The sequence below is a fragment of the Lygodium microphyllum genome, chromosome 7 (assembly GCF_053477565.2).
Source record: "Lygodium microphyllum isolate KBCC chromosome 7, Lygodium_microphyllum_v1.1.10, whole genome shotgun sequence".
NCBI lineage: Eukaryota > Viridiplantae > Streptophyta > Polypodiopsida > Schizaeales > Lygodiaceae > Lygodium > Lygodium microphyllum.
The window spans coordinates 104468056-104540144 of record NC_141141.1 but is presented as its reverse complement, the minus strand read 5'-3'; the positions used below and the strand labels follow the sequence as shown (position 1 = coordinate 104540144).

The following is a 72089-nucleotide window of genomic DNA, read 5'->3' as shown; positions in this document are numbered from 1 at the left end:
TAAAAGCTGCTATCCAAAGGACACAAGAGAAGCATAAACGTGACGCTAATAAGCATCACCGTAAGTTAGATCTCAAGTTGGGACAATATGTTCTTCTTAAGTTTGAGAAGGCTCTACTGAAATCAAGCTCCAAGAGGAGATCCCTACACATATTGTGTAGGAGAGAAGGAGAGACCCAAGAAGGATCAAAAGGTGCCAACTTCCAAGTTATGCAAGTATTAGCTGATTGTATACCGTGCGAGAAACCATGATCTTGTTCCCAAGATCTACAAGTTAAGAACTAGTTTATGTGTAACGGAGGAGCTTGCTCCTTGTTAATAATATAACTCCACAAGGGGGGGATTGGCCCATCTTCAAGTCCCTAGTATGTTGTCAATCTCTCTATCTCTCTCTCTTTCTCTCTACATCTTTCTTTTCTCTCATATATTCTCTCTCTACGCCAGCATAATATTCACCATATATCTTTTAAGTATATAAGAAGGTCGAGCATGTATCTTGGATTTTATAAACAGATACCATACTACAGCTTGTCCTTTCAAAGTCATATTAAAGAACATCATCAAATGTCCTTCATCTTGAATTCGACAATTAAACACTGACTTTTGGAATTCATTGATATGAAGTTCCGCATCTTCCTTTGCTAACCCATTAAAAATGGGTAGAGGAAACCCTAAGGCTAGCAAGTCCGACATTCCTGTTGGGATTGCAATGGGTTGTGCCATGGTGACAACCAGATTCGCTAAAGGAGTTTGAGCGATTGGAACTATTACTCCACTCGAAGTGGACGGGACTGATTGGAAGAGGGAAAGTACTAGAACTTCCTCCTCGTAAAACGGACTATGCATAAAGCTAGGGTTACTAAGACCTCGCCCTTGTAAGAATATTAGACCACTCCTTTGCGGACAATATCTTCTAATAATTTTGGCCCACTGCGTCTAGCTCTTTTAGCACTTTCTTGCTTCTGAAGTTTGGCTTGACGGTCTTTTGAATCTATCTCACTACCTTTTGGCATATACTACTAAATTGGTCCCATTGACAGGCCGAGATTCAAAAACCGCCACTTAGTAGCAGCTCCCAACAAACGCACCGCCTATCGGAAACTCAAATTGGTCCAACACTAGCTCTAAGGCACTAGCTAGGCCTCACTACTCGTCTAAACCACCACGCACAGTCTCGCGGGGCCAAGACCGTAAGACCTCTACATTTGTACGGTTTTGTAGTCCAATGAATAGTTCTTTTCCTACTCCTCAAAAGGACTCCCTAAACATGCTGGTATTATACACCACGTAGAACACACACAAAGGAAGCACCTCTCGTGGCTCTCCTACACCTTGAGGATTGACCCCAAGATGTGCAGTGAACATAAAATACTTTTGAAAAAAAATCCACTCTTTTGATAAATCGATCTCCAAGAGATGATATATAAACCCCACCAAATAACTCCCAAGGAACCGAATATCTAGCCCTATGGCTTGGAATACCTCACACTCTCAGCACCAGTTCATCACTCATAGAAACAGGTGCTATGCATCCAAGATACAATACCATGAGGTGTATCGATGCAAGGGTGAATATGAACATCGTTTTCAAACAAATATTCTTTGAAAATCAGCAACGTGAAAGTACGAAGACAATTCTTTTCATGATTTTCTTTTCTATGTGAGTACTTCGTTGCTTAGGGCTAGCATCGAGTTTCTCGTGCTACTAGTCCCTTTAAATTTTAAACAACCGCAAACTCTATATGATATACTACATCAAACATCAAAATTTAATGCACTTCAATCCTCAACAACCCCCTACTATTTAAGATTTTGCATGCGTTAATAGGTGTAGGCATGGTTTTTAATGTAGTTTCTTTATTGAAAGTGGTAAAAAGTCACTCTAACAAAGAAATGGGACTGAACTGATGCTAAACCTCATGCTTCAACTCCATTATACAAGAACACGCATTAATCTTATTTATATGATGCAAAAACTCTATTTTTTTCTCCATTTTTTAAATTTTATCTATTTATTTATAGAAAATTATAGATAATTACTGCTTTCCATATGTAGATTGATTAATCTTTTTGAAATTTATTTTGTTAGCATATTTTATTCCATGGGAACGGCAAATGCACACCAAAATCCAAAACTACATATTTTTCCTAAAATCGCCTAGTCTCGGGTTTTGCGTGTTTTGCATACAATTATTATACAACTGATTTTTTATGATTATTTTAATATGACTGATCTGATTCGCAATCAAATGCAAGCATTACTAACCATTCAAACAAGAATCCATCATAAATGGTAAAATCTACATTTTTCTCATAAAACTGCTCATTATGACTCTCATTCTTCGACATTGGAGGCCCGCTGACGCTCTTCCACCGTCGTTGACTATCTCTCCAACTCCGATTCACATGTCTCTCCACTCCTCCATCATCATTTGACAAAAAATATCCATCTCAGCCCATCCCCCTCTCTTTTACATTGATCCATTAGAATAATCCACAAAGAGGTGAGAGGAGAGAGGAGAGAGAAATCCTAGAATGAGATCTTGCCGAATAATGCGCCAAATTCGGTCATTCCTAAAGCGATGAAGAGCAAAAAAATGGTGGAGATCACAGCCAAGAGCATTCCTCATGAGGTTGCAAGCTGAAAAATCATAAAAAATTATGCATTTGGGGGCGCTAAAAAAAACGGCACCCCCCTCCCCCCAAACGATTTGAAGAGATATGCCTTTTGGCATCTAAAGATTGTTTAAGCGTTTAATTTTATGTCACAACAAATCAGTTCACATCTTTAATATCATTAAGAAGAAAGTAAAGTGGAATTTAAATTGGGATCCTTTGTGAGAAATGGATCCAAGGATGCTAGGCTCAAAACATTAAAATTATATGGATATTGAAATACCTTTTAAGATAAAGACATGATTTAGCTCTATCAAATTTTTGCCTAAGAAAAAAATGTATAGTTAATCCCATCTAGGCTAGGGAGACCCCCGATGTGGCTTGTAAGTTTACTTATTGAAAGATGCTAGTTTTTTCCTTCAATCATCCTAGAGTTAGGATAAAATCAAGTAGAAGATGTAAAGGAATCACACGCACATAAGGGATCTCCCTTGTGCCTAGTGAATTAATTAAGGAACCTACTTTATATGTCAAATTAAATATGCTAGGTAATTAGAAAATTAAGAAATTTCATCAAAAAAAGGGAAGTGGGAGGGCAGATCCTCAATGGATATGTTCTATGGTAGGGTGATCTCAATGAGCTAAGAGGTTTTCCCTCACAAGCAATAGACTAGGAGGAATTAAGAAGACCCAAACAATGACCATCATGAGAAGTTAGTATATATCTTGACCTCATGTGGTTTTAGGGGGCTGGGGTGAGACTTACTCTTATGTGTAGAGGGATCGACACATTAACCTCACTCCTTTCTCACTCTCCTTGAACCAAGTATGACACATAACTGCTTTGGTTTGGGCTGATTTGCATGAGGAGATACTACAGTAGATAAATTGCTAAGCTGATCTTGGCATTATTTAGGGATCTTATTTTTAGGTTGATCCTTGTGGGAATAGGGTGGGCTTTCCCCTATAAGAGATCCTAGGCAGCAAATTTTGTGATATTCCAAGTGAGTTTTGGATGACGTTGCCTAGGTTTATTTGTTGATGGATTGCCGAAATCATGTCATCAAGGGAGCATTGGATATGCTCATTAGACATAGACAATTATACCTACAATTAAGAAATAAATTGGTAATAGTTTTTTTAGCATAATTATATTTTGAGCACGTGTACCTATTTTTCATTTCACATCATTTTTACCAATCCACTTTGTGTAGTTTTAACCAAAGAAGAGTGGATACTTATAGCAGGGATATTGGGGAAAACTACATCTTTTAAACTTCAACTTCCACTTGACTCTATGGCATGCTAGGAGGCAATATGATATAAAGAAATAGTGTCATTTAGTACTTGGACTCTTATGGCGCGAGGCAATTTGATATGCCAGATTGCCTCCTAGCACGTCATAGGATCTGTGTCAATGTAGAATCCCCAATTTAGAAGTTAATTTCTCCCTTCTCAAAACTAGACAAACTTGGTGCTTTGACAATGCTAAGAAAATCTTCAATGTGGCATTCAACATGCAATACTCATTTTGTCAAATATATTATACTTCCTAAAGGATTCCTAGAGCTTTAATAAAATGGTAGAGACTAACGAAGTGGTTTCATTATGAAGGGGATGCAATGGCAGTGGAGAAGGAGAAGAGGAAGATGTAGGAGAGAAGCGCACACACAATGTAGGTGTTCTCCAACTGAACTGACAGCCTTATTGCACTATCATATTATATATGAATAAAGAATGGGCGATCATAGTGTACACGGTCAGGCCAAGAAGGCCTTTTACCCCAACAACCTCCCACTAAAAGGCCAATGTGGCTGGGGAGTGAAAACAAAGAAAAGAAAAAAAAAAGACAAGGTGAGGAATCATGACATCTGACCCAACGCCCAATCGGAAAGAAAGCTATGCAAGAAGCGTCGGGAACCTCTACAAAAGAAGAGTCAAGCATCCCCGAGTCCATGACATCTAGGAGATAAGTGATCCCACAGCTCCATACAATGGAGAATTCCAAGAATGCTTCTCATGAAGCAAGCACAACTCATCAATGCACGGCTGTAAAGCCTCAGAGTCACGCATAGCGTCATCGTAGCGCATACAAGACAACAGAGAGTAGTCAAACTCTCCAGAATCAATCACTGAAAGAGAGCCAGCATCTCGAACACTCGTCCAACGGGGTCTCAAGACTACATGTGGCCTTAGCAAAGCGGAATACTGACATATGGCTAGCTATCCAGCCTATAAAACTATAAGAAAACGGCTCTCATGAGCCTGCAAGGGGTCTAGCACCGATCACCAACATCCTGACCCTGACTGCTATGCATAGCTATGTCATCTGGGCCAATAAGTGCCTCATTTAAGGCATAAACAACTTTCTTTAATGGCACTATAGCTGTTGTAAAATCAGCCAATAAAGCATATTGAACGCTCATCAAGAGGCCTAAGAGGTGTCTGTGTCTCATAGAAGACAGCATGACGGCTACATATGACCTACTGGGCATCCAAATCCCATAATCTGGAGGCGTTAAAGTTACCATCTCCATAACCAAGGAGGATACATCTATGCGACATAGGCTCATGTGGCATACGTACAGATGCCTGGCAGCCAAACATCCTCAAGTAATCATAGGGGAGGGTTGCATGCCACTCCATGCCTTATGGGGTGTAATACCATCCAAGGTCAAGCACGGTGTCCTGTTAACCAAATAGACTACCGTCATAAGAGCCTCATCCCAAAAGCCATAAGACAACCCAACTGTGGTAAGCATAGAAGCAACCTTTGCATGTAAGGTCAGGCACATGCCATGAGCAATCCCATAATACCGTGGGCACAAGAAATCAATGCCATACTGCTAATAAGAGATCCGAAAGTTGGGAGAGAGAGCATGACTCTCATAATACATCTGCAAGCACCTAGGCCTGCTACCAACAGAATGCATAAACCTGTCAAGCATAACTGCAGCATCCTCAATCTGCACCAAGGGAAAATCTCAAACACGGTGGGTAGCATGATCAACAAAGGTCACAAAGTACGACACTCCACCAAGTTACTAGGAAGGCATAGGTCCATATACTACACAATGGACAAGATCTAGAGTATGCCTCGTACGATTGCCATAAGCCAAGGGGGCTCTACAAGGACCAAGAGTACAATCAGGGCAAGCATCAAGATCTGTAAGTGACATAGGAGGCAACAATGAGTCTAAACGAGACAAGATCTCCATCTCTTTGTGGTGCATATGGCCTAGGCGATAATGCCATAACAATGCATGTGGTATCCGAATAATTTCAACCTTAGAATCTCCCACATGAGAGACATGCACTAGGTAATGAGAACCAACTCTAGAACCTCTGGCCAAAACCAAGCAACCACGATGGATCTTCCATGACCTATCCTAAAGAGAAATAGTATATCCTGCATTATGCAACTGACTAACTGAAATCAAGCTCTTACTGAGCATGAGAACATGTAAAACATCCCTGATTATAAGAGAATCCCCATTAGGCAAAGCTAGGTGTATATCCCCTGTACCAACAATAGCATAAGATTGCTCAAGGCCCAAATCAATACATCCCTTAGCCTCCGTGTAAGAAGAGAACCATGCTCTATGAGGGGTAACATGACAAGATGCCATAGAGTCCAAAAGCCAATCAAACGCATAGGCCTGATCATTGAGCAAGTAAACTATAGGGAAACAAGATGACTGGAGTACATGCTCAACTGCATCATCATGGGTAAATGCATGTACCTCACCACTAGTAAGAGTGGTAACACCTGTTGCATGTGATGTGTCTTTGACTCTCTGCTCATGTCGAGTCTGTCTCTGTCTCTGTTGCTCTCTAATCCGTCTAAAGCATTTTCTTTGAACATGCCCAAGCTTCCCACAATGGAAGCAAACAACATCTGAAGTAGAAGAACATGTAGAAGACGACAATGAATCCAAGTCATCATGAATAGGGCTATCCATATCATCCACAGAGCTCAAGCAGTCAAGGGCTATCCCAACAAAGGGAACCTACTCATAAAGACAATCATCTGCAAGTACAACAGTGGTAGAAGCATGTTGCAAAGGCTCATGAAACCTCAACAGATGGGAGGACGTAAAGGCATCAACCAAGGATGCAAAACCTCCCACATGAAGAAGAGTCATAGCCAACTGCATGACATAACCAACCATACTACGGTAAAGCATAAGACATCTTTCATAAGAGCATATGGTATTCAGCCATGAAATCAGCCCATAACCATAATGGCAAACATGACTCTGCAGTACATTAGACCACATAGTAGCATCCAAAGCAATGCAAGACCGGTAAGTGGCATAAGATCCTACAATGGTCAAGCTCCAGGAGAAGCCCAAGTATTTGTACAACAACATCCAAATAAGTGGCTCTGTAAAGTACATGACAGTAGACAAAGTGCATAGCTAGGTAAGTATTAAGAGCAACTGCTCTCTAACCTGTATGGACAAAAGCAACCCAACTAGCATAGAAGCTAGGCAACACAAAAGCAACAAAGCCATAACTGCTAAACCCTAGCACTGTCAAGAAGTCTAGTGATCAAGGAGTAACCCACAAAGAACCAAGCATCAATGAGCAATGAAATCTCAATAACCAACTGCCAAGACAATGGAGCAAGCACTGCTCAAAACATGTATCTGCATCCAAGTAAATCCAAGATCCATAATTGGGGCATTAATAAGGTCCAAATATCATCCAAGTTGCATAAGTGATAAGCCAACCAAATGCAAACTGCTCCACAAAATTCTCAAATGCAAGTCGATTCAAGCCCAAACATCTGTCATACTACAGTCGAACCCAAAAGCATCCACATCAGACATCACTCCCATAATGGGTAGCACGGGGCCTAAACCTTGTCAAGTGAAATGCCAGGTGCAAAGAAAATGACAGTGAACTAAGAATTGAGCTCTACTCTTTGCTCAAGAAGCATCTGGGAGCATAAACATCAAAGTGGCATCATCCAAATACATCAGCATATCATCTTGAGTAGTCGGGGAGCACCCATAGACCATAGGCATAACCAAACTAGAGGTAAAATAACCTATCAACCAAGGTAGCATAAATCCCAACCAACAACGAAGTGTCTGCATCCAAATCAAGGCTCAATAGCTCTTCTCAAATAGCATATTCGGGCATAAACCATGATAACCAAGCATCAATACATCCAACAAGACATCCAAATGTCAACAAAGAGCATTATGCATAAGCCGTCCCTGATAAAACCGTGCTGCCCAAACAATGTACAGCAATAAATCCCTACATAAATCGAGCTATGGAAGCTCAAACCAAGTCCCAAAGCATCTCAAAACATTGGGCAAACATCCCCAAAGCATTTGGGCATCAAATACCAAGCCTCGGGAGCATCACATAAGCTAAGAGCATGATATTTTCTTACTATAAATCAACTCAAATCTTGCCTAAATCGGATTCCGGATGCCAGAGATATGAGAAAAAAAGGGATTTTTGAGCCAGATTTTGAAACATGTGCAAAAAATGTGAGCTGCTACTGTGGGGCCTGCTTGTTATGCTGAGGATAAGGGGGTAAATGGGGGCATACAAGGTGCCCAATGAAGCCAAGGAACACCTACAAAGAGCCTATAAGGGTCGGGGAGAGGCGGGAGATGAAATCTTACCTCAGGGGGAAGAAGCCACGGCTGGCATTGAAGCTCCAAGCTCTAGGTCTTCAATCCGAGCTGAAGTAATGCCGGGCCAAGCTCCATGATCAAGCTCTAATCCAAAGCTTTGATACCAGTTGAAGGGGATGCAATGGCAGTGGAGAAGGAGAAGAGGAAGATGCGGGAGAGAAGAGCACACACAATGTAGGTGATGTCCAAGTGAATTGACAGCCTTATTGCACTATCATATTATATATGAATAAAGAATGGGCAGCCACAGTGTACACGGGCATGCCCAGAGGCCTTTTACCCCAACACATTATTCAATACTTTTATCCCAACACGGGCAGGCCCAGAGGCCTTTTACCCCAACACGGGAATGGCCAACAACCAGGGGTTGTGAAGAAAAGGCTATAGAAGCTTCCTAAAGATTGCAAAGTAACATTGGACTGTTCATTTCATAAATAGTAGTGTGAGTTGCATGAATTATATCCTAAATTTTCATGCTTCTTGGTCTACCAAGAAAATCCACTAGACCCAACTAGACTTCAGAAATCAAAAGCCAACTACAAGAGGATTGAAGATGTTGATAGTCATACATGGATATTAAGCTATTATCCATTTAGGATGAGAATGCTATGTTAAGGAAATGTGACATAGCAAACTGTAAAAATGTAAATTTGATGGAAGAAGAGAGAAAATATATCCTAGTGGCTATGAAGCCACTCACTCAAGAAAATTGTCCCTTCTTTCCCCTACTTGGAAAGGAATCCTTGTACTAAATCATGTTTAGAACTTCAGAAGGCTTAGAGAGGACTATTGTATGGATATTATTGTATTGTATGGGTATTATTGCTAAATCTTGTGAAGCGAAGAAAGACTTTATGGATGATTCCAATAAAAAACTCTCCTTCTTCACAAATACCATAAATATTTAGATGCTACTAGTATACTTGGGTTTTTACCACAAAATGCTAAGAGTACTCATGGAATTTGCCTACTAAAGAATAGCTTAAGGATATTCAAATAACACTTGGTATTCAATAGATGGGAAAGAATGTTGATAGAAATACTGTTATAAAGAAATAAAAGGTGGATTTTATCAACCTTTGGAAGATGGAAAGAGAGGTAGAAAATAAGAGTCACAAAATGTACCATTATTTTTAGGTATGCCAATTCTTTAAATGCTTAAAGAACCCTTAAATTTTCACTTACTTTATAGGTATTACTTTGTAATTATGACTACTTTCTAGCTCCTTTTGATGGTACACACACTAATATTGAATGGATTCTATCATTCTCTATCACTTACTAGGGCTTCATCCAAACATTTTGAAGATTTATCATACCAAGTTCTTACCTAAATTTTTGGGCGTCTCTCACACATCTCCAAATAAAGACAAGGTTATACTTGTTGAAAAGTATGTTGCAATTAGAATTCAAGCTTCAAAGATTCAAAAAGTGGATATTTCTTATGATATAGTGCTTATGCCTTGGTTGCTAATCCTAAGAATCCCTCATCGCAAGGCTACAAGAGACAAAGATATCTCATGCTTGCAAAGAAAGTGCTCTCTTACTAGAAGGAAAAAGAAAGATCAAAAGGCTAAAAGTAGCAAAAAGAGAATGTTCTTTGATCACATTATCTACAAAGCAATGCGATTAAAATCAAATGCATTGAACAAGCTCTCATCATACTAACGATAAACTTCATAAGTCGTATTTGGATCTTCTTCAATGTTTTTTTCAATTTATTGCGAAGTGTTTGATAAAATTATCCATGGAAGTTTTATTCTTCAAAAATTATTAAAACATTGCAAAGGGATTTTTCTTTTGTTAGCTGACTTGCCTTCAATGTTCCATATTGACAATGGTCTATTATTGTCAACAAAGGATGTTCCATGCCTCAGTAAGACATGCTACATATGGGAAAAAATAAATTAGAAGTGCAATAAAATGTAAAACTTATGAGCTCAATATGAAATATAAATGCCTACTAAATAAAATGTGATGTTTTTAAATCCAAGCCTTTACAATTATGCATACCCAAAGAGGTCATTGTATCCATACAATACAAGCATGGATTTGTTTTTGTTGCTTCCCCTAGATCCCAACCATATATTTTTATTTTCATTCTCCTCCTTGAGCTGCTTTAATTTCACCTTCATGTTTGCGAATCTATCTCTACCTTAGCTAATCTTCCTTTTTTGTTGTTTATATTTTTCCTTACAAGAATAATAATTTTGGCAAAGCATTGGTTTCCCATTATGAACCTAGATTTCATAATGAGAGTACAATTATTACTTATAAACAAATTTGCTAGATTTGACCATGTATCCACCTAAAGAATAGGTGTCTCTTGCCTTCATCTCTTAATCTTTTGGTTTCAATTTTGACTAGTGAGAACTTTCTTGTTGCTATATTTTATCATATATCCACCTAAAGTAGATGTTCATATTTCCTTCATCTCTTAATCTTTTGATTTCAACGTTGATTTGTGAGAACCTTCTAATTGCTTCGTCCTCTTGATTCTTCCACCAATTTGCAAGTATGACTCTTTCTTTTTGTAGAAGGTTCATCCATATCTCCTTAAAGGAAGAGAAATGATTACAATATGCAATATTTCTTAAATATATAAACACAAATAACAATTAAAATGGAATGTAAATGTAAATGAGAACCTCCTCAAGGCAATAGTTACCTTGATTTACAAAGAAAGAGGACCATCAATAATTCAAATTTAAACTTTATGTATCTCCTTATGGTATTCGATCATCCAAGGGAGAAGAAAGGGAGAGAAAGACATGTAATATCAAATATATACTTGTTAGAACTTCTAAAACTATTATAAATGTAAACACAAAGAAAAAAAAATTTGAGTGTTCCAAATAAATACCTTGATGAGTTTCTTGCTTCTCCCAATCCAAATGACACATCAAGCTTCCTCTAGTGGCATGTATAAATACATAAAAAGAGAAAGAGAAATTGTAAGAGAAGAAAGAAAATGAAGAGGAAGCCTTGTAAAAATCAAGTAAAATATCTAAAATATTGAGAATGAAAGCGCAAACAAAGAATGTGCTTCTAATATTTCAAAAATGCCTGGAAAAGTTTCTTGCTTTTTACAATCCAATTGATACCATAGGCTTCTTCCAATGGCATACATAAACACAACAAATGAGAAATTGTAAGAAAAAGAAGACAAAATCAAAGTAATAAAAATGATGTCTTTTGTCTACCCATAACCCTACAATATAAAATGAACAAATAAAAGAACATATAAAAATATACTTGAAAATAAAATGTAATCAAAATTCAAAAAACATTATGAGATTATAATCAAAAATTTTAGGGAATGGGATGCTTCCTTTAAGATCCTGGTCAATTTTTTGGGAGTAGGATATTTTCTTTAAGGTCCTAGTCAATTTGTTTAAGAGTGGGACTACTAAACACAAAAGGACAAAGAAGAGGGAGAAAATAGTGAGGTGTCCTCATCATTTAATGCTACTATTGGTGTGAAATTAGAAAAATAAGCAAGCAATAAGGTATCCTTCATTTTCTATTTCTGATTAAGAAATTAGTCAAATTCTCACAACCCGTTTGGCCTCCAAATGCCTTAATGTCAAAGATCATCGTACTAGTGATACTATAACTATGAATAGATAAACAATGACTCTACATCATTGAGCCTACAACCAAGGGATTCAAGTTCTATCCCTAGACTATACTATAGTTTACGAGAGAAAATCACAAAATGGTTATGCTATAAGATGATTTCCTATACTACCATCAAAATATTGAGCCTTAGATATCTTAGGAAGTCTTCCTAAATATGTATCCACACCCCTTCACAAATAGGATAGTAATCAAAAAGCTATTACCAACTATAGGCTATCAACACCTTGCTTGGTTGAGCATTCACGAGTGGCGCTCTCGCAAATGGGGAAGAGTCCACCGATCTTAGATGAGTTGGACAAGGATCCAAGGGAGTGGAGCTTGCTAGCTTCTTCAATTTATGTCAAGTGACTCGCAAGGGTCTAGCAATTGGTTGGTACAAATACAAGACGAGTTTCGCTATTGTTGCTTGACATGCATGAAGTCCCAAGATATGTCTCTTGTGAGAAAAGGGACCTCATAAGATTTTGTGAGAGTAGAGCCCGACATCAATGTATTACTTAGGGTCTTTCTATTGCCAATCTTCTAGCAAAGGATGCTACCTACTTTGAGGGAAAAATGCATAAGAATCTTTGTCATTAAGGTTAGTTCATAGTGCAATGTGAAATTTGATGCTTTGTCCCACTAGCGAGTACTAGAGCCCTCAACATCACCATCAAAGGTGTGGGAGCTTATTGGATGCTATCTACTTTGAGGCAAAAATGCATAACAATCTTTGTCATTAAGTTTAGTTCATAGTGCAATGTGAGATTGGATGCCTTACCCAACTAGCAAGTGCTAGAGACCTCAACATTACCATCAAAGGTATGGGAGCTTATTGGGAGCCTCATAACATGGCACATTTAAAAGGCTCTCTACCAATTGACATCCAACAAAGCGCCTTACTATATATTCCAAGTTGACAATGGCAAAGGCCTTATGTTCACATTGATTGGTTTGCATTCAGCTTCGATTGGACTATTGAGCACCTGTACTTCATTGATTCTCTTTGGATCAATATATAATTGGCCACTTTATTTGGCAAATAATAATGATGTTGCAATATGCATTGTAATTATGTACTTGAATGAGAAAACTTTTCAAAAAATCTTCTATAATTCTACCAAAAATCATATTTAAAGAGCATTGGCATTCCCTCAAAGGAAGCACTATCAACATAGCTTGAAATCAAGAAATGCCAGCTTATGTTGTGGAATTGTGCGTTAAACCCAGTCACAGGTTACATTCTTATATACAATGGTAAAGGTATCTTGTATGATGCATGATGCAACAAATGATTATGGTTCCACTTGGTCACCAAGTTGGATATTATAATGGGACCACTTGTAGAGCCCATGGTCAAGGGTTTGGATGCCCCTTGACTAAAAGTAATCAATGTAAGGCCCAATATTCAATCAATACAAAACCATTTAGCATCTAAGAATACATGCTTGTTTAATTGGGTTGTCAAGTAAAACGGGGTTCCTCATGTGCATTGATCTAAATTGATTAAATATGGCAATATCCAACAACTAGTTCTTTAATGAATTGAGTGCTGTGCATTACTTAAGTACTAATTTTCATCGAGCCTGATGGCACATTCTATTAAATTTGTAAGAACTCCCTGCATTAAGGGATAGCCTATGAGTTGCAGAAAGAATTGATATTATTTTTCTCTTCAGTTTTTAACTATATACCTAGTTTACTTTCTGCTCATCATACTAGTATATTTTGGAAGTCCTCATATTCTTGATACTTCAGCCGGTTCACTATAAACAAAGTACATCGATCCGTTTGTAGTGTGAAAGCCAAATCTGTCTTCCTTAGAGTGCCAAAGCCAAGAGCTATTATGAGTACCCTCCTGATAAAAGCCAAGAGCTATGTAGCAAATGCAAAACCACTGATAATTACATTCTAGACACTGTCACACATTCCGTGTATTCCAAAATCCCAAATGCACAGGCCTAATTTCTTCATCCCCAAATAGAACCATCCATTTAAGCCTTTTGTTTCATTGACATAAATGTCCAACTATGGCCTGCAAAATTTAAGCCGGGGCATGATTGTTTACCCTTACAGAAGAAAACGTATGCATACAGTCAGGGTCGACAGCACCTCTCTTACCCAACCTCTTTCTTCCACCCGACTTTAACAGAAGATGTACATAAACCAGTACACTTCTGGGGGGTGCCATTGACATATAAGCAGGTTCGATTCATGAACACAAGCCTTATCGATTGATGTAAACCAAACGCCAAAAACAAAAAGCAGAAAGGGCAACCTCTACCTGAACGGCACTATCACACCCACATGTTTACTCGAATAGCATTTCAGTAATGCCAATAGTCCCTCATCTTTACACATGTAGAGTTTCAGCGATTACACAATGCACTGCTTTGTCAGAGACCCATTTCTTGCGTCCGAGCAAGTCTGCAGAGCACACCACCCGTGTCACCACTCACCTCCATGCCAAAAAGGTAGCCCAACAAAAACTAGCTTGAATTTCCGCCGCAGCACAAAGATCCCTTTACAAGAGCAAGTAACTCAACAGCACACTGACAACAACCAGATTGCATCTCATGGGGCATCTTACAAAACCATCAGAACTGCAAAATCGACATAGCAGAAGGAAGCCAAAACTTGATAATGGCCCCTCTGCTGCAATTCTCGCCAGAACCAGAGATTGGATATACCTGCCAAAGTAACTCATGCACGGAAGTCTAAAAAGGCACCAAGCTTCTGAACATGCATTTCATGGGTCCCGTACAGCGGCTTGCCTTTCACTAGCCAATCTCTTTCTACAATCGCAACTCCACCTGTGCCTGTTCCAGACCTACCAAGAAGCATCTCTGCCCTGAAAGTGGTTACTATTTGATATAGAGATGTGCGAAGTACATCAGCCATGGCATACGCTTTCTTATGTAGATCTGAATTCTTGCGGAAAGGGTAACTCTGCCTCTTCTCTGTGCTTATCACAGGGCCTCTTGAAGGAACAGTCCACTTGATACTGTTCACACCCACGAACTGACCCTGGCTGGATTGTGTGCTGCTTCTACGTCCAAGATAAACTTCAACAATGACTAGGCATGACAGCAAAGATGAAACAACAGCAGCATTGCAGCCTCTTAGTTGGGCTACTCCAAACCGGTCATTGAACTTTGATAAAGCAGTAACAGCGGCCACACTTCTCGCACACCATGCACATAACTGCATTTCATGTCAAGTGACAATCATGAATATGAAGAATGCATTTATTTTAAACTGTTGCAATGTATAAGAGAATAGAGAACCCACAGAACATGAAGTACAGTAAGCTACATCTAAAAATTCAAAAGTGCCTTCTTTTTGTGCAGGGGGAAGTATTGTGTCGCAAGTCTTGCTACTTATCAAAATTCAATGCACATAGGAGACAAATGATTATCCAATACTAATTACTGCTGTACAGGAAGCTTGATCTGCATGCGAGAAAGCTCTGGATTTAACATGCAGAAAAAATGAGAATGAACAGAGAGCACACAATATCGCTGAGTGTCTCCACTGCACAGAGCACCCACAAAAACATGTATAAGGGAGTCAGGGTGAGGAGCCCTTTCATCCTCAACCCCAAATTTTGTTAGAAAGGCTTCATGCAAAGAGGCCTGTGTAGCTATGCCCTCTTGGCATGCTGTGAAAGTTATGGAAAAATTTGGGCACATGCACAAAATGAACTTTTGAACAGGTCAGAGCACATCCGGCACAAGTTCGCATATCAGCCTCTCATCCAAGCTGGGACCAGTAGACTTTTAGAGCATGTTCTTTGAGTTTTAGTCAGTTGAAAACAAAGGATCCCAGAAATTTGAGCCCATGCAATGACACGATTAAACAAGAAAGAAGACTTGATGGTCTTTCTGATTGGTGAACTATCTAAACTTAAGTAAATCCATAAGCACAGGTAGTAGTCAAACTACAAGCTAATAGAAACCCATACAGATAGTGGTCAGAGAATTCTAAATCACTAGAGAATTATGGAAATCAAGCTGAACCACAAACCTGAAAATCTGCAAATATTTGATTTGAACTCTCTCTTTTGGGAAACACTGCATTTTCCCCAGGCAATTGCATTTGCTGCTTCAGAAAGTCCTTGTTGAGAGTACCTGAGGATCCATCTACACCATTGGCAAGCTTCATAATAAGTGTATCTAAAGGTTTCAAGCATTCTGCCACAATTCGCTGATAGGTATCACCCGTTTCTTCAAAAAGGGCACATTGTCTCCATGTGTCAGCATTGCTTTCACATAGCATGCAAAGGTCCAGGCAAGCCAAATAATGCGTCAGTGAACTTTGATCTGTTCGTTCCAAAGCTGCAAGAAGTAAATCATTAGGGTTCGTTTCTGCAGCAGCCGAGCCAAAAGGCGGGGCAAATTTGTACCGCTTGGTTAGAAGTACCTGCAGAAGCCAGCATCAAGTGTCACAAACCATCACTACACACAGAACATATCTGGTGCCATCACCATGCCCGACTTACCTGCACTAAATGATGACCCAGCTCCCAACAAAAAAATGTGAAAAAGGAGCACAAAAAGAAGTCGGTCTCTCGTACTAATAAGCTTTTTCGTGGCCTTTTGGCCTCAATAGCTGCAAGGGTGCTTGAGTTAAAAATGAGAATTGCTGCCTCAGCACATGGTAAAGAAGCTATTGCAAGTTTTAATGCAATCAATGCAACGCCTGTAAGTCCAAGCTTGAAACGAAAGAATAACTGTCTCTGTGAACACCAAATAAAATATGTCAGACAGGGTCATTGAATGCAAAACATAGTTCTCTAGAGGATCACAAAAATATCCCCTGCCCTTTCAGCTCTTGACAATCCTGTACTTCAACTTCCAAATAAATGTTTCAGAACTTAAAGGTGCAAATGAATTATGTCTTTCACTAACATTCCATCAAAACTACTCAATAAAGTGTTGATTTCTTTTAAGCTACACCAAATTTAAACTCATCTTAAACACGAGAGCCTTTGTTGGTCTGCCCTAAGCCTACTTTTGCAACACAAATTACCAGCAATATGCAGATGTAATCAATCGACAAACTTACTAAAATGGCTTTGAAAAGAAAGAAAGACTAAGGAGAGATTGTTTCAGCATTGTATTCCTCCAGTCAGTTTGGTTTGGATTTGAGGCTCCCAACATTAGTTCTCTCTCTAATTTTATTTCTGGCAAAGGTTATGAGCAACAATCTTTCAGACTAGACATTGAACCCTTGTTAATTGAGAAGTTTACATAGTATTAAGCTGTACACCTCCAATGCAACATCACCAATTTATGTGCACTCCAGTCTGCTCTTGACACGTACTGTTTGGCTGCAGGTGTAATGTTCCACACTCCAGACAAGTAGTCTCTAAAATACAAGTTCCCAATGAGCTCCTAAAGGCACATCATGGCAATTTGTGGCAGACAAGTTGGTATTGACATCAAACTGCAGAAGCAGATTTTGTCCATGTATTGCATAGCATCTGTCACAAATTGCTTCACTAGAGTTGCCCTAAGTCCTCAATTATCTTTGGCTGGGCAAGTATTGATCACCAATCAATTTTGCTTGCTCATGTGGCACATATATTTTTCCTGGGCAATCCCTCGGTCCAGATATATTGAATCAAGCACCTTTTTTTCATTGAGAAAAGAGCTGTGGCTAATTATATTACACAAAAGAAAAGACAATGAACTATAAATGCCTAACTGTCTGGCTGGAGCTGTATGCAAATCAGATGACATATATACAAGGCTTCTCACAATGGTCTGGGAGGGAATAGCGGAAAGAAGCCATGGTGGAGTGAAACACTACCGGGTTTTACCATCCTGTGCACTGAAAGATTGGCTATGGCAACCACAAGTGTGAAGAAAGTGCTGCAAAGCTCCAACCATCGATGCCTAGAGCCCCCCTGAAGCTGCTCCCAACAGCTTCTAATGGAGTGAATAATGGATGACCAACGCTCCACCAAAGGGCATAGACTGAGAGATGCTCACCGTTGCCAAAAATCTCCCACCCCTTATATCATGAGGCAATAGGCTCCAATACCTAGTGGTTGAGTAAAGCCTCCAAGCCCACGGGCCACAACTAAACATGAGCCAACCTCAATGATGATGATCATATCATTCATCTCCACCTCATAGAGTAGGTGACATCCTTGACTAGCAAACTACCACTAGGAAGCCCCGAGTGGTACATCCAAGGATAGGCTCTACTCGATGAAGTAACCTCCAAGATTCTCTCCAAACAAATTGTGCGAGTTAGAAACTGGGTGGGCGGGCCCTTGTACCTCCCCATCCTGGGAGATCACCCATTCCAATATTGTTCACACCAGTGCACACTTAATTGGAAGTCTCCCATAATCGGGCTAGCCATCTAGCCCCCAAAACCTTAAGGTGATAGATGACCTCCGGTCTATCCAACTATGGAAATCTTCCTCCATTTGGCCTAGGATTCAAACCTAGTCTCAACTCATCACCGCTGCACCGATAGTGAGCTAGTTTTCTCTAGCAAGTGTGGATTGCATTTCCAACACCTCCCCTCAAGCCACACCTTGGTTGAGGTCCTACTGCCACCCAAGCTCAACAACTTGAGCTTTGATACCAAGTTAGAAACTGGATGGGGAGCCCTTGTACCTCCCCTTCTCAAGAGTCACCCATTCCAATATTGTTCACGCCAGTACGCACTTAAATGGAAGTTCCTATAATTTGGCTAGCCATCTAGCCCCCAAAACCTTAAGGTGATGGATAACCTCCAATCTATCAAATTCTGAAAATCTTCCTCCATTTGTCCTAGGATTCAAACCTAGTCTCAACTCATTGCTGTTGCACTGATAGTGAGCTAGTTTTCTCTAGCAAGCGTGTTTCCAACAATGTATGGGCAATCCTTCAAGGTCTCCTAACACTAATGTGGGCAATGCAAGCAAACCCCATCTTGCTACAACGGAACCAACTCGTGGCCAACTACAAGACCACATGTGCCACTAGCCATAGTTGTAAGTAAGAGACCCTCCCTAGTTGTAAGCCCTCCCATAGGCATTGCCAAAAAGTCCTTCTAAAAGGGTCTAAGATGCATCATGCTATGCTATACCCACTGTCTGTTGCATGATGGAGCCCAGTATATATCATTTGCATAAAGTCATGCTTGCCAACCTAATTACGTAAGTGAAAAACTCATTACCTTCCCTAAAACCGTCGAGGCACTTCCCTTGCAATGCTATGACTCTAACCCTCCTCCAAGGGATGTTGATGAAAACTAAACCTTGATGCCCCTCTATCTAGATCTTACAAGCACCCTACCGCATGATGAAGAAGGTATTTGCGATGGCACCTTTGACTCCACTTGCAACCTGCACCAAGATCCCCATCAATGAAACATGTGCTCGCAACACATGCCCTCAAAGCAAAGAAGCCATCCTCTCCTGGGGGATCGTTGCATCCATGTCTCATTTTCTGGCAAGTTGTTATTTGCACATGTTGTCATGCAAAACATCTAAAACTAGCATGTAGAAATAATGTAAAGGGCTATGAATATAAACCAACATATACACATAAAATAGATCAACAAGTAAACAAGCGGCTCACTATGCAAGAGAGCTAGAATGCTTTTGCACAATAAACAACACACGATAGGCTCCAAAAGTTATCACCCCTTACATACGATATGTCTTTATCATTATTCGACAATACATGATGGGCCCCAAAAGTTGTCACCCCTTATTATATCTTTATCATTATTGAAAGCTTACACAAATCACAATTGACTTACTGTCACAAAACAACATTCTCAATGCCACTAATTGCCATATGTCTTGCTCTTGAATCAACCCAAACTTGTCTTTAACACGTTGTCGTCAATTGCTCTCACCAACCCTAGCTTGAATCTTTTATCAAATAGATTCTTGTGAGCATAGATAGTAAAGATTCAATGGCCCACGTCATCCTTTTGCTCCATCTAAGGGTAGTTTAGTTCCACTAATCGGTTTTGTAATTGCTCTCTTAGTTCCAAATTTAATCAAAAGTACTATGAGTATACTTAGCAACTCCAACTCAATTGACAATACATAAGTTGAAAAGAAGATATTATATTGTAGCTTTATAATTGGTGCAATGCACCCCTAAAGCAATTCATGGGTACTTTTCTCATTCCTTAAGCCCTTCTACTATCAATTTTGTAAGGATCTTGCATAGTATCCTATATGTCTCTTTCACAAGACCATTGCAATAATTAATATGAAATTGAAACATGTGCTTAAGACCTCTCCCAAGGCCAAAGACGTCACCTTGAAAGCAAAGACAATGGTCTAGCACTATTTCCAATGTACTCCAAATCTCGAACAAATATTGTCCTAAATGAATTGCCCTATTTTCTCTACAATGATATGAATCATTGCCCACCTTGTCATCATGTAATCGGTATTCATTGGCAAAGTGGGGGATACAAGTACCACCACAAAAATACTCCACTTCTTGAAATAACCAAAGTAGACCATAGGTTATTGTACTCTAAGCACTACATTCCAATGACATGATAAGCAACTCTTGCACTAAGTTTGAATAGTTTATGCAAGGTTGCCAATGTATACCCTACCAAGAGAATCTTTCTAGCTATTAGATCATGTGCAAAGTTACTATTCAACTTAAAAATGTACGACATATTATTAGCTCTTTATTACAACCCCAAGACTCAATTATTACCAGCATTTCCTGGAGAGTGGTTGTGTCCCATAAGGGGAACCCTAATTTATCCATTCATCTATAAATAGACAGGCTATCCACCACTAAGTCCTATTCCTATTTTCCAGATTGTTGGCACCTATTCTCTATTGTCCACACCCCTTCTGGGGGATATCTCTGTTCAATGTTGTTGTCTATAGCATGGCACCTCTAGCCCTCCATCTGCTATGCATAGCTGTTGGTGGCAATTTTCTAGTCTACTACAACTATTTCCAGCCATCGCCATCAGCTAAGAGACCTCCATAGGCTGCATTTGCTTCTCTACCACCTGTTCCAATCCACATTTACTGCATCCAGCCAGTCATCAACCTGCCATGCCATCCTCCACTGCTGCATTGTTGGTCACTGCAACAGCCGCCCACATCATTCTAACACTTTTCATGCTGCTGCCTATTGTTTGAGCTGTCCCTAACCTATTCAGCACTGATATAGACTCTCTAGATCTATGTTTGTTGCTGCCCTACACATTCGTAGGCTGTCTACTGCATTTTAGAATCCCTATAGCTCATATCTTGTGCCTTAGTCCTCCAAAGACACGAAAGTTCAAGGTTCAATATCCATCTTGTATAGTGTGTTTGCTGCATTCAGCATTGTACTTATTTATTCATCATTATTCATTATCTTCAATGTTCACTGTCTCTAGGTTACCCTAACCCTACTGAGTCCCTTTTTCCAATCTATGCTTTGTCATACAATTGTGTTTGTATTCTATGCACTTCTTTACATCACATCAAAGCTAGGTACTCTTAGAAGAAACCTATGCTTTTGATCAAAAAGCTAAACTTCAAAAACAATATCTAAGAGGGAAAATGACAAAGAAACATCATAACCACTTCAATCTCCAAAGAAACATATGCCGAGAACAAAGCAGGAGTGGGCCTCATGGCTTACTCCGCAAGGTTGTAACACTGGTAGAGAGACATTAGACTACCATGAAGTCTACACACCATATGAGATTTCTCAAGCTGAGTTCGACTTGATCCTTATGCATAGATCCCAACAACAACTGGAAGGTGATCTTAGTTATTCCCCTTTGGATTTAACACACATATCTATTGGTTTTGCAAGAAGGACAAAACATCTAATTGGGATTGGCCATCCTATTGGAGAACCAATATAGAGTATAAGTCTACCATCTCTTCTCCTCTTTCTACTCCTATGTCAAGTATGCATGCTTTCACTTTTATATCAGCTCCTATTGTTTCTACTTCCGAGCAAGATTTCAATGATAATCGTGAAGAAAAAGGAAATCTTCAAAACATCCATTCAATTCTAAGTCTTGAAGACAACCGGTTTTTGTATGTAGACACAAGAACAAGAGCATATAAGAAAAATCAATAATCCCTTCTGTATGTTTTTCTTCTCCTGTTTTTCCTTCAAGTCTTGTGTCTCAAGGTCCATTTAAAGTTGGTACATCATCATCTACTTTTCAATTTTCTAACGACATTCGCTTCCATTCCATCTATATGAAACCAACCTTCCTTGGAAAGGTGGTGAAAAAATGATTAAGCACTTGGTTATAGCAATTAACAAATTCACAAAACTAAAATGCACACTTTACAATATAATCTTGGTCATTGAACACCCTATTGGCCCCAAAACTAAGACCCTTGCAATATTTCTTTATCTTATATTGCAATTGGATAAAGTACAACCGGGATTCTTCAATCTCCTCCACTAATCCAAAATAACCCTTACTATCATAAATGATCAGCAAGCTTTTTTATCAATTTGCCCCTTGTTCTTCAACCAAGACACCTCCAAAATTGACCCTTGGCTGGTCAAATGCTGCCCCAAATCAATTGGGATGGGCTAGCATCTAAAATCTCTGGCAATTCCTTGAATTCCAACAGCTAACTTCAGTCTTCAATGCATCTAATTGCTGGTACAGGTCCCAAGGTGGCTGCTCATATATTGTAAATTAGGGCTTAAAGCAAAATTTCCTCTATTGCCCACCAAATTTGGCTAAGATCTGCTCCAAATGGCTGAGAATTCAAAGCATAAGCTAGACAAGGTGATAAAATGTTGTAGAGAGAGAAATTTCTAAATTTCTTCACAAGAAAACCCCACAAAAGATTGCTGCCTGATCCAAATCAGCCCAAAAGCTGTTGCTTGTTGCCAAAATGGCCAAAAACTACTTTGCCAACCTCTGGCTGCTATCGCCTAATGCTAGAGGTGTCGTGAAGATGCAAAGAGAATACAAGCTCCTGATCGTGCAACTTGAAGAGTTGACTGCAAAAATCGATTAGATCGAAAAGCTTATGGTTGAGTTTACAGCCAGGGATGAGGAAAGAAAGCAGGAGTTAGAGCAGTAGCAGAAAGAGATCAACCATGACTGACAAGCTGGACCAAGGAAAGAAAGAACATGAAACCATGAGCAAAGAGCTAAAGGACCTAGAGCAAAAACTCGTGTCCTTGGTCTAGAGGTAGGGTGAGAGCACGGAAAAGATGAAGAAGAGAGCCGAGGAATGGGCAGGGAAAAATGAAAGAAGGGTGAAGACACTGGTGTCTTTCCTTGAGCGCAGCTTGTCTTTCCGTAGATGTGTCAACCGGTTGTTGCTCTTGGGAATGCGGTGAGGGGGGCTGTGAGATCACCTCCTCTCTAAACCTTCCCATATCGAATTGAAGTTCAGCTTCATCCCCTTGTCGATCTCCTTGTTGTGTTCCCTCTTTAAACCCTATCATGTCAATTTTTTGGGGGGTTAGGGCGGCCAATAATAGGTACTTTCATTGATCATCCAAGCTCAGCTTAACCTTCGCAGGTTGGGGTGGCATCTGCAGCCCTGCGTGTATAGCTATACTTGCGATACTGAGTTTCTTCTTAACCACCTCTAATGACTCTCCTTCTTCTGGGCGGGTGTTGTCCATCAGTGTATCTAGGAAGGCCTTTTGCTGGGTATTAAAGGCTACCTCGGCAGCTTCTGCTTTGCTCTCTGCAAGGATATTCTCTTTCTCTACCAAAGCACCAATCTCTAGGAGGGTATTTGCTGCAATTGCCAGTCCCAGAAGGGTCCTCCACAGCAAGGAAAATGATTAGCAGCCTTCTCTCTCAACCTCCATCAAAACAGAATGTGAGCGCAACCCCCAAACAGCCTTCTCCCCTCTTGCATGCGAATTTTTGCCAAGTGGCAATCTTCTTTTCCATTTTCCAACAATTTTCATCCATATAAGTAAAATTAATTCAACCCTTTTTGACCCTACCCAAAATTGGATATCCCCATCCACAAATTAATTGGCTAGGCCATTTGCAACCCCATGTGATTCCAAGCCATAATTGATCCATGGACATGCATTAATTAATTAATTAATTAATTAGTGCCTAGTCCCTAGTGTCACCATTAACACTTATGGGCCAATTAATTATCTTAGGGCCAAACTGACACCAAGATTCACCTAGAACCTGGGTGACATAACTTGTTACAACTTTTGTCCTTGACACCCACTATTTTCTCAGGGTCTTGGACCTATTACCATGAAATGCTTACTTGCACATCACATGTGCATCTCAATATTGCATATTTGATTATCAAATTAATAAAATATATCTAGCATGAGTAAAGCATCCAAAACTTTCACGTCCCCCATACCTTTTCCAAATGTCAAAGCCTAGACTACAAAAGGTAAGAAAATGATGTAGAGAGATTTTTTAATTTCTTCATGAGAAAACCCAAAAATCATTGCTGCCCTATCCAAATCAGCCTAGAAGCTATCGTCTATTGCCAAAATGGCCAAACATTGTTGGGGCCTCTAGCTACTGTCGCCTAATGCTGGAGGTGTCATATATACTATCCCCTACCTATAGGAGGATATTTGATCCTACCTATAGGAGGATATTTGTTGTAGTCACCAATCCCAGAAGATTCTCCACAACATGGAAAGTTATCAACAACCTTCTCTTGCAGCCTCCATTCACAGAATGAGACTCCACTAGCCCCTAAACAACTGCGCTGACCCTATAGGCTGGCTTATTAGGTGGGTACTTCCAGGGATAAGATCTATGCTACGACCTTCTAGCCTTTCAAGCAGTAGTGACTAAGAGAAGCAATCAACATACATTTTCACAGATGAAATGCAATCCTTCTCTAGCTTTGACATGTTTCCAACATTTTCATCATCATTCTTATACTTTGTAAAAACCAAGCACGTTAAAAGGTGATTTCTCATTACTTCGGAAATGGCAACAACCAATATAATAAGAACAAATTCCCCCTTTCAACTTTACATCCAAAGTATGGGTCATACTATCATGAGGACATGTATTTTTGAAACCTCACTTAACATGTGGATTAATTTATAATCACATGGTTATGTAAATGTTACACATGTGAGGTGTAATTGGGATTAGAGTAAATTTACGAGCCTGAGACCCGAGAAAACCACGAGATGTCAAAGGCAAAAGTTGCTATAAGCTATGCACCACAGGTACTTGGTGGTATCTGGTACCAATTCTTAGCCTAGATCATTCATTTGGCCATAAGTGTCAGTTATGGTGACACTAGAGAAGTGGCGTTTAATGTTACCTGGCACCAATCTGATGGTCAAAGATGGCACAAAGATACCCGAGAATGGAAGTTGCCTAGCCAATTTAATTATCGGCCACTCAAATTATTTTTTAGGGCACCAAAATAATTATTAGATTAATTTTCAGTATTTAAAGACTGAAATTTAATATTTAATTATATAATGCTGGAGAAACCATTTGAAAAGGCTGACACTTGTTAAAAATGCCCATGCAAGACTAAAGAACATCTTTAGAGGCTGAAAAGAAACATTTTTAGTATATTCAACCTACAAGAGAGAGGGAGGAGATACTGTTGGTTTGATTTGCAACCATTGGAGGACCTTCTGAGGCAGCTAGAGCAAGAGAAGACCAATCAACAGCAAGTGACAGCATCTACTGGCTATGGAGACAGGGCAACAACAGTAAATGACTGATTTTCTTCAGTTCTTTGCCTCTATAAGCTGTTGAGAAAAGACAACAGAAGTAAATGATTCTTCAGTTTTTCGTGAAGAAAATCTAAATTTTCTCTCTCCTCAGTATTCTCTCTCATCTCCCAGTCTTTCTACAACCTCGCTCTGAAGATTACAGCACTGAGATCACCAAAGACTAAGAAATTTTAGATTTCTCTACTATAAACCCTAATCTACAGCGGCAAAAATTAGGGTTTAGCAACAACCTCGAGAAATGTGCTAGGAATTGAAAGCTCCAAGACTTGGATTCAACAGGGCTAAAGCTATTTTTAACCTATTCAAGTGAGCCCGACTGAAGAAAGAAAAGGAGAAAAGGCCAAAAGCGCAAGGGCAACCTTAAAAGTCGAAGGCAAAGGAAAAAGGGGAAATGCGCATTTTAAAATAAAAAGGCGCACCCTGAAATCTTGTAAAAGAGCGCCGCGCTCTCACCTGTGCAATTTGTAAATGTAGACGGGCGGTGGAAAGGAAGCTAGGAAGATAGAAGGACAATGGGGAAAAGGGCCTAGGCTACAGCCGGCCATGTAAAAAAGGGGAAAAGAGGATGACCGCCCAAAAGGGATTTAGGGTTTTGTATATAAAGTTGAAAAGTGAATGAGAAGCTCATTCTTGTGTGTGGCCAAAAGTGGCTCTCCTCTTCTTCTTCTTCTTCTTGTTCTTGCTTGCTTGAGCTTGTGCTTGAGAGAGGGAGTGTGAGAGTGAGGGAGTGAGTGTGTGAGGGTGAGGGACCGAGGAGGAGAAGCTCTCCATCTTCTCCTCTCTTCTTCTCTTCTCTTCTCTTCTCTTCTCTTCTCTTGCTCGTGGCAATGGAGCTTGGAGCGTGGAGTTTGAGGATGGAGCTTGCTTGAAGCTTGCACTTGGATCGTGGAGCCACCGGAGTGCGCGGGAGAGGAGGTAACTCGAACGGCACGGAGGTAAACTCACTACACCCGTAGATATGGATGGCACGTCGGTTATGTGAGAGGTAGCCATTAGTGCTCGGCTTGGAACGCTTGAAACAATAAGTGGTCCGTGGGTCTTGGCGGTTGAGTGAAAGCTCCCACATTTTGGTTCCGTTGCCGGGACCAACGGATTCAAGCCTTGAGCGCTTGCGCGCTTCGAATCGAGCATTGGAGTAGGGTTTTCCCCAAACCAGTGCTTGAGGTAGATAGGTAGAAAGCAAGGGGGTTGGAGATGGTATTCGATCTCCTTGGCAAGTAGATTTTTTGATTTTTTGAGATTTATGTTGTGGAATGAAGTAGTATAGATATTTACTTTATAAATTGGGTGCATTAGGGTAGGAAAAAACAAAGAAAAAGAAGAAAAAACAAGCAAACAATAGGGTTTTCTGTTGCTGTATAACAGGCTAAAACAGGGAAACAGGGGACCAGATTCAAGTTTCTGGGTGAGACATGGACAGGGAACTAGCTGTAAGGCTCTACAGCCCTGGGAAAGGACCTTAAGAGGCCTGGGAGGCCAGGACAGACCTCATTCCTTGGTTGGCCTTGTGTGTGTGTGTGAGAGAGAGAGAGAGAGAGAGAGCTTCTGGTTCACAGGACGAGGAAGTGCTACCCCGATTTCTAGGCGACAGCGATTCGTGCTGCTCCAGGTGAGTCTGGTGTTTCCCAATAAGTGCTCTAATCAGATCTAGGAAGTCCGTGGTGATTGTGTGCAGCAGACAGTAAGGAGGGGTCAAACGCCGAGAATCGCACCCGCCGCCGACGCAGTCGGACCAACTCGCAGTGGTCCGATTCCCAGAATCGGACCACCCGAGTTCTGGAGTCGGACTGTCCGAGTCCCAGAATCGGACCGTCCGACTGAGAGTGAGTCAGACCAGTCTGGTCCGATTCCCAGAATCGGACTAGCTTAGAATCGGACATGCCACGTGACACTCGGACACTCGGACGCTCGGACCAACCCGTCGGACTCGGACACTCGGACACTCGGACCACCCAAAATCGGACCAGTCCAGAATCGGACCAGTCAGAATCGGACTACCCTGCCTGATCTGATTCCCAGAATCGGACCACTTTGAAAATCGAACCACTTTTTCGATCCGACTCCCAGAATCGGACGTGACCAAAATCGGACCACTGGGCTGATCGGACCAACCCAAAATCGGACGTCCGATTCTGATAATCGGACTCCTGAAAATCGGACATCTTAGAATCGGACCAACAACTGTCAAAATCGGACAGGTATCTTGAACACAAATTCTGACACATCTAAACCCCAAAGTCGACCCAAGACCATGTAGAGCTAAAGGCACTTCACAAATCCATCACGGGGCTAAAATTTAGAGCACGTAGTTCAAAATTTGGCTATAAACGGTCCTCCAAATTGTGTATGGATTTTACCGTAACAGCCCTGCGGGCCGGGGGGGACTGCCCCCCCCGGGACCCCCGCAGAGGGGGCTCTCTCCGCACCTCCCCCGAGTAGGTTAAAGAGAAAACACGCGCCGTGATAGGGTCTTCCAAATTGGACCCTAGTAAAGTAATGGCTCTACACGAGCATGGATTCTCACTTGCAAAAGAGCAACCAAAAGCCCATACCCGAACAGAGAGAAACAGAGACCCTAGAACATCAATGGGCCAATCTAGCCATCAAGGGCAAAAAGGCCACATCACTAGAACACAAAGACATTGTGTTCATACCATGTCTAGTCAAAGCGAAATGCAACATCAACAAGCTACAAATGCCAAGATGACTAGACCTGACACTCTTCACGAGAAATGTACCCTGAGCAACACTGCAGAGATAACCCAAGACATTGCTGGAGAATCCACGTCTGGTCATGCAAGTGGGGACTCAAGGGCATCTGTCAGAAGGCTTAAATTTACAAGCCATGACCCGGAAGATGAAGACATAGTACCACCTGCTTATCTTAGGGTCAAACTCACCGCGAAAAGAGAGCATACTATCGATGCTCTGATTGATGAAGGAGCAGATTTTAACATCTTGACCTATGAATCATGGACCCTACTAAGCCAACCAGAGCTCACACCGACTAGTGCAACACTTAGCCCCTATGGGGGACACCCACAAGCACTCATGGGGAAGTGCAAAATCCTTGCGACAATTGAAACGGAAAGCTTGCCTATCCTATTTCATGTTCCTCCAAAAAGTGCTAGCTGCAGGAAAGAAACCCTCCTAGGAAGACCCTTCAAAAGAGCGACCAAATGTGAGGCTGACTATGTAGCACAGAGGAAACACCTGACACTACCGGGTGTGAGGATAGTCACCACCTTTAGCAAGGGTGACCTCATCGAACCTCAAGGGAAAGGCAAGGAAGGTGATGACATAACAGTCAAGCCTACAAACGAGGGCAAGGACTTGTTGGAAGAGTTGATACAAGCACAGGTTGAACAACGAGAACCAGTGAGTGAGGCCATGCCGGAAACAAGAAGGTCAAGAGACAAGGCCAAGGACAGGGTTTGGACTCACAAATATCGTAGAAGACCACGAAAGAAGCCCAAGCCTTATAGGCGAAGGCATCAATGGAGAGCTAGCACAACGCCGCGATGGATTTCCAAAGCGTTGCTTCGTGCTCAAGGGTATTATGCAGGCAACCAATGGATTTGGGTACCAAAACCCCCTGCTAAACCTCCTCTATCAGCTGAAGGCCAGAGTGCCTCAAAAGCATGGCACAAGAGAAAATCTAAGAGAAACTCTAGGTCTCAAGGCAAGAAACCAGACATGATTGTTCGAAGGAAAGAACCTCAGCCTAGCATGCTGAATAGACAGATGTCATATGCAGCCATTGAGCATGCACAAAAATCGTTTGTGCCCAATGAGCCTTGGATTTCCCAAGGGGAGAACAAGCATCATAGGCACAACATTGCTCAAGGCAAGGCTGATCGCTCAACAAAGCAAATGGCACAATCGCCTAATAGCCTCGAGCAAATCATTCAGCCAGTGCCAAGCCCACCTATGAGTCCTAGGTCTCCTATATCCTCTTTTTCCAAACGAACACAGGAAGCACAGTAGCGGTTGTCAAGGGAAACTGCTCAATGCCAATCTCTATCTCCATCTAAGCTTCCAAATATCCAAGAGGTGGGACATGACGCCATCTGTAGCTCGACCCAAGGATATGCATGAGCAACCTAATGTGACTAGATCAACTCATGCTCGATCTACACAAATGAGTGCTCAAAGGGCAACAAAAGACACGACCACTTCTAATCGCCCTAGGGACTTGACACCGCAATCCACCAAGGGTAGCCAGCCCACTAAACTAGCTGCTACTACTTCCAATCAGGGATCACAGCAGTCACAGGCCTTGGCCGTGACAATACCCTATGTGGAACGTGTCCTTAGAAGTTCACCTATGGAAGAGGTGTCGCAACCAACTCCCTCGAAAACTCCAGCACTTTCAAAGGGCCTAAAGCCTAGGCTGGAGGAGTTAAACTCAAGGGAGCTGGCAGAAGAGCTAGACCCTCCGAAACAAGAGGTAATTGGGCTCTCACAACCTAGCGAGGCTATTCAGCAGGCCACAGCCATGTCCCGTAAGGCCACACTAGAGGAAGAGAAGACTGAGGCCCAACCAAGCACATCAATGGCTGATCTAGTCCAAGGTCCTAAGTCGTTGAGAGAGGCACCTTCATTGACCAAGAAAAAGAGGAGAAAGCAGAGAAAACAACAACAGTTGCAGGAGGTTGTGGACCCCAAGAACATTGAGACGAAGGGCACTGGAGAGCTGATGAATAGAGCATCGAGTCCACCCACCAATGAACCCGCTAATGCCTTTCCTAATAGCGGTGAAACCTCAAACACATCTGTGTGCTCTGACAAACCAAAGCAACAGTTGCCATCAACAGTTGCTTGCAACACTCTATCCACTGACAATAAAACTCACATTGATCAATCAAGAGTGGATACAACGCTGTCACAACAAGGTAACAAATCTATACCAGTCACATCCGAGAAAAACCATGACAAAATAGCAACAAAACCTCAGGAGAAAAACGTGAGAACCCCAAGAGCATAAGAAATCCTAGCGTTGACCAATCTTGCTCATCTAGGCCTGAGCCCCCAGCCATGCTAAAGCCTGAGGAAACTCTTAGAACTTTGCATGAGATAGCAACCGAGCAAGCCCTCGTTGAACATAGAAGTGTCGCAGAATGCTTAACTGAGTTGGAGGCTAAGCTCAAAGTGGTCGTGCGTGTCTACGTCCTTGCGGACATGGGCACGATCCCCAAGGAGCAGCTTGGAGATTACTTGACCTTTCCTCTATCATGGGAAGAACAAGAACATCTTAACGGGCACTACAATAGGCTCCTGCATGAACATATGCGACTCATCCCTGACGAGAGGCTGACGAACTGCGCTTAACCGTCACGTTCAATGAAGTGCTCTGCCGACCGAATCTCGTAGACATAGAGCTACTAAAGCGACTGTCAGCAGGCCAGAGTCAATTTGAGCAGCGTTGGTGCGAAAGCCGCGTTGTAATGGCCGAACTAGGGGCTCAGATCATGACGGTCTCAGAAGAGCGATTGGCCAAATGGCGGTCTCAAAGAGACCCAACCTACGTGGCACCAACTTCCCTTCGGGTGCTCACTGACATTCGGGGTACTGACTTAGCTGGGACTAGGCTACAGGGCCCTTTGATTGATAAGGTTCTCACTGAGGAAGAGTTGGATATTGCCAGTAGACTCCGTCAAGGTTCCATGCTACTCGACATGGCAAAATATCTATCAGTATTAAGTCAGTTGCCACGAATACTAGATGCGTGTGCCACGCTCCGGTACAACCCCGAGTTCTACACTTGGTTCTTATCCTCATGAAGTGACAGGGATTCATGGATATGTATATAAATAAACACTGATTCTTGTGTCACCTTGTATAAACAATATCAACACACGCAAGCAATGATAGTCAAGCGCAGGCAGAAGAGTTGGGTCTGACAGGCTAAGCTCCTCAAGTCCTCTTCTCACCACACATTTACAAGCTGTGTGATCATTCCCACCTCCAAGTGAAGGGTATGCAACCCACATTACCGCCATAGGAGGCCTTGACCAACAACACTGATGTTGTAGACAGGGTGCAGTCCCTTTCTATACACCTTCTTCCCGTTTTAGTCTACCCTTCCGAGGATGTGCCCTCTCCCACTCCATGACAACCAGTCCACGCGACTTAGCATAAACTAATATCCGCTAATGACTGGGGGCAACGCGAACATCAGCATGGGGGCCATTCCTCTACAACAAACACCGCATGCCTCACCCCTCCCCTTCTTGTCATATGCGCTTCATAAACCACACTAAAATCCCTTCCATGCAAACAGTGTATCATGTATCAAGGTCTAACCCTTGGACTGCGTCTTGCAGGTTTCCTTTTGCGGCGGAACGCATGGAGGATCATGGAGATCTAGCATGCAAAGACGCTCTTCGCAGAAGGCGGAAGCATGTGGCACGCACCCCTCCACCGGAGCGCTATGTGCCCACCATCAAGAGGTATGCCAAGAAGCGAGGCCCTAAGCGACATTGCCCAGGGCGAAGGCCGAAGAATCCTCGAGTCAAGAAAGTCGAGACTCGAAACGCACAACACGTGGCAACACTAGTGGTACACACTCCCAGCTCCCGCTCGGGCCCCAGATGCTCAAAGGCAGAAAGGGCAGCTCGAGAAATAGAAGAATTTAATGAATTATTTAAAGATATTCTGGAGACGGTAGCGGGCCGGGATTACACCATTCATGTCCCGACCGACATGTTCCCTGCTCACCCCCAAGGGAGCCCCACACCAGCAGAGCCCCAATCACCCGGCCATCCAGACTCGCCCCGCCTCGTGCAAATCGAGTAGCCCATAATGCATAAAGGGCTTATCAAATGATAACTGGCCAGGACTTTTTGTTTTTAAATGGTTAAGTGATCCCGACTTGTTAAGTGTTGACATGTTCCTAGCTTGTATGAACTTATCATATCTGCGTTTAATATATGCTACGCCTTTAGCAAAAGAAAAAGCTAATCAAGCGCAGGTGATAAATGTCTAAGTCAACACCATAGAATTCAAATCAGTGATGTCTCCTTGCATTGCACTGGCTTATTATAGTTGCGGCATATGCCATACTTGTACTCTCATGAAGCGACAAGTGGATACAGGATGGGACAGATCTTTGGGCTAAAGTGTTCAATGCTCGATCACCGCAAAACCATCGACCCCCCAAGGAGCCGCGGCAAACCCACCACTGCCGAAATCACGAATCACCCTTGCCAACCACCCACATTGCATGGCCAAAAAAAAAAAAAAAACATTCCTAGGCCACCCCCCCTTTCTGGGTCAAGCTCTATAGTTGGCTCACGGCAGTCGTTACCTCAATTGTACCCACATCGCATGTGCCGCAAGGAGGGTTGCAATATCTCAAGTGTATCTCCCCCCTTCGCCAACTGCTTCTCTAACAACGAGGCTAGGGCACCATCATCATTGTACTAGTCATTTTCTAAGCCTCCAAAGCTTGACATCTTCCAACCCATTGAAAGGCTGATAGCCTCAACATATTGTAATGGTTGTACTCAGGCAAAAAAAAAAAAAAAAGAAATGAATGGAAAGATAAGAAGCACCCACGATCACAGCACAGCACCTAGGGGTCCTCAAATTAGGTACGTGTGGTGACCTTGGTCGACCGGCTTCGTCCCTAGTCCCCTAGCCCCTTACAATCACCCACAATTGTTCAGGGCACCTCAAGGGCAGGACATACCTGGGGAGCTTGTCTCGCCTAGGGTTAGACCTGTCACCCTGACCCACTTGCACAATTTTATTTTGCACTCTGCCTTAGTACCATTGCAATCAGTGGTGATAAGCACCGCACGATTGGCTATGAAACGCACACCGTACTCATCAAGCAAGTCCAATTGCTTCCAGCTACTGAAAGTGCGGTATCCTTGTATTCAATTAGGCTACATCGTGCAGTCACAATGCAAAGGATGTCTCATATACCTTCACGTGTACTCCTTCTCCACATGGACAACTTTGCTTCATCCACGCATTGTTATGAGAAACTAGCCCACAGTTTTCTAACTATGTAATATCTAAGTATGCACGAGCACTCACATAATATCTGCACCAAAGTATATCCACAGTTTGGGTCCTCAAGTGCAGGACAATACTCTAGGCTTACTTAGGGTTCAACCTGTCTCCCAAACTAATCAAAATATGTCTTGTGCACGATGAGAAGCCTAGCACTACCCCTTAAGGAGAGACCACATGTGAGGTTTTCCAATTGCAAGTATAAGGTGTTGTTCGCTCTTCATCAACACTCAACTTTGAATGCTTGTCCCTTACCATCCGACAAGCCCGCATGGAATCGTCATGTGCAGAATCCCCAACAAACCAACACTTGTGCTGGCCATCAATGCAATCCCCAACACAGCATAGCCCTACCACCAACTCCAACAACCTTCCACCAGCCACCTTGGCCACCAACAGGCGCCCAGGACCTTCTGTCACACCACCACCAACACTCCTCCATGAGAACCACAGGCGTCCTTGTCACCCACGTCTTCGGTGCATGCTACAGCCTGCTACCTACGACGGTGAGTGCCATGGAACTGGCACTCATCTAGGAGGGGAGTAATGTTAACCCCAACACGAAGAAAGCAAAAGGAAGTGGAAAAGACGCAGGGCAAAGGCGGAAAAAAGGTAGCCCGACTGAAGAAAGAAAAAGAGAAAAGGCCAAAAGCGCAAGGGCAACCTTAAAAGTCCAAGGCAAAGGAAAAAGGGGAAATGCGCATTTTAAAATAAAAAGGCGCACCCTGAAATCTTGTAAAAGAGCGCCGCGCTCTCACCCGTGCAATTTGTAAATGTAAACGAGCGGTGGAAAGGAAGCTAGGAAGATAGAAGGACAATGGGGAAAAGGGCCTAGGCTACGACCGGCCATGTAAAAAAGGGGAAAAGGGGATGACCGCCCAAAAGGGATTTAGGGTTTTGTATATAAAGTTGAAAAGTGAATGAGAAGCTCATTCTTGTGTGTGGCCAAAAGTGGCTCTCCTCTTCTTCTTCTTGTTCTTGCTTGCTTGAGCTTGTGCTTGAGAGAGGGAGTGTGAGAGAGTGAGGGAGTGAGTGTGTGAGGGTGAGGGACCGAGGAGGAGAAGCTCTCCATCTTCTCCTCTCTTCTTCTCTTCTCTTGTCTTGCTCGTGGCAATGGAGCTTGGAGTGTGGAGTTGGAGGATGGAGCTTGCTTGAAGCTTGCACTTGGATCGTGGAGCCACCGGAGTGCGCGGGAGAGAAGGTAACTCGAACGGCACGGAGGTAAGCTCACTACACCCGTAGATATGGATGGCGCGCGTCGGTTATGTGAGAGGTAACCATTAGTGCTCGGCTTGGAACGCTTGAAACAATAAGCGGTCCGTGGGTCTTGGCGGTTGAGTGAAAGCTCCCACACATTAATTAATTAATTAATTAATGCCGGTCTAAGGGCTAATAATTGCTTAGGGATACTTGGAAGACAAATTGACCTAGCCAAATCAATTATTAGCTGGTGGAATTATTTTTTTGAGCATTAGAATAATTATTGAATTAATTTTTAAAATTAATATTCTAAAAATTAGTTTAATAAGCTGGATAATGCTAGAAAATGGGATTAGAAGGTTACCACTTGGCAAAACTTACCCATGCAAGTGGAAAAAACACTTTTAGGAACTAGTGGAAGTCTATTCCATCCATGATAAGAGAGGAGACTAATAGAGAGCAAGGAGATACCAGTAATATTATTACAGCCATGAGGGACCAATCCTACAACAAGTGACAGCAGTTTGAAGCTCTCCAAATGTCGATGGCAGCAACCCAAGCCTTTGGAAATGACACATCATCCAAGATCTCTCTCATGAGCCCTCATGTCAGTAGAGAACCAAAGAACCGTCAAATATAGATAGTGAAACCTGACCGCCATCAAGTCCATAATCCCAAGAAGAATCACTATAAGACAAGCCAACAAGGAAATGCCTTCTCTCACTATGACAAGAGCATCATTTACCCTCTCTACACCTCCACACACGCCCTTTCTAACCAAAAGCATATTAGAGGTAAGATTGCAAAGACCAAAAGATCTCACACGACTCTCCCAAGGCCATGCAGATGGCCATTGGGGAACCAAGAAAGCTGCAAAATGGAAGCACCAATATGCCCACTATCACTATCCTCTCTCATGCCCTTCTTTGAATAAGAACGTGAGAGGAAGAGAAAGGCATCATATTGTTAGTAGAGTATTTGTCAGCTCATGTGTGAGTCTGAGCTTGATCTCGGCTGGGCATTTTTATTAGGTATTTTAGGTATTTTTCTGGTGTGGCATTTTATGCCAGTGGAGCATTTTATGCACCAGTCGGCCGACCAGCATTTATTGCTCCCCACTTTTCAGCCTATTTATACTCAGTGGCTCCTCCTCAGTCAGTATCATCATCATCTTCACCATCTGCAGACTCTGTGGAGAGAGGAGCCAGAGCCAATGCCAGTGCCCACGCAGCCAGTGACTCACTGTTGTATGCGACTGTCTCGTGTTCAGATATATGGATTTCATTTCCCGTGCATACATCTGAGTTCTCATCTGTATCGTGTTCTTTCTTTCTTTTCTTTTTGTCTCGTGTTTCAGCAGTTTATTTCAGCACATGTTTATGCTTCCATCGCTGCTCCACTCCTGACATGGTATCATTTTCAGGATTTGTGTTTCTGCTGTGTTTTGTTGCTGATTGCAAGACTGTTTTCCCCTTTTCTGCTCAAGCGGCTGCTGCTCAATACAGGCGACCTGTTTGACCTGCGTTTTCTGCAGTTTTACCATCGCCTACTGCCTCCGCACCCTCTGCTGCCTGCGTTCTCCATCAGCAACTGCTGGCGACAGTTTTCTACCTGTTTTTTCTGCAATTTACAGCCTGCGTTTTGCTGATTCAGCATCTCTCGTGGCTGGGTGACTGTTAATTCAGGCCGTTGTTTTTGGCAGTTTTTGACTGATTTTTTGCCTTTCTGCAGCAGATTTTGTCTTCTATTGATTAGATTTTGGGTTATATTGCATGTGAACTCTCATTTTCTGCAGTCTGTGCTTGTGTTTTGGCTGTGTTTCCTCTCTCAATTCCATCTCTTCTCTACTTCTCTTCTTATCCTCTCCATATGGCTCCTCCGTGCACTTCCACTGATGATAAGTTACATGGACCTGATTATCTCACATGGAGTGCTGTCATGAAAGCTTGGTTTGTGCAGAAGCAGTTATGGTACATCGTATGTGGCGCTATTCCTCGACCTCTCCGTTCTTTTCCTCTTCTTGAAGACTTTGATGAGAACAACCATGAGGAAGCTCTACAAGCTCTACAAGCTCCCCCCGGAGTTTGATGGAGTGGCCAATGCTTTGCGGGCGCAGACATCATCGACTCCTGTCAGTTTTACACATATAACCTCGATGCTTCTTGAGCATGAGACATCCTTGAGATTACAAGGGCAGCTTCCGGCACATTATGGAGGCGAGGCTTATGTAGCTTCAAAGAGGGGTGACGGGAAGAAGAAGTTGAAGGCCCAGTATTACCACTGTGGCAAGAAGGGACATTTGCGGAAGGACTGCAAGACGTTAGCGGCTTCCAGGAAAAAGGAGCAGAAGACCAAGCGGGTTGTTGACTCTACCGATGAGTCCTCTCCTTCATCAGACTCCGACTCAGATCCTCCGACCAAGATGAAGTCCAAGGCGCGGAAGGGATCCTCTTCTTCGGATCGCGGGAAGGGCTTGATGGCCCCTTCCTCGGCTGCTTTCTAGTGGTGGTGATGCGGTCATCCCTCACGACTCTCTTGTGCCAAAGAGAGTGTGTGTGAGCGGGTGTTCAGATTGGGCAGCCGCGCCTCATCTATACTTTTCTACAGGTGCACAGGTTCCAGAGATGGACATCCCTAACGCATCGACTTCAATCTGGCGGACTCAAATCCTGGAGCTGGGATTGACATCCAGGTTCGTGACGAGCTGGTTATCTGACAGAGAGCGGGAGGCTTTCGTCTGGAGCTCACATGAGGGGACACTTTGGCGGTCTGGCCAAAGGCGGGGAATCCATGGTCACCTATGTTCAGGGGCATTTTTGACAGATTGGTCTTGTATGCTACTGCGAGACATTGGTGATGGACACAGAGACATGCTATGATCTTCTCTATTTTCAGGTGTTTGGTACGATCGACATCAACATCAGGTTCTCTCCGAGGCACCTTGGGGTTGGCTTGATCACCCACTGCTTGGGTATCCATGGTTCTACTTGGTGGTTCTATGTTGTATAGTTTCTGATCCCTTTTCATTGTACTATTGTATTGTATCAGATCACCCATGATCTGAGAGAGGGTGTTAGCAGAGTATTTGTCAGCTCATGTGTGAGTCTGAGCTTGATCTGGGCTGGGCATTTTTATTAGGTATTTTAGGTATTTTTCTGGTGTGGCATTTATGCCAGTGGAGCATTTTATGCACCAATCGGCCAGCATTAATGCTGGCCGACCAGCATTTATTGCTCCCCACTTTTCACCTTATTTATACTCAGTGGCTCCTCCTCAGTCAGTATCATCATCATCTTCGCCATCTGCAGACTCTGTGGAGAGAGGAGCCAGAGCCAATGCCAGTGCCCATGCAGCCAGTGACTCACTGTTGTATGCGATTGTCTCGTGTTCAGATATATGGATTCCATTTCCCATGCATACATCTGAGTTCTCATCTGTATCGTGTTATTTCTTTCTTTTCTTTTTGTCTCATGTTTCAGCAGTTTATTTCAGCACATGTTTATGCTTCCACCGCTGCTCCACTTCTGACACATATCTCGAGATAAGTAGTCCACCTTGGCCATCAAACACCTCAGGAGAACAAAGAATGAAGAAGCTTGTGATCATCCACGATACACATGGAACCACACAAGCCACCACCTTAGTAACTTAATGAAGCTAGTCTCGTCACCACCAAAAAAACGTCTATCATGATCAATGTAACACAAAATCTTCCATGATCCAAAGAGAAGAAAAGATTGGAACAACTCTAAAGAACCTACATCCTCAAAAGGTGAAGCATACCAAACAGGCTCCCATAGACAAAGGCTAAGCACCATGGCAATCAACCAAAACTCCATGAGGTTAGATGTAGAATAAAGAACTTGATGATGATGTAACTCTGTGAATGATTGATAATAAGAAAAGCAAAAGGGTAGTTACCTCAAGCAAAGATCCATTACTAGAGATGAAGAGAAAACTATACAAAAGAGAAAGTCGAACAACACATTGCAAGTGTTTAAATGAGTTGATTCAAGATGTAAAATGACACAATGCAAGTGAACGAGGACTTAGAAAACTAGAAAGAGTCACAATATCAAAACATAGGATATACAAGTCAAATTAAAGGGACATCATCCAATGGTAGGTGGACAAGCAAACAATGTGCGATTGTGAACTCCAACAACCACATTCAACATAAGCAACAGTGGTGCAATCATGAAACGCCATGTCAACCAGCAAGGAAGGTAGCTGCAAGTAAGGGCCACTAGTAAGACAACCACATGAGATCGCTACGAGCAAGTCATCACATAAGACACCATATATGCATATCATGGTTGATACAAATTTACACAATAACAAGCAAGAATACATTGATGCAAGGCAATGACCAAATGAAAACACTCTACAAGTTGCAGACATGCTACACATATTTACACAATACAATAGCCACACAAGGACGTAGCACCCACAAACACACAGAACACCAGAGTATGCATGCACAAGCAACAACAAAATGCCAACAATCCCAACAAAACACAAGTAGTAATACGCAAAGAATCCAAGTCAACACAATCCAAAACTCAATACTTCATTCTCTAAAGATCAAGCAAACCTAAAGTTTAATACCATGTTAGAATGACAAAATGCACAAAAGGAACACAAGATCAAAAAGCAGAAAGATGAAACACATAACACATGAAAGCATGAAGAACAAATGATAACGACGGAAATGAATCCACAAGTATGCAACAACTATCACATAGAAAGGAGGAAGTAGAAATACAACCGTCTCTCTCTGTATCCAAGAGCATGAATCTCTTTGCCAAGGACATCTACAATGGAACACACAAGTACAAGATCCCACAAAGTGGGAAGGGAACATATATATAGGCACAACCCAAGTGTGATACAACACGAGAGAGACACGAGTAGCCCAAAAGAATGGCCACTCAATCCTCCTAAGGTGAACACACACGAGGCACAATAATGACCTCTAACAACAAAAAGATACCCAAGGACTATGCCTTAACTACCAACTGTTGACCATGCGCCACATGATTGGCTCCCTCTCAAAAAACACAGCCTACATCAATGTCCAAAGTCGTAAAACAATTGCTCTAGCCTCTATGCGATGAGGACAATATACAACCTCCACATAATATTTACACGCTACCAAACATTGATTGCAAAGATAGAAACAGTGGAGAGGAACCCAAAAAAAAAAAAAATTGTAAAATATAAAGCTGAAATTTACTACACTTATATAAGAGAAATAAAATGCTTCTACACTCAAATATTTCAATGGCCATTGGAATTGGAATGAACTTCAAAAAGTTGAAGTATTTGAAAATATATATGTAGACTAACAATAGCACGAGCACACCCATCTTCTTAAGGCCTTGCATGAGGCCAAACTAACTAAAACTAGTAACATAACCAAGTATGATACGCCCATTGGTCACTCCCAATAAGGTCTACTGGCATTAGCTAACACTAGTTGGTTGGCATAATGAGATATCTGTGTGCTAGGTGTGAATAGCAAAATAGTAATTTGAACATTCCATTTTGTGCAAGTGAAAAACACAACGAAATCTCACAGTCACACTGTTGACATCTCTTATATCTTTATCTAATAATCCGCATACACTGTCTGACTTCAATTATCTTAGATTAACAGTTCTGTAAACAACACACGAGCTAAAAGCACCCCAAAATATGCACCATGAACGGTAGTATACTACATGTTACGATTATAATTTTTACTCAGTCTAGCTGACTATCTAGATGTGACATACTTCGCATCTTCTGTATTTGCCACTCAAGGCAACAATTGTAGCACATGCCACCATAAACAGGTTAAGAGGATACAAACACATCTGCATATTTACACTGTAGCAGGAATAAATCTGTAGATACCTGAATTATTGGGAATGTTAACACCATCCTCCGCATATAAAGGTGTGAAGAAGCATAAACCAATCCTGCAGCCACACCACGGCAAGCTTCCTCCACAACACTGAGGCGGGATTGCAGGCTCCACGTGGAAGAGACTACTGAAATGGCGCCAGATATGGCAACAGTGAAAACAAACAGTGCACGATCACGGCTTGTTTGAACCTTCCTAACCAGAATGGCACCATCCTGACCAGTAAATCCATCCAAAGAAGCACCGACAATGGCTCTCCAAGCGAGCTTAAGAAAGCCAAAGACAATATCTCCAGGGGAGGCAGCATCCTTGTCCTCGGGGACTGTTACCAACGCTTCTCCCAGCAGAAAGAGCATCTGTGACGCTAGGAAAACCAAGTACTTGAGTAACCCCGATGAAAATGGGAAAGAGCCGCTGCGTTCACGAGACCAGAAGCAAAGGGTGGAGATGCGAGAGCCCCATGCCGTCCACAGAATGGATGAAAACACTGCATGTAGGATGAAGCACCTCAACCATCTCTTCCGAGGCACGTTCAGGACATTTGCGGCATCCATTATTGCGATGAACCTTGATCGGGAGTAGCGCCACAGCCAAAGCTATGCGCCAGGTTTTCTTCGGAAGTGGTGGAAGGCTGGCATGGCAAGGGGGAACAAAGGAGCTTCGCCAAGATGGTAGGGTTTTCGATAAAATCTGTGCACATAAGCTAGGGTATATGTCTGTAAAACGAGGTTATATCGAGGCGAAAGAAGAGGTTGGGAGTTGCCGCGCGCGTCTGGTGAAGACAGTACCGTGAGGGGTCTTGTGGCGAGAGAGGAAGCTGACGACCGAGCTTCAGTCTATGGCGATGATAGCTTGTGCATTTTCTCGATCCTTTTATCAAAATGACGCACAGGCGGGAACCTCCACATCGCACTTCAAGTTTGCCATGTCAACTTAAGCTCCTTGCCACGCACGGTACAACCCCAACCCCGCTTCATACACTGCACACCATAGAGCACGTCGATGCGGAACCGGCCCCATCCACAACGTAGAAGACAAAACCGGTCTAACCACACCAATGTGTGCACATGTAGGCAACCGGTAGGTGATTTCGTAGGTGGAATTTAACTTCCAAGCCTTCGAAAGAACGGTTGTTTTGTGCCATAAAAAATACTTGCGCTACCTCCGTAAACGAACTCATCACTCTTCTCCTCTGCGCTTTTTAGCCTTCCAGTCTCCAATCTCTCTACACACTGCATTTCCATGCATGGCATGCTCTACCTCTTATAATGGGCCTCCAACCTTCGATGTCTCCCACCTCTTCACTCCTGTAGCCAAGTCAACAAATACCTGCAGTTTTCTTACTCTCATACGTGATCCACCCCTTTGTAATATAGAGGCTTGTCAACACAGTAGTTATCCATGATGGTTATTTCATTGTAGTTGAAATTGTTTGTGCAAGGTGCGTTTGAACACACCTTCTAGTATATTAATTCCTCGTGATCATATCATTAATTGTCTGAGTCTTATGCATTTCTATTGTGATTACAAAAATTTAACGGGTTTTGTGATCATGGCATCGAATGTTGCAAATACAGATTTTGTCGCATGGACTGTGACGAGGAGATTGCTTGCTTGATGGTGATGTTGGAAATTTTGGAGGCTGAGAGTGCTTCATCAAGGGCTTTATTTCTTGTAGCCTTCTTGTTTTTCTTCGTTCTACTCCCATGCACTATTGTAGCTGGCCATTCCGTCCACAATTCATTCAGGGGATGGTGGATTTTCCCAAGACAGCACACTTTCTGGTTTGGGTGCAACAACATGTTTGGCTACGTGAGCTTGATGCAAGAGACACCCTCTTCTCCAAGCACTATAGGATGCCTTGCACTGCTTTTGAGGATCTTTTACGCTTGTTGCTTCCTCGTTGGCCTAAGGATGGTAATGGAGACATAGTTCAACCAACATGCCACATTAGCCCAGTGCTTTGCCTTGACATTTCCCCTATTAAGGGAGATCCATTTGTTCTCATAAAGGTCCAACAACACATTTACATTTGTATAGGACCATATCTCAAAAGATTTCCTCTTTCGACCTACTTGTGCATCCACATTTGATTGCTATAACATTGTCACAGCAAAGGTCGAACACATTGTCATTGATTACATGGACACAATAGGAGAGGTTAGGACTGGAGGTGTTGAGAGGTATGGGAGAGGGTGCTAGTGATGGGGACCTCATGTAAAGGCTAGCCTCTGGTAATGGATGATGTTGCAAACACAAGGGCAGGAGGCTCAAGCAAAGCTACATGCATGAGTGACTAGAAACTCACACCATAAGGCATCATTAGGGGAGGGAATGTCTACGAGCTCTAGGGACAAAGTCATCGAATGCATTATACTCTAAGATCTCAGAATCCATTTGGGACATCTCCAATGGAGTACGTGTGAGAAGCAAGCTTTTTTGGGCAACCTCCATTTCTTGTTCCACATAGTACTTCCTCTACCACCACTGCCACCATTGTTGCTGCCACTGCTGCCACCACCACCATGGCTACCTCCACCACCACTACCACTATCTCTACCGCCGCTGCCAATACTGTTGCCACCTCCACTTCCACTACCATTATCCCCACCACCTCCATGATTGCCACCATTACCTTCACACACACACACACACACACACACACACTCTCTCTCTCTCTCTCTCTCTCTCTCTCTCTCTCTCTCTCTATATATATATATATATATATATATATATATATATATATATATATGTATGTATGTATGTATGTATGTATGTATGTATGAGTCACTCACTTACTCTCCGCATTTATCTCCCTCTCTCTCTCATGCATGCGATTAGTCCACATTGTATCATAATGCCTCAAATCAGATTATGGCATATGTTGTAACAAACGCTTCTCTCTCTCTCTCTCTCTCTCTCTCTCTCTCTCTCTCTCTCTCTCTCTCTCTCTCTCTCTCTCTCTCTCTCTCTCTCTCTCTCTCTCTCTCTCTCTCTCTCTCTCTCTCTCTCTCTCATAATTTGAATGCTTGGGTAGCCACTCGGTGTTTTTAGAACTTTAATTTCAATGCATTGATAACTCCCTTCCCTCCCCCTCTCTCTCCCTTCTCCTTATCTCCCCAACAAATATGATACAAGACAATTCATACAAGCAATCCAAATGTACATTTACATTGTGTTCACTCTGGGAAATGTGCTTTTGCTTATCAAATTAAGAGAGACAAGTCCACCAAAAGCTTGCCATCCAAATGGATTGTATAATGGTGACTTCTCAACAAAATAAAATGCAATTGCGCTGAGAGGTAGTGTTGGCATTGCATTGCTAGTCACTATATAGGTGGTGTTGGAAAAGTTCTTCTACTTCCAAATACAATATGCAAGTTTTCTTCAGTGAGTGTGGATCGGTATACATGTTGGCATTTGCATCCATCCCAAACACTCGGAGGTACACATAGTATTGGTACTTGCATGCCAAATATGCTTCTCCTTCTGCGGCACGGTCCATGAAATCTCGGCAATTACATGTTGGATTCTTTGCAACGTGCACATCATAACACTCATGCATGACACTTAAGTTAGCTATCTCTAGTTTGAAAACCTCATGCTTGAAGGCTTCACCATTGTGTGGCCCTTCATAGTTGCATCTAGAGCCAACGTTGAGTCTATCCTTTTCCCTGTAGCTTATGAAACACTTCTTTGATATCTACACAAGCCCTCGTTAACATCCGCCTCTTATGCCGCCTTTTGAAAAACAAACCCACCAATCTCCAACATGTGGATTTCTTCTATGATCAAATTAGTGCCTCATGCCACTGGCCATACTTGTGGAACCTTGGGCGGTGCGTGTTGAATGGAAGAACAAATGTTCCATGTATGGTCCACACTATCATTACAAAACCACATGAACTGGCACCGCATTCCATGTTTATCACTAGCTTCTCCTCTTGAGCTAGACCACTCCATGGTGCCCCAAAATGAAGGTGCATGCACCCCATGTGATGTATTTTTTACAGGTTTTTTGCATTTTTCCTCTCTAGCTCCCAACCATCCTTAACATTGTACACGACTGCAAGTTGGAATCCTTCTTATAGCCCAAACGGTGTCATGAAGGACTGTCTCCACCACCATTTCCTCCAAACAATTTGGTGATACTGCCCCTGATTGGTCAAAACGCAAAGGTACTCAAAGTTTAGTTTTCTTGTATCCTTTCTTCTAGGTATGTTTTTGGTCACATACTCAGGCATGTGAGAGGCGTTGACTTCCTTGGACCCCACTTTCCCATCAACCTTGCGTTTTCTTACTATAGTCACATTGTCCCCTTGAAAATTGGGACATTTATGAAATTTAGTTCCTCTTGCCACCTCCTCAACCATCCTTATCGTTGCTCGAGTTGTGGGGCTAATTCCTTGTTGTAGTCAACTCAAAAGCTTCTCTACACTGGGTCCTGCACCATGGAACTTTCCACCAATGAATGCATGTTGTTTTGTGCTCTGTGTAGTAAAGCGTTGGCCAAATCACTAACACGTGCATCATACAAGCTAATAGATCCCTTAAAACCCTCCCGTGCCAACCAACTTGTATGCATTGGCTTTGCCAAGTTTGTGGTTGGCATATGAGCAATGTACTCCACCACCTAAACAAAAATACAGCAAGAGAATGTATGGAGTGTGAGAAAATAAATGCACCACACATCACATCCTACTATTACGAACTAGTCTTACCCGGACACCTCCAACGTGGATATCTGATATGCCAGCAACTAAGCTAACAATCCATTGTTGGTATATTGCAATCCGCAACTTTCCTTGAGGCCCACCAAGCCCGAATGAATAGATATTGCATTGTTGCATCATCTTTCATGAATGCACACCTCTACATGCAGCATAAGTGCTTATGCTCATCTTGAAAACTCTTGTGCACATACTGTGATGTGTGTATTTGGAGACTTTGTTCCCAATGAAATAAGCAAGATCTCTCCCTTCCTTGCATTACATTGTCCGGACCACCATTGAACACTGTGTGGATGGCCCTCAAATTGGCAGCTGCCTCATTTGCCATGAATCCTCAAAAATCAGCACTTGGGTATCCACACTTCTCCATCACCTCATTCATCTTTGTCCAAAAATGAGATTGTGCATCTGTATCCTCTTCCTTCATCTCACATATTGCCAGAGTCATCAACTCTTTTACACTATAGAAACACAAGAAAGGAATGGGAGAGTAAGGAGAACTATGTTGCTTAAGTTTGTGTTGTGACTGTAGAATCAAGTAAGAGAAACTACCTTGGGTCATACACATGTGCTGCCATGGTAGTCCAATCATTAATACGATGCACCTGGTCAAAGCATACCCAGCTATTGCATAGGTCCCCAGTGCCATTCCTTTGCATACGACTCACTAAGTCAACCCCTGAAGCTGGCCCAATTGTTGACATTTTGAATATAAAATGCCTACTATCATAGTCAACGGCTTGCCCAGGAAATAGGCTACCATAGAAAATTTTGTATGCACATCGTTGCTTTAACTTTAGAAGACGAGATTTCATTCCCTGATCACTCTTAGCGCGTGCTGCATGGACCATGTGTTTGAACCTATATGTACAAAATATTGATCTTCATATGCATGGCCTTTTAAAGATATTTTGAAATGTGTTGTGAATGGAATAATATGTTATCTGTTCCTCTGAACGAGTGGTTGGAGTTCCTCGAGCATCATCGAGAGTTCATGAAAGGAGAGAAGGATCGAAGCTTGCACTCGAGAGCTATGGCGGGAGAGCAAGACCAAGAAAGAGAAAGACAAGAAATGGGAACTCCAATAGTCACAATGTGTGACCGGACCTTCCTTTATTCAAACTGTCACTAAAAGAATAAAAAATAAAGTGACGGTGACGGGCGCTCGCCACCTGCAGTGTGCAGTGGCGGTGACTGTCAGTGTAGTAATACATTGGCGGCTAGGCGAAGGCGCCTTTACCCCCAACAACCTTCCACTTAAAGGCGAATCTGTCCTAGTGAGGAGTGAAAAGAAAAAGAAAAAAGATAGTACAACATATACACATGTACAACAGGATGAGAAAAGACATCATCTCATCCCACGCCCATCAACCTCCTGAGGAAGGCAAAGCGCTCTGTAGAGAGGCTTTTCTTGAGTAGATCTGCAGGATTATGGTTAGTCGAGATCTTGACAAGATCAACAGACTTGTCCTCAATGACCCCACGTATGAAGTGATACCTCACCTCAATGTGTTTCGTCTTCGCATGGAAGATCGGATTCTTGGCTAAATGAATAGCACTCATAGAATCCGAATGCAGTGTAGGGATAGCATCAATATCAAGGTCAGCAACCAAACGACCCAACCAAATAGCCTCCTTGGAAGCCTCAGTGGCTACAATATACTCGGCCTCTGTAGTAGAAAGGGTCTCAGTGGCTACAATATACTCGGCCTCTGTAGTAGAAAGGGCCGTGCATTTCTGCACCCTGGACATCCAAGAAACAGCACCTCCAGCATAGGTGAATACATAGCCGGAAGTGGACTTTCTACTATCTACATGTCCTTCATAATTAGAGTTAGTGTATCCCACGACTCCTGTATCCTGGCTGCCATAGCATATGCACATATCTGCAGTGCCCTTCAAGTACTTCATGATACCCTTGACGGCAACCCAATGCTTCTTGCCAAGTATATCCATATAGTGTGCCACAACACCAACTGCAAAGGCAATATCTGGACGAGTGGCGATCATGGCATACATAAGACTGCCCACTGCGAATGCATAGGGAATCTTGGCCATCTTGGCCCTCTGCTCATCTGTCTGCGGACAATCAACCTGTGATACCTTCACATAAGAAGGCAATGGACAGCCAATAGGCTTTACGTCCTGCATGCAGAAGTGCTCAAGGACTTTATGAATGTACTCCCTCCGTGACAAGTAGAGGAGTCCTTGATGCCTGTCGCGTCTAATGCGCATACCAAGTATGTGAGCGGCTTGTCCCAGATCTTTCATCTCAAAGCTCTTCTTGAGCTGAGCCTTAAGAGCATCTAGCTCATGATGAGCTTTCCTTGCTATCAGCATATCATCCACATAGAGTACCAAAATCAATAAACAACCATCACGTGCTTTCTTCGTGTAAAGACATGAATCCATAGCACTCCTGCTGTAGCCTTGTGACTGCATAAAGGCATCAAACTTATGATATGACTCCCTAGGTGCATGCTTCAATCCATAAAGACTTTTCTTCAATTTGCACACTAGGTGCTCCGTGCCAGGTTCTACAAAGCCCTTAGGCTGCTCCATATAAATCTCATCATGCAAGTCCCCATGTAAGAAAGCCATCTTGACATCCATCTGGTATAAATCCAAGTCAAGCTGAGCAACCAAAGCCAAGACTAAGCGCAGGGTGATTATCTTAACCACAGGAGGAAAGACCTCATCAAAGTCCACACCATGCTCCTGCTTAAAACTCTTTGCTACCAATCTAGCCTTGCATGCCAGCTTGGGGTATCTAGGGGTACTTTTCAGCTTGTACACCCACTTGCATGGCAAAGCCTTCTTGCCCTCAGGCAAGGAAACTAAATCTCAAGTTTCATTCTTATGCAAGGAATCTATCGCAGACTGCATAGCCCTCTCCCAGGAGTGATTGTCACCCCTGCGCATAGCCTCATCATAGGTGAAAGGCTCTCCTGCATCTATAACCAAGACATAATGCATCGAGGGCTGAAATCTATCAGGTGGATGTCTGTCTCTAGTAGACCGTCTCACGGCAGGCTCTGCTGCGTACCCAGCTGCCTGGCCAACACCCTAACCATAAGCATCTGTTACAGTTGTAGATTGTTCTACTAGCTGTGCAGAAGCCCTCGGCTCCTCTTGAAATATGACCCTACGGATCTCAACAACTCTCTCAGGATGCCTATGCATCTTGTCTTCATGGAAGACTACATCATGATTGCGGATGACATTTCGCGCCTGCGGGTCCCAGAGACAGTAACCCATCTCGCCTGCATCCCCATAACCAATTAAAATGCATTTGACACTCTTAGGATCCAGCTTACTTCTCTTATCCCTGGGCACATGGCAAAGTGCCTCACATCCAAAGACACGGAGATGCGCATAAGAGGGAGCTTTTCCAGTCCATACCTCCTCTACAACCTGGAAATCCAAACCACTAGAAGGTGATCTGTTTATGACATGCACAACTGTACTAACTGCCTTAGCCCAAAAGCTCTGTGGTAGGCCTGCATGGCTAAGCATATTGCGCACATGCTCCTGGATGGTTCTATTCATCTACTCAGCCAAACCATTCTTGGGGGGAGGGGGGGTGTAGGGGGCAGTCAACTGACGCTTAATACCCCTCTCATCGCATAACTGCTCAAAAGCACGTGAGATATACTCACCCCCATTATCTGTCCTTAGGCATTTTAGCCTATACCCAGACTGGTTCTCAACCAATGCAAGCCATCTCTGAAACATAGCCAAGACATCGAATTTTAGCTTAATGGGATAAGCCCAAACTTTCCGTGAAAAATCATCTATGAAAGTAACAAAATACTTTGCACCACCTATAGACTGACAAGGCATTGGCCCACAGACATCCGAATGTACCAATGCCAAGGGCTCACTCATGCGTGGCCTACCAGACTTCTTATGCGTAGACCTAGTCTACCTGCCATAAAGACAATGCTCACATGAATCAAAACATGCATAATCAAGGGGCAGTAAGTACTGCAAACTAGAAAGCATTTTCATTCCCTTCAAAGACATATGGCCCAAACGGGCATGCCAAAGAGATACATGTGGAATAGAACCCACAAACAAAATACAGTCAAGGGAAGAAGCGGATACAATCAAGGGATAGAGGCTACCAGCCTTGGCACTTCTCGCAACCACAAGTCTGACGAGTGATCTTCCATGCAGAGTCTCCAAAAGATACATGATAACCTGCGTCATCAAGCTGTCCAACTGACATGAGACTGCGTGTCAAAGTAGGTATATGACGTACATCCTGCATAACAAAACTGCTGCTAGAAGGAAACTGTAGCCTAACATCACCAATGCTTGCCCACAATATCAAGAGAGCTGTCATCACCCAAGCGCACAGAACTCGAAACAGTATGATATGAATGAAACCACTCTTGGTAATGTGTCACATGAAAGGACGCACTGAGTCCAAGAGCCAGCACTCCGCATACATAGAGTGTATCTCTGTTATCTGGGAAGATCTAGAAGAAGCTGCAAGGATATAATCATCATCATCAATATCCTCAGGCTGCATAACATTAATCTCTTCAATTTTAACACTGGACTTTGCAGGCACTATGCTGCGATTAGAAGACTTATCCTACACTTTGTCTTTCCCCTTATCTTTGCGCCTTTCATTACGCAGTTCATGGCATTGTGGCCTAATATGGCTCTTTTTTTCACAATGGTGACAAGTAACATCTGCATTCCTACCACGGGATTTGCTACGTGACTTCCCACGAGACTTGGACCGAGATTTCTGAGAATCCCGTCCATGGCCACTGCCACTGCCATGCTTTCCATATCCATCATTCCTTCCTCTAACTATCATAGCATGTGACATACGAGAGGCATCCAAATTCTTACGGTTAACCTCTTCTTGCAAAAGAGCACTCTCAACACCAGATAATTTCAAGGTAGCAGTAGAGGCACATAATGTAGTGCGGAATACATCCCATGACTCATAAAGAGTACTAAGCAAGAAAAGAGGAGTGACATCCTCTACAAAAGTGATGTCCTGCGAAGTCAAGTTCTTGAGTATAGCATGGAACTGGCTCAAGTGAGCAGACATGGTCACATTCTCCTTCATGCGCAGATCCATAAGCTGCTTCAGCCAATACATCTGACTCGCTGGACTTTTCTTGTCATAGAGATTCTTGATTTTATCCCACAACTGCCATCCACTCTGTTCTTCCTCAAATACATTGTAATGAATCTGTTCTGTGAGAGATAATACAACAGTGGACTTGCATAACTCATTAAGCTCAAACCATTCCTCATCTGGCATAGTTACAAGCGGCTGCCCCTACTGAACTTCAATGGTTTGATTTGCGATTTCTGCACCAATACATGCCAAATCTGGCTCTTCCAATAAGAGTAATTCATACCATCAAGCTTAGTGATGTTGAAAATAGCATAATCAGTGGATGAACTCGCCATAATGTAGGCTGGAAGACTGCAAACAATTCAAAACTGCTTGCTGTTTACTGTAGAAAATGACAAAAAAATCACCAAAATCGAGAGAAAATGGTGAGAAAAGTGTAACCAAAGATACTGTCCACCAAGTACTAGTGAAAGTACATCATTTCAGAATATTTTGGCATGAAAAATCCATGTCAGTCCGGAGCTATATGCTTGCTGTAATAAATGACAGCCGGGTACTGTGAGTGGCAATTATTGACCAAATCATTGCACCAAGTCAAGAAATGACAGCCAAGACATGACCAGCCACAAACAGGCATAAATCAGCACCAAACAGTCATCAAGACCTTGAGCAAACACCCAAACATGTCACCAAAGCATCCGTTAGTGAGTAGGCATATCCCCTGGACAGTAGGGCAAAGTATATATAACACTGGCAAGACCTGATACTAGTAGGTGTATGCTCACAAGAGTGCAAAGCCCAAGCTCAGGTCAAAAGCAACTCCAAGATATCAGTGTATGAATCATGCAACATTTAAGTGTAAGAAATCCCAAAGTCTCAAGTATCTGCAAAATGCTCAAAATAGCATAAACTTCCTGCTCAATGTCGATCAAGCATACAAGATGCTCCCACTGGCACAAGAGGTGGATAAATGAGCTCAACGGCTCAATCAAACCAAGTCAAAGTGCCAAAGACAGGTAACCAAGACAATGTCTCAATGGCATCCCAAGAGCATGACGGCTACAAGGCAACTGTAGGTAGCATCCATGAGCAAGACATATATCCCAATAAATATCTCTGATAACCAAAATGGCATCCAATACAAAATTCCGGAATAGCAAATGAGAATCCAAGCCAAGTCTTCAGAGAGCACTGAAGCTCAACAAGTACATGGTACACTGTGCCAAGACAAATGCATCAAGCCGTAGGCATCGGGTAAGCATGTACCCAAAGAGCATATAACTGTCAAAGCATGACCACTGTCAAGCATAAACCTATATCAATAAGTGCGGGCTGAAATAAGCTCAAGCTTCCAAAAGCATCCAGATCCAATGACAAGCTCGAAGTCGTCCCTCGATGATCAATACATCATAGCATAACCCAAGACATACACCAGAACCAATAGGCATATGTCAAAGCAAGAAAGATAGCTTCAGCCCAAGAGTATTCAGCATGCATTTACTATTATAAACTGAGTATTTCCAGCCCCACAATCAGGCCAAAATCATAGCATTACATGTAGCTTCAATCCCCCAATCAATCGAGATGCAATAGGCATCAAACTAGTTATGTAGTCATGCCCAAACAAGCATAGGCATAAACTGTGAATGTAGCACTAGCATCAAATGTATGTGGACTGCTTATAACAATCCTGAAACATTGTTTTTAGCCACCAACCAATACCTAATCCCAAAGGATCAATGCCAAGCATCAATACATGTGCAAAAGGCCTAAAATGGAGCCCCAAACAAGTGCTTAATGCCAAGCTGGAGTTGGGGATGGAGTGGCTAATGTGTTGTTGTCCACAAAACAGGCGCAAATCTACGTGGATTTGCTGTTGGTCCTACTGGTCCACGTGGCAACTCTGGAGTGGTTGGAGGGCTCAAACATGAGCCAACAGGGCCTGGGAACAAGCCTCTAACAGCCCACAACCGGGGGTAAAGGGATATGAAGGTTGGAAGCTTCAATGGTGGCTGCCCTATTTGCCTAAACCTGTGGATTGAAATAAAACTCTGAAAAAAATGAAGCAATACCTCAATGTCAATGCCCTAATGGTGCCTCAATAGGCCGGGAAGAAGCTCGGGAAGTCGGGGAGTGACGGGAGCTCAAGAGAATGAGCTATGGCTGCTGGGAAGGAGACCCAATGCAAGTGGGGAGTCAATGGGAAGCTAAGAATGTCACGAGCTAAGCTCAAGAGTTGGGAAGCCGAGCTCTGATACCAGTTGAAAGGAGAGAAGGATCGAAGCTTGCACTCGAGAGCTATAGTGGGAGCAAGAAAGAGAGAGACAAGAAATGGAAACTCCAACAGTCACAATGTGTGACCGGGCCTTCCTTAATTCAAACTATCACTAAAAGAATAAAGAATAAAGTGACGGTGTGACGAGCACCCGCCACTTGCAGTGTGCAGTGGCGGTGATTGTCAGTGTAGTAATACACGGGCGGCTAGGCAGAGGCACCTTTACCCCCAACAGTTCATTGTTGGACATGGGGACACCTTTCTCACGAACCAAGGCACCCATCACTAGCCTTCTAGCCACAGTCATTTGCAGGTATTGAGGTCCAGCTGCACTGAAGTCTCTTACCATTTCCTCTATGGTTTTTCACACCTCTTTGACATTAGCTCTACATGTGCCTCTTTGCACCTCATGGTTACGTGTGCCTTGATGAATAAATAGACTTGACATTGGCCTTGCTAACATCACATAATACACTACACACTCGCACTTGGAGAGCAAGATGGGGGGTTCTTACAATAGAAGCATCCAAGGCTTCCGATACCAACAGTCGGTATGGTGGTATTGAGTTTACCTACATGGCATGTATTTGGCCTTGATTAGTGTGATTGACTTGCGATAGGATACTAGAACCATGTCATGCAGCTCTACAATCACTTTAATGATAGTGGAGCGAATGAAGAATATTGCACCTGTCCATGCCACCTTGTTTGGGGAGCTAAAAATCGACCTACCAGTACAATCTCTATTGGGACACTCTAGCTCTCTGATACATTTTCTTCGACGAATAGTACAAAGGACTACCATCGATGTTGACGTGGACGTTGTCTAGCAATGGCCATCGTACTTTTGCTCCATACCCTCCATTGGACGCATATTGTCTACTACTGGTGGAAGCTCATATGCCACATTGCCATTATAGAAAACTGGAATCTCGTCCACTCTCTCTATAGTGCTAGTATTCTGAAGCAAATGACATAAGACTTGGTGTCGGCCCCCCAAAGACATTATGTACTCAACCACACTTACAACATAAGAGGATTGTCACATCCCCTCCTCTTCCACATCAAGCGTGATAGGGGCAATGAGGGACGATATATATATATATATAGACCTCGGTATTTGGTGTAGCACTAGATGTTGGATCCATTTCCAAAGCTATCTACACGTGTACGAATACTCATGTCAGATATGGGTGCCATTGAAAGACAGTGTGTGGGGGTGTATGTCATATACAAGAGAGGGAGAGAGAGAGAGAGAGCGCGCGCGAGGGAGAGGGAGATAGAGAGTGTACATGCGTGTGTGTGCATGCAAGTGCTATATATATATATATATATATATATATGTATATGTATATATATATATATATGTATATATATATATATATATATGTATATATATATATATATGTATATGTATATATATATATATATGTATATGTATATATATATATATATATATATATATATATATATAAAGTATTTGGCATGTGAGAGAGAGAGAGAGAGAGAGAGAGAGAGAGAGAGAGAGGATATAAAGATGTGTGGGAGGGAGAGAGCAAAAGAGGGAGATAGAGAGAGTGTATGTGTGTGAGTGGATGTGGGTGCCACAGAGAGAGAGAGAGAGAGAGAGAGAGAGAGAGAGAGAGAGAGAGAGAGAGAGAGGATATAAAGATGTGTGGGAGGGAGAGAGCAAAAGAGGAAGATAGAGAGAGTGTATGTGTGCGAGTGGATGTGGATGCCACAGAGAGAGAGAGAGAGAGAGAGAGAGAGTGTGTGTGTGTGTGTGTGTGAGGGGGAAAGAGAGAGAGAGAGAGAGAGAGTGTGTGTGTGTGTGTGTGTGAGGGGGAAAGAGAGAGAGAGAGAGGAGTTGAAGAGCACCAAGAGGGAGCCATGAAGAGAGACTAAGGGTGATAAATAGATTGAGGGGGAGGAGGAGGGGAGAGAGAGAGAGAGAGAGAGAGAGGGGGGGAGATGTGTATGTACCTGTGGGATTAAGAAAATAATCCACAACTTGAGGGAGGGGGAGGCGTTGTGTCATAGGGGGTGTGTGGCCTTTGACATAGTGGGGTTAAATGCATGTTAGAGAGAGAGATGAAGAAAGGGAGACTAGGAGACATGTGCCATACGAAGAGAGAGATGTGAGAAGGGAGGGTGCTGGTCATATTTTTCTACACCAAATATTGGGCCGGGCGACCCCTTCTTTGGCAACAAAATGATCCCAATCCACATGCACTCTCTCCCATCAGCCATCCTGGCCCACACACACACACACTCTCTCATACCATGGACCCTAAACCCAAATAACTAAGATAGATGTAAGTGCGCCAGCGACCCCTTTCTCGACGGGCAGAACGATCCTAATCCACATGCACTTGCACTCTCTCTTCGTTCCCTAAAAAAAATCCCATACAATTAACATATTAATGTACAATCATATTAACTAATTAATTAGTATTACTATTACAATACATTGATTTATATCGTCCGACAAGGGGTTGCCATTGACCCTTTCTGGTGAGAAAAAATTACACATATCACATGCTCTTCCTCTTCCCCCCTTTCTTTCACTACTTTTTCTCTCTCCCCCTATTTTCTTTCTCCTTCACCTATAAAAGGACCCATCCCCCCTTTTCACATTGCAAATCGTTCCACTCTCGATATGTGACTTTCTCTCTCTCTCTCTGTCTCTCTCTATCCCTCCCTCACTGTCTCTCCTTTGTCTTTAAAAGGAACCCCCCTTGCAATTCAACTTCTTGTTTTTTGTCCCCTACCCTCAGTACGGTTCCATCTCTCTCTCTCTCTCTCTCTCTCTCTCCACACCTCTCTCTCTCTCTAACACAATCACACATACTCTATCTCACCATTCTATCCCAAGCTTTTCCCCTCTCTCTCTCCCTCACACACACACACACACACACACTCTCTCTCTCTCTCTCTCTCTCTCTATATATATATATATATATATATATATATATATATATATATATATATCTCACTCTCTTATCCCAATGTCATCTCTTCCTCCCCCCCTCTCTCTCAATTGGTATTTCATTGGCAAGAAATTGAGGAAGCAATATATATGTAAGAAGTAACCCTAATCCCCTCTATCATGTCCAAATCTAATTTTAAAAGACAAGATCATGTCACCCTTTATAAGGACGACGAAAGGATTGTAGAAGGTTTAATTTGACAAACATTCCCCTCTCACCGAGCTTACTCCTTGGATGTCCTTGGACGAGCGAGAGTTTTTATCACCATCGTGCATCAGAGCTTTCCTGTAAACGTATTGTGCAAGCATGCATAGAAGACCAGTTGAAAACATTGACAGTGAGTGCTTGTAAGAGATGGCAACATGATTTAGAATATGGTTTTTATTTCTTTACGTTGATTGTACATTAATTACTTCATCATCTCATTCATATGCAGACATCCACCCCCTTTTCCACCCATCCCATTATGTTGTTTGGTTTCCATGCCTATAATTAGACAAGCCACATCGAGGTACAAGCAAGTCTCGGAAACCTTTTTTAGCAATGGGTATGGTAGAAGGATGGGTATATTCATAATGCCATTAGAGACTCCAAGACACTAGTGCAAGGAGGTTGACGATATGATTAGAAGTGAGTGGGACCCCCGTTGGCTAAAGAAACACGAGGACTTTGAGGTAGAAATCAACGGCACTGATTGGACCTTTTTGCCAATTTGCATGTTTTATGTTTGGGATGGTAGCCATCTGCTCACATCATGGATGAATGAGATACGCACATGTGAGTGGCCCTATGACAATGACGAGAAGTAGTGAGGCATCACATGGAATTAAGACACGTATTATAGAGCACCAAGATGGTAAGCTTGCTTCTGTACAAAACTCATGATGTGAAGGCACGTAATTCTTGTTCATCACTAAAGTAACATCAACAATATTTTTAAACATGCAGAGGGTGGAAGAATTGAGTGTTTTGGATTTGAGGTCACATCGAACATGGCGTGTGTGCAGAGAGGTAAAGAAACGATGCTCGTGAATTTCACACATGTCATGATTGGGTGATGTTAGAGCTTTAAAATATTATATCATTATATGATGTTAGTAGTGATGTGTGTCCTTGTGTAAGGAAGGAAAGAATGCAAGAACATGGACTAGCCGTGCTAGGGGACATGGCAGCTACCGATAAACAAGCATGACTCGTGGTTTTTTTTTTCCCACAATACAATGCCAATAAGAATGGTCTATATTTTTGCAGAGGGGGATACAATTTTTTATTTTCAACCTATAATGCTGGAGGATGTGCCAGCCATAGACACTAGTGAATTAATGTGTCTCAATAATACTATCTACAATAATATTTTGAACGAAAAATATGTTGCTAATTATGAATTTATCATGCAGAGGGCCATATTGAAAGTCACGTGGAAGTCCACTTACAAGGCATCATTTCCCACGAAGCTACAATGGTGAAAGATGTTCCAAACACACATGCAAGTAAATAAACATGTAAGAAGAATATTATCTATCGTTAACATTCAATAAGAAGAATATGTTACTAATCGAGGAGTCAATGTGCTGAGGTCCACAACATTGAAAGACCCCTTGCAAGTCACCGTCTCCCATGCCCTTACGATGGCGAAGGCGGAGTGGTGTACTATTCTTTGTGACCCATTTGAGATCGGACATGCATTACGAAATGATCAGCCAAGTGAGGCATTCTCTCGATTGGTAGAGGCATTAGAGAAGGTCAATCAAAACAAGATGGTCGAGGTTGATGAAGAAACCATAAACACAAGATGCGATATGATGGTGGTTCGTCTCCCTAAAGATAGTACCGTGCATGGATTTGGGGATAGAATCTCGTCATGGAACTCTCATACTGAGGTAGAGTCAGTCGATGCCATGTATCTGGCTGATCGTGTTCTCAAGGACACATGGATGTTACTTTTCCTTGCCACAACAGCTCATTCTTACAAATGAACACAAAAGAAGGGGACACCATTTTAGATTGCAATGTGGGATGTGGTGACTTTGCATCAGTAGCGCTAAATTTCAATAGACTGATTGCATGCCTATATTGCTTTGCCAAAGATGGAAGATATCTAAGAGCAAAGGTAACATGTTTACATAAACTTGTACAATATCTGATTGTAATGTAGTATTCTTTTTTATCATACCAATACATGGGTGCTCACCCATCCATGTGTGCATGTATAGATACCTCCCACAACCCAAAAATTAATCATGAATGGGGTGCTTCTACATAGGCGGCAAAAGCAAAAGGGATCGTTACCAGTGAAGCCCCTAGAAGTGGGCAGGTATTGGGTGATTTTGTGGCAAGCGCTTGGCAGGTTTTTGAAGGAAATATCTACATTGTTTGACATTGCCATCTGGAGCTTCATGAAGGAAGACAACTTAAGTGAGCTACTCCAATTGGTTAGAAGTGAATGTGTGAAGTCATCAAAGCAAGCACTAGTCTTTGTATTCCAATATGGACAAGGAAAGTGTAGAGCAACTCCTACAACAACTTTTGTTGGAAGGTGTTTATTGCACAGCAGAGAAAGCGAAAAAAGAGACATCAGGAGGAAAAGTGCAAGGCAAAAAAAAGAAAAAAGGTGTGTCACAAGGGAATGGACCCGAAAAAAATCCAAAAGCATGGGAACAACCAACAAAAGTCTAAGATGCAACCATGGAAGCTGCAAAAGAGCCAAAAGCGAGAAGGTGCACCTTTAAATATAAAGGCGCATCCAAAATCTTTGTAAAAGAGCGCCATGCTCCCTCTTATGCAATTTATAACCATGGACAGGTGTGGAAAAAGGGCCTAGGCCACGGCCGGCCATGTAAAAAGGGGACGACCGCCCAAGAAAAAGAGGGCATGTATATAAGCCAAAAAGTTAATGGAAACTCTCATTCTTGGTGCATGGCAAAAAGCTTATTTTTCTTCCTCTCTTCTTCTTGCCTTCTTGTGTGTGCTTGAGTGAGTGTGTGAGAGTGAGGGATCAAGGAGAAGAAGCTCCCCATCTCCTCTCTTCATCTTCATCTTCTTCTCTTCTCTTCTCTTCTCTTGTCTCGCTACGCGGCTATGGAGGATGGAGCTTGACAGAGAGGGATTGAGGTTGTTCAAGCTTGCATCGAGGATCATGGAGCTACTGGTATGCATGGGAGAGGAGGGTACTCGATTGGGCATCAAGGTAAGCTCACTACACCCCATAGGTAGGGAGAGCGCGTCGGCTATGTGAGAGGTAGCCACGGCCGCTCAGCTTGAAACACTTGACCAATAAGCGGTTGGTAGGTCTCGGGGGTTGAGCGAGAGAGCTCCCTTCATTTTGGTTTTGTTGTCACAACCAACGGATTCGAGTGTTGAGCGCCGCGTGCTTCGAATCGAGCATGGAAGTAGGGTTTCATCCCTGAACCAATACTTGATGTAGGTAGGAGATTTAGGAGTGTTAATTGTCAAAACAAGTAAGTATTTTGGATTTTTTGATGTGTAAATGAGTAGGTTGGATTAGCCCAAGCATTTCCTTGTGATTTTTGTTTGCAAGAACCAAAGTATGGTGAGCAAACAGTAGGGTTTGGTTGTTATAAACAGGGTACAACCAAGGAAAATCTGAAGAAAAAGGGGGTTTGGAAGCCTAAGGATCAAGGGGAGTGAACTTGGAGGCAAGAATTGAGTGGACAAGACCCTAAAAACCCCAAGGGTGGGGGAAAGGACCTCGTTTGACCATTTGTGATTGTGAGAGAACTTGAGAGAGAGAGAGAGAGAGAGAGAGAGAGAGAGAGAGAGAGAGAGAGAGAGAGAGAGAGAGAGAGAGAGAGAGAGAGAGAGAGAGAGAGAGAGAGAGAGAGAGAGAGAGAGAGAGAGAGAGAGAGAGAGAGAGAGAGAGAGAGGGGGAGCTGCTCATCACAAAGGAGATCATGCGCTTTGATTCTGGTGTTTTCGACTGATCCATGTACATAAGAATCTTCTTTATATGCCATTGATGTGATCTGAAAGGTATGACATGGGGCCGTGACGAGTGCTAGAAGGAATCGAGCAAAATCGTATCATTACACCTATGCGTTGTTCAATCGAACTAGGTTGCAATTGTCTGACTCTCAGGGTCGGAGAGTCGGGCTGTCCGAGTATGGTAGTTAGACTGTCTGACAGGTCCAATCGGATCAACCTCATCTGATCAAACTCCCCGCCAACCAGTTGGATAACTTGTCTGATTAGACTCGCCTCAAGTGGACCCATCTCAATTGGATCGCCCGGTCCGATCGGATCGATGAACAATCTGACCACACAAAAAATCGTACCAAACTTTGACTTTCTCGATCCAATCAGATGCCAAACTCGGACTGCTCGACTCCTAGAATCGAACTACTCAGAATCCAGGACAATCCATTATGGGAATCAGACCACCAGGGCAAAACACAAAAACACTAAACCACGACCACTTGCCCAGCTCAAGACTAGTTAGGGTATATCCTAGTGCACTTCTAGAAACACAACTCACCCACTGAAGCCAAAAAACTAGAGAAAATCGCAATTGTACAGTCTAGAAGTGACCTCTAGCAGCCTGTGGCCAAGAGATCGACTTGACTTAAAGCCAAAAATCAACCTTTATATGGTAAACCAACCCTGATAGAGTATATAGAGAGCAGCATAGACCGTGAACAATCCTTAGGAGTGACCAGAGACTGCACTTAGAGCCATACTAGGTCATAGACAAGACAAGGGGGTAGCCATACCTATATGATTGTTTTGTTTTGTTTGCACACCCCATAACGATTTATTTTACACAAGTGCACCAAACAAATGGAAAGCCTGATTTTGCATCGTGCACGATAGAGCACCCAACATTGATTGTACATAAGCTGAGGATTGTTTTCAATAATAAGGAACACACTCAGATGTAATAACTCGAAGAAACCCACAAGTAGAAGGAGACCCCAAAACATAGTTGGGTGCCTCAAAGCCCCATTGATAGGACCTTCAGAGATGGCGACAAGACTGAAAGGACAACAAGATTGAGGGCAAAGCGCTACCAGAGTTGCTCGGACTGATCGACAACCTCGTGGAGCAGGAAGCAAGAACAATGTCAGGAGCAAACTCAGACCAAGGAAATGATCAGCTGGACTTGGGTGAATTCCAAATCGTGGTTCAGGACATGGTCCAGGAATATGACCTGCTAACCAGGACGGTAATCCACGGTAGGCCAATAGAGAAGGTAGTGGCAAGCCTAGAGGAAGAGAGAAAAGCAATTAGGAAAGCATTGCAAGACATAGTTGCCTACAACCACGAGCATAGAGCTAGGAAGCTATAGCAGGACATAGATGTGCATAAGACCAGATGTGTGCTAGCACTAGCCGACAGAAGTAAGGCAGGACCAAACATGGAGAGAGAGAGAGTGCTAGAGTCAGACCTTATGTTGAGTGAGCTTGTGACTAAGCGACTCATGGACCACACAATTGCCAAACAGAGTGCATCAACGCTAGTGATCTCGCTACTCTTGAGCCTAGGAATTACTGAGGGGTGAAGAGCCAATCAAAAATCCGTGCAGTAGGTAAGCAACTGGACAAGTACCAGCCTAGTAGTGACCCCTATAGCTTCATGGAGCAGTTCGAGCAAGTTTGTGAGGCCAAGGCTCTCATGGACCTTGCTCAATGCTCCCACGCTTTTGGGCTGTGCTTAGGCAATATAGGTAGGATGTGGTACACCAGCTTAGATGCAGTAGAGCGAGCAAAGTTTGCTTAATTAAAAGATCTCTTCATAAAGAAATTCTCGGAAGCAGGGTACTTCGATAACCTCATAGTTTGAACATCAGTCAAAGAGACAAGGAGGTCATAAGAGACTACGTCACTCATGTGCACAGCCTCTTCAAGAGAATCCCCGTGAATGAGTGACCCAATGAAAGGGTTGTCTCCATTGTATTCATAAACGAAATCCGCAATGAGGAATTGTACAAAGCCTTAGCAAGCAACTCCAGCTTGCAGTGAGATGTGCTAGCTAGGGTCTTTGACGAAGCAATTAGGGTGGATGACAAACCGAGAGAGAGGAGCTCTTAAAGCTCGACGCGATAACTATGATGACTCTAGTCAAAGGACCTCGGAGACGACCACAACCTCTAGTGAGATGTTGAGAGTGGAAAAAGACTGAATTTTTGACTGATTTTTGTTGTTTTTGAGGTCTGAATGGTTGATTTTTGATGGGATTTGAGTGATGTTTAGTTGTTAATGAAAGTGTTTGAGATTGTTTTAGATGATATTGATTATGTTTTGGAATCTCATGATGATTCTTAGTGGAAATGTGAGGCTCTGTGATGTTCTGATAGATTCTTCTGAGGTTCTGATACCTTCTGTTTAGCTTCTATTTTATTCTGATTTTCTTCTATATGAAGCATGAATTGATTATTGATGAAGGTTGAGGTATTTTGAAAGCTTATTGAATAGTTTTTGATAGTTTGGAATGGTTTTAGTATGAGTTATGAGGATTTTTTGTTCTCTGATAACCTTCTGTAACCCTTTGTAGACCTTTTGTAGAGCCTTTGTCTCTGCTCTGTTCCTGTTCTGTTCTGTTCTATAGATCTTCTGTAAGTGTTCTGTAGAATGTATGTGTGACTTTGGAAAATTTTTCTAACTTTTGGAAGGGATGAATCTAAGTTCAGAAGAGCTAAAACAAATGGAAGAAGCAGTTGTTGAAGACTAAAGTGACAATTACACTAGTGAGCTATGAAGAGACACTGTAGTAGCTCTGGTGCCCTTTCATATCAGACATACCTCTCGGGAGGTGCATCCACAACCTAAGAAGGATTATTAAGTGTCATTGTTGAGTATTGTAGTGAGGAAATGATGTACTATATATATATATATATATATATATATATATATATATATATATATATATATATATATATATATATATATATATATATATAGAGAGAGAGAGAGAGAGAGAGAGAGAGAGAGAGAGAGAGAGAGTCAATTCTATCAAAACAATGTATATTTCTATGAGAGATTGAGAGAAGATAACTATGAAGACATTGAAGATGAATACTATGTGATTACTTCCAATCAAAAGTGGTGTATTTCTTTGTGTTTTTATTTGTTATGGTGGATTCTATGAAGATGTTGAAGATTATGGTTAATTCTATCAAATCCGTGGGAGATATCTACTATGATGCTATGTGAAGATTTGATGTTTTCCTTGTTTTGGCTATCTAAAGAATGAAACAAAAGCTTGTTGATGTTACAAGATAGTTTTTCTTGTAGTAGAAACTCCTTTTCCTTAGTGTCTCTCTTGGGGCTCCATGTTTTTTGTGCGCAGCCGGGGAAACTTGCCATCGACAAGCATCAAAAGAGTCTAAAAATGAAGGAAATGGTATTACCAAGAAGAGGAGAATTTAATGGATCCTTGCAAAGTTCCTTCTTCCACTGAAGAGTTGGAGATTCTTCTTGCTAAAGCCACTTTCTACAAGAGGTTCATCCCACAATGGCGGAAACATATTACCATCATGATGCAGGTGGACTATTTTCTCTTCCTGTTGAAGTAGTAGAAACTTGCATCTTGGCGGCAAATTGTTTGGGAACAAACCGAAGGGTAGAAACAGCTAGAATGACCAGCTATGGAAGATTTGGCATTCATTGAGAAGTTTCCAGACATCATTAAGTGGGAGATCATGAAGAAGCTTTAGGAGTCATAGTTTGTGGAGGTTCACAAATACAAGAAACAAAAGAGTTGAAATTTGTTCTTGGATGCTCAACAGCAAGATACGTGGGATGCTTGGTGTTCTGACAACCTTCTATTTGTTCAATTAGCAACCGGCTGGAAGTTGGTAGACAGAGTGTTTTTCACAACATACACTATTGAAACCATCAGAAGCTGGCCTTATTATAATGATGGCACAGCAATGATCTTAAGAAGAATGAGTTTTGATGCTTTCAAAATTAAATATCTCCCTCTCTGTAGTGGTTTGAAAGCTAAATTTAGCGATGTTGAAAAGAAGGAAGTAGAAGAGATGTTGGCTAGAGAATCCTTCAGAGACTGAAGCCCCTCTCTGATTCTATTATGTTGAGTATAGACCAACAGTTTGGAGCCAACCCCCCTGATGAATGACGTAATTAAGAGGCAAGCATTAGAACGAGTCCAGAAGTACGTGAGAAGAGAGAAGGCAAGAATCAAGGCTGAGAACGAGCTTGCAGTAGAAGCCTCCTTTGCTACCCTAAAAGCACTCTTTACAAAAGTCTCCATGGCGACTCAAGGTCCCCTTCCTAGTCAGATTCGTTGTGGAAATATTGATGACAGGCCAGCAAATGTAGTCACATTGCCAACTTTTAAGGAAGAGTACAATGAAGACCTCGATCTTCATGTAGCAGAGTTTATGGTAGCATGTGTGGCTAACAATGCCAGAACCCTTAAGCATTGGTTAGCGATCTTCCCTGCCATCTCATTTCAGTGGTATGAGAGACAAGCGACATGAAATTTTGGCACATAGGACGACATGAAGTTGGCCTTCCTCACTAAATTCAGGCGTGAAGGTTTTCAAGAGTGAATGCGAGAGGAGTTCATGAACCTAAGTCAGTTCTTTAGTGAAAGAGTAGAAGCTTATGTCTCGTGAATGGAATCAATCGTGAAGAGATAGACTAACCATCATTTGGAAGAAGGCATTCAGAGAGGAGTGTTCCTTAGGGGCCTACAACCAAAAGTTCGCAAATTCGTGGAATTAAGAAGACCAGTCAGTCTGCAAGCTGCAGTGGAAGGTGCAAGATTGTATGACGAAGTTGAAGCAAGGCTATCAATGACTCCAAGAAGAGGAGTCTTACCTCCTCTTATGCCAAAAATGGTATATCCACCAAATGCAGTCCCAGAGACAATTCCCTACCCTATCCCTAGATGCAAACAGTGCTACAGTAGTATAATGCACCTAATCCACAGTGGTCACCGCAGATGACAGTGCCTCAAATGATGGTTCAATCACAACAACAGTGGCCTCAAATAGTTTCTCCAATGGTGACTCAACACCAGTGGAATCCTACCAACTGGAATTAACAACCCCAAGTCTCAATAGGAGCTCTGAATCGGAACCAGAACAGAGGACCCTCTAGATCAACCCACCTTGTATATGCAATAATTACAGAAGCTTCCCAAAATCCTACTACAAGTACTTCAGGATGTGAAAATCTGAAGGATTACTTATCCAACTCAGTTGCAAGTATCGGGAAAGAGCTTATGGATGTGATTACAGAGCACCTCTGCAGACATTAAAGCTGAATACCGCTAATATATCTACTCTTGTGAGAGCTGGGAGAGTTGTGATGCATTTTAACACATGGTGTGGAAAGTGCCATCAAGCCAGACATTTAGCCACTGAATGTACCCGAAAACCAACCATTCCTGGAGCTTTCTGTTCATATTGTTTGAGGAAGAACTAGATAGAGGATATTTGCTCTCTAAAAGAGATGCACGAATGAAGACAGAAATATGAAAATGCAAGATTTAACTTGCTAGAATCCAAAATGACATTTCAAGACATTGGACCAAAGCCTAGAGAGTTTGGTCCTAATTTTGGTCCAAGGAGGTTTCTCTCTCAAAGTTACAGAGGAGGACAATCTGGCGGTGGTCAGAGATCAGAGGTGGAATGTTATAGATGTGGAGAAAAGGGCCATATCTCCCCGAATTGTCCAAACCCTAAAATATCTGTGGATTACAACCCCTTATGTAGCCGATGCAAATGAGAAGGCCACACTGCAAAGGACTGTCCAAGTCCAGCCCTTGTCAAGGTCAATGCCATTGATAGCCAGCAGAAGGCACAAGAGCCTGCTTCCAATTTGGTAGAGTTAGAAGTTGCTGCTATTACACACGCCAAGAAGAAGGAACCAGTTGTCCAGAAAGAGAACAACTCCCTTGCCAAGACTGTGAAGTTCAACCTGTCAATAGAGGGACAGAGTAGTACAGGACAGAACAATGCAGTACAGAGCACTGCAATGCCACATAGAGTCACAGATATAGTCCCAGAAACAGGACCAAAGGTCCAAGAGATAAACGATATAGAAGCATCTCAAAAAATAGAGGAAGTGCTGATACAACCATTGCTAGAAGAAAAAGAAAAGATGAAAATGGATATAGCCCCATTCTCCAGCAGGCTGGAGAAGCCCATGGATCCTATCAAAGAATATGACTTGATAAAAGACCTAGATACTTTTAAACCAAACTTAATGTTCCGACAGTTACTGATGCTGTCTCCCAGTTGCCGAAAGAAATTCAAAAGCATCTTGATAAGAAGATGCAGACTAAGGATTGTTCCTTCAACAGCGACCAAGACCAATAAAGCCCTAGAGCCTGTAAAGGAAGTAGATATGGCTAACGCCTTCCAAGATCTTGGAACCCTAGAGATTAGTGTATGGATAGAAGGATGCTTTATTTCAGATGCATTGATTGATGAAGGCTCATCAGTAAACATAATGACATATGTGACAATGAAGGATCTAGGTTTGCAAGGAATTCAACCTACACAATGGCTTATCAGATTGGCAGACCAAAGCAGAATTAAACCGTTGGGTATCCTCCCATACATAAAAAGAACCTGGTAGGAAGAGACTATTGACTGATATATTTGGTGGTCAAACCAAATTCTTATGGGACCTCATACCCTCTCTTGTTGGGAAGACCTTAGCTTTTTGAAGCAAGAGCCAGGACAGACTGGTTCAAAGGAACCCTAACCCTAGGCAGAGGATCCAATAAAGTGGTGTTGAAATTGTATGGATCGCAAAAAGGCAATCGATCCACATCCATCGAAGTCATAACTGACTCCTCCAACGAAGTAACAAATGGTATATCAGGAGATGAAGAGGTTGTTAAACAAATATTTCCTAAGAAAATAGAGGCACTTTCCCTAATAGTGGGCACTCTAAGCCAACTACTGAAGGCAACCAAGTTTTTGTCCATGGGAGAATACCTCCTGCCTCAACTCGAATTGACTTCTGAAATCACCTCTGACAGAGAGATAGAAGCATGGATGTACTATTCTCCTTATTACTTGGCAGTCACAGAGTCAAAAGCAAAGACAGTAGTAGAGATAGAGCCAAAGATAGAGGCAGAAGTAGAAGTCGACACAGAGGTAGAGGACCTGTTCTTCTCCTACAGAGCCTCTACAGAAACAGAGACAAAGCCTTCAGAGGAAGGGGATGAGAATGATGAGGAAGAAAACGAAGTAGGTTATAAAAGTGAAGATGGAGCAGTTTCTTTGATGGCGGACGATCTTGTTGATGTCCCTACAAAGACCTTAGAGGCTGAAGATCTCGGGGTGTTGGGTGGAATGACCATGGTTCCATTTTGGTTGACCAATGGACCACAAAGTATGCAGAATCTGCATAAGTAATGGATCAAATGTATAAAAATTAAGTTCACTAGTGGCTCTCGTCACCTTGACCATTCATTCTCTGGAGAAAAGATGATGATGATGACCCTTGTCAACAGAAGCCAGAGCCATCAGAGCCACGGCTTATAGAAGGTCTGTGTTATGTGACATTCCTGGACACATCCTCTGAGAATGAATCCCTAAGTCCAGAAGAAATCACCACTCACATAGAAACAAACAAAGCTCTGATACCCTTCCAGCAATCTCAATAGACAAATGAGTCATCTGTTCAGAAGGAGGACACTGGTTCTAGTGGAACATCAGACGATGACACTATTTCCTTGAACGAGTTAGACCTCTATCCAGAAGCAATTTGTGGGACATTTATCCACGAAGTGAAAGGTGAAAGACAAGTGATGTTCTTGGATACTGACGGTACTGAACGTCACCTGAAAGTGGGTCTCAATCTTCTAGAAGAAGTACTAGTGGTCATGCGAGACTTACTAAAGGAAAACTTAGACGTGTTTGCTTGGTCATACAAAGACCTAGAGGGGATTGACCCTATAGTATGCCAACATCACATTGATCTCGAGCCTGATGCCAAACCGGTGAGACAAAGACCGCGACATATGAATCCTAATTATTTTGCTCTGGTGAAGGCTAAATTATTGAAGCTTCTTGAAGTCGAGTTCATTTATCCTGTGGATAACAGTGAATGGGTTTTGCTCATTGTGGTAATACCTAAGAAGAACGAGAAACTTCAAATATGTGTGGACTTTCAAAAGCTCAACTCAAAGATGAAGAATGATCATTTCCCTATCCCTTTCATAGATCAATTGTTAGACAAAGTGGCTAGCCATGAGCTCTATTCCCTCTTGGATGAATTCAATGGATATAACTAAGTCCAAATCATAGAAGAGGATCAATCCAAAACAACCTTCACCACAGAATGGGGGACCTATGCCTATAGAGTGATGCCGTTTGGGCTCTATAATGCTCCTGCCACCTTCCAACGAGTAATGATGGTTGCCTTCGAGAATCATCTGCATGATTTCATTGAGGTGCATCTCAATGACTTCTGTGTCTATAGCTTAATCCTTGAGCATTGGGGACACCTATAGCAATGCTTTGACAGATGCCGAGAGTATGGGATTTCTCTCAACCCCGACAAATGTATCTTTGGCATCTCATTAGGAGTTCTTTTGGGCCATATTGTCTCTGCACAAGGGGTTGCAATAGACCTGGCAAAGATTGAGAAGATTGCAGCCTTGATAGCACCAACAAACCTTAAGCAACTGAGAGGATTTCTTGGCCATGTGGGCTACTATAGAAGATTTATTTCACATTTTACAACCAAGACAGCCCCTCTGCACAAGATCCTAAGGAAAGATGCAGATTTCCTTTGGACTGATGATTGCGAAGAAGGCTTTAATTCCCTAAAACAGTGCCTTATCCAAGCACATATCTTGTAGCCTCCTGACTGGACGAAGAAGTTCCATGTGCACACAGATGCATCAGTTGAAGGGCTAGGTACTGTCCTATGTCAAAAAGGCCCTTCTAAATTAGATCAACCAATATATTATGCAAGCCAAAAGGTCATTGATAGAGAGCGAAACTACACGGTGATAGAGCTTGAGTACTTGGCAATGGTGTTTGCACTGGAGAAGTTTCGATACTATCTAATGTAATGCATTTCAAGTTCTACGTGGATCATGAAACCCTGTCCTTCCTGATGAACAAAGCAGATGTTAAAGGACGAGTGGTGAGATGGTTGCTCCTATTCCAAGAGTTCGGTTTTGAAGTGGTCACTAAGCTCGGGCATTCCCATGTCCTAGCCGATTATCTGTCATGGATCCCTTAAACTGTAGAAGAGAAACATGATGATCCAGACTTTCCTAATGCTTCCTTGTTTCTAGTTAAAATAGTTACTCCATGGTATGTAGACATAGCCAACCTCTTGGCAACTCAACAGTATCCTCCTGGTATCCCAAGCCATGAGAAGAAGAAGCTTTTGTTAGAATCAGCCCCCTACATCTTGTTAGGCAATGCACTATACAAGAGATGCAAAGATGAAGTATTGCAAAGATGTATTACAAGAGACGAAATCGGCATAGTATTGAAAGCCTGCCATGACGAACCATGTGGTGGGCACTTCACAAGAGAAGCAATAGCTAGGAAGGCTCTGTTAGCGAGATACTGGTGGCTGACCCTCCACAAGGATGCATAAGACTAGTGCAAGAGATATGATGCTTGTCAGTGAATGGGGAAACCCACCAAAACAAGTGCCATGCCACTGCAACATGTTCTTCCCCTAAAGCCATTCGAGAAGTGGGGGATTGATTTCGTGGGTCCCATTGATCCGCCTACTAGACTGAAGCAGAACAGATACATCCTAGTATGTACGGATTATGTCACAAAGTGGTGTCAAGCTAAAGCTTTGAAGCAAGACGATGGTAATAGCGTAGCCTTCTTCATGTATGAGAATATTATCACTCATTTTGGCAGTCCCCTCGAGCTGGTAAGTGACAAAGGTACTCATTTTCTTAACAAAATCATGGAAGAGCTGACAGAGCTATATAAGATCTGCCATCGCAAGTCCACTCCTTACTATCCCAGAGCCAACGGCCAAGTTGAAGTCACCAACTGCATCCTGTGCTTGATTTTGATAAAAATGATTGTCGCACATCGTCGTGATTGGGACGATTGACTTACAGAGGCCCTCTAGGCGTACATAACCTCCTATAAAGTAGTTGCAGGACAGACCCCTTTCCAAGTGGTATATGGTATAGAAGCTATTTTTCTTGTTGAACTGGAATTGCCCTCTTTGCGAGTGGTAGTTAAAGAACGCTTGGGAGATGATGAGTCACTGCAACGCTGCCTCTCCTGCACTTGGAATGTTTGGATGAGATTCAATGGATGGCCCTACAGTGCATGGAAACCACTCAAGTGTGACGCAAAGCCTATCATGATAGCTTCATCAAGCATAAGGAATTCAAAGAAGGTGATCTTGTCCTGGTTTATGATTCTCGATTTGTCAAGTTTCCAGGCAAGCTTCAACAACATTGGATGGGTCCCTACAAGGTACTTGGTGTCAACCCAAATGGCCCTGTCCAAGTACAAGCTGTCGACGCTTTTGAGGATTCCTTTCTGATAAATGGCTATCGCCTGAAGAAGTACTTCCCTCCTTGGGGATCTTGACAATCACAGTCGACCCACCCTTTCCCTTTTGGGCGTCACACTGTCCTTCTCTTTGTGCTTCTAATAGCCCTTATGATCTTCCTCATGAGACGGTCTTGTTCTGCTAGCTCCTCACAGATACCTCTCAACCCTACCTTGTTCTCTTCTCGTTTGATTCAGCAACGATGGCGAGGTTGGTCGTGACACATGGTATTTCTGCCATTCTCTTTATTAACGAAAAAAAACAAAAAGAACAAAAAAGAAGAAGAAAAAAAAAACTGTTATGGGAGAAAAATGAAGAAATTCCCTGTCATAGCAGGCCTCGTTCCAAGAAAAGGTGGCAAACACCCTTGGGCAGGAAGTTGGCTGTGGAAAAGGTGGTAACACCTAATAGTCCAAAAAGTTGATCCATTAGTTGACATCTCCAGGACCCAGTTCCGAAGCCACCTCCCTTGGTGCGCTGTGTCCGGTCTTCTAGCAGACGACATGTTCTATATCCGATACATAGTTCCGATCTATTGGCTGCCTCCCTAGGTATGCCTCTTCATTAACAGCCAACGTGATCTTCATCACCAACCCCCTTGAGTGATGCGAGCTTTTATCTTGACAGGATGGGGATGTGAGTATGGGTTGCCCTCTGTATCTTTTAAAAGAGTGTGAGACAGAGGTGAGGTGAGTGACTAGTCTTTCCCTTCAAATTAAATGAGAGGCGAGATGTGTGAATGGAGTGTTGTACGCACGGGTTGGGCCTCTCAATGCACAACGCACGATCTGTTCTTGTACACAGCACCATAAGGCTCCCTGGCCTTTCTTCTTGCACTGTATGCTGGCACAAGGCGGGATGCATTGTTGCACCATCAAATGTGTACAAGGCATACAACCTCTACACAAGTGAATGTGAGGATTACATCAATGGGTTTCAGGAATGGGCTGCCCTCTGTATCTTTCAATAGAGTGTGAGACAAAGGGTGGGCTAAGTGTGACTGGTGTTTCTCCTCAATAAATTATGAGAGGTGAGATTGAGGGACGCAATGACAATTGGAGTCAGGTACATTTCCGTTTTCCTATGCACACACGGGACGAGTCTCTACCATCAACACAAGACATGTCACCCTATTCTGTGCAATGCACTACAAGGCTCCCTGGCCTTCCTCCTTGTACCTATGCCAGATGGGTGGAACTCATGACTACACCATGCACACTGGCATACTCCCTCCCAATCACTTTCCTCTTGATCAATTCTAAACTAGCCGTGAGTTATGGGATTTCATGCTTATTCATTGAGCGATGTGCGTCATGGGGTGAGCAACTGTTCTATCATCCTCTTGAGTGCCAGTGAGCTGAGAGTTTTATTCTTTGCCATCGACACTTGAATCGACGGACTTTATCGACAAAACTACCTCCCTGGGTACTGTTGCATGGTCCCTGCCATGCAGGACATGTTTTGTGGTGCGCCTTGGTTCCTCTTGTCGCCCAATGACATTTCAATCATTCTGCATCAATACCGACAGTTCCCTTCAACTATCTATGAAATGGGCCAAGTGTTCCTAACCCTACTTTTTTGTTTGCAAGTGTATGTTATGTCTTAAGTGTGGGGATACTAGCGTCTAGTCAGTTGACAAGTCTGTGGCCTTGACGATCAATCTACTATAACCGATAAGGTCTTAAGTGTGGGGACACGTCCCTGTGCGTTTGCTATGCATACCCCCTGCATATGTCATTACCCCATTATGCAAGTCTACCCTGTACTAGTTCTGCCTTGATGGGTCC

At 42.7% G+C, this 72089-nt stretch overlaps 1 protein-coding gene across 2 annotated transcripts; it reads right to left on the bottom strand.

Annotated features, from left to right (window-relative positions):
- Positions 1-13482: 13482 nt before the first annotated feature.
- LOC148033786 (nucleoporin protein Ndc1-Nup protein) lies at positions 13483-41672 on the bottom strand. 2 transcript variants are annotated; one of them, XM_087681773.1, is made up of 4 exons: positions 40699-41672; positions 16473-16634; positions 15923-16318; positions 13483-15100 (listed from the first exon to the last, which is right to left on the bottom strand). In XM_087681773.1, exons 1-4 carry the CDS (start codon positions 41260-41262, stop codon positions 14600-14602), a joined length of 1623 nt encoding a protein of 540 aa, XP_087537899.1. In that variant the 5' UTR covers positions 41263-41672; the 3' UTR covers positions 13483-14599. The 2 variants fall into 2 exon arrangements, with proteins under 2 accessions (XP_087537899.1, XP_087537898.1); XM_087681772.1 differs by having other exon boundaries at positions 13486-15100; positions 16398-16634; positions 40699-41669.
- Between the last annotated feature and the right edge of the window lie 30417 nt (positions 41673-72089).

Coding starts and splice junctions, on each gene's coding strand:
- LOC148033786 (XM_087681772.1), bottom strand. CDS start 41,262: ATGGATGCCGCAAATGTCCTGAACGTGCCTCGGAAGAGATGGTTGAGG. Junction 16,635..40,698: donor TAACATTCCCAATAATTCAG/GTATCTACAGAT, acceptor TGGTGTTCACAG/AGACAGTTATTCTTTCGTTT. Junction 15,101..15,922: donor AAATATTTGCAGATTTTCAG/GTTTGTGGTTCA, acceptor CATGAAATGCAG/TTATGTGCATGGTGTGCGAG.